Source organism: Esox lucius, chromosome 14 (assembly GCF_011004845.1).
Source record: "Esox lucius isolate fEsoLuc1 chromosome 14, fEsoLuc1.pri, whole genome shotgun sequence".
NCBI classification, from domain to species: domain Eukaryota; kingdom Metazoa; phylum Chordata; class Actinopteri; order Esociformes; family Esocidae; genus Esox; species Esox lucius.
In genome coordinates this window covers 34,827,912-34,897,832 of record NC_047582.1, presented here as the reverse complement: position 1 = coordinate 34,897,832, position 69,921 = coordinate 34,827,912, and the positions used below count along the sequence as shown (strand labels likewise).

Below are 69,921 nucleotides of genomic sequence, written 5' to 3'. Positions count from 1 at the left end.
ATGAATCTCCCGATTACTAAGACTCATTTATTAATCGAATAGAATAAATAAAAATGTGATTATTGTTTTTTTATCGATTAGGTGTTGCAGCCCTACATAAAAATAAAGACCAGTCAACCTAAACAATTAACCAAATTATTTGCAAACCAATCAATACATTAACCCACCAACCAATCAAATCAAACAGTCAACAAACAAACCCACCAACCAAGCAACCAATCAAATAAATTACACAACCAACAAATGAACAAACCAATCAATTAAATCAGCCACAATGGTAATTAGGTCAATAAGTTCCATACCTGTGAGCCTGCATATGATGTGCTGTTATTGATGACCACTTTGTGGATCTTCCCAAACTTTCCAAAATACTCCGGTCTCTTCAATACCTGGGATGGACAGACAAACAAAGGGGGACTGTTGGGCTTTGTAGTCTGGCTATTGAAAACATACTCAAGCAGATCCAAAACAAAATTGTTTTAATATAAAACAACGCATTAGTGAGCATAAGAGGATTGTTATCATAAATATTAACCAAGAAACAAATAGGATGTGGGAGCAAACATGGCAGGAGGCTGTTAGCCAACCTGCTAGCTTAGAGGCGTGTGTCGCTAGCATAGCCAGAGTAGTGAGCCCACTTTTCTCCAATGAGACTGAGACCCACATGGAGCAAAGTGACCCACAAGGTGTCTTTAACCACATCAAAGTTCCCCACAATAAAGCTCTCCTCCATTTCAGTAATGAAGAAATAACATTAATAACAGCCTGCATCTCAAAATGCATTACTTAACGATGGAGCCCTTGCTTCAAAGGCAGTCAAAGTCAACTAACAAATCACTGATCGTAAAATGGATATGAATGGGCTGCACGAACCCTGACTCAAGCCAGATGAATTTGATTCCGCAAAGGCAGAGACGTTGCTAATAAATCTATGATCCCAATTATCAACTTATTCAAACAAATGACTAGGTTTCTGTCTTTTGAGGGTTTTAGTCATGGATGATATGCAGGCAACTCAATCATTTACCACAGCTAGTCTATTAGTCACAGACTCCAGGGCCATTCACAGAATTTTTGGCCACTTCAGTATTCATTCAGAGTTGATTCAGTGGGTTTTGTCCAACATGTCTCCGGACCTACGCTGTGCCTCAAATCATGCCTTGGACTTTTGGCCCGTGGAATAGATATTATGGATCTCAATGTCACAACAAATAACCCACTTGCACCACGCCCGAGGACCTTTAAAAGGCGTGATTTAAATTCTGACAACCTAGAGTAACCTTTGGATACTCTTCAAAACTTATTTTTCCTCAGATTTCACAGAACGGCCAAATCCTCAGATGAATGAGGACACTTGAACTTGGTAATCCTGTATCACTCAACACGTTCACTAACATACTAATAAGCTGTAAACACTTGAAACAGGCACTTCCCCATCTTCCAGCAACGCATCAAGACTCATCTGTTCAAAATCACCCACCCGTAGCCACGCCAAATCCCACACTCTCAATCTTTGTTTTCTCATAGTATTTTCTGTTTCTGTTTGTTTTCTGTTCCATTTCACTTTTGTACAGCGCCTTTGGGTCCCTGAAAAGCGCTATATAAATATAATGTATTATTATTACTAGTAAATCAAGTAGTTGCAAACTTAGAAAAGCAACTGTTTCAATGAGTTGCAGCAAAGAAGATTGCTCTAGCCAACGCCAGCTAGCTAATGCCAAACTAATTGTGAATTGAACACTTAAAGATTTAATTTCGAAACCGTAGCCAAAGAGCAAGCCTCCCTGTACAGCCTTTCCTTTTAATTCCATTAGAATTGATTAGCCAGGTAGGCCATCTCCTAAAGTTAATCTAGTGCCACTTTGATTATGTGATGATTGGATGATGCTAAACGTACCTATTCAGTGGGAATTGTATGATTTAAACTAAACAACAATAAGAAAATCCCAGTTTGGAAAATCGTCAGTTTGTCACTGCCATTGAATTTTCACAAAAGCCTTGCTCTACCTTGGAGTTTCCATGGAGTGAAAAATAATAAGATCTGATGATGTTAAAATTATGTAAGGTCCCCTTTAAACTGTAGGATAATACTGAGCCAGACGTGAATAGAAACTTGCATGACAGTCAAGTACAAGTATTATGGCAATCATAGCACATTTCAACCCAATGAAAATGGCAGTATTGGATCTGTACACGGTATCGGCAGATACTCAAAGTTCAGTACCCAGAATCGGTATTGTCAATTAAAAAGTGGAATCGGCGCATCCCTAGTCTCCGGGATCAAACAGCCGACACTGGCATTTCAAGTGCCATGCTCCATCAACTGACCTACTAAGGACCTGAATCGAGGGAGGATAAAAGCATTATTCTGGGGTTTGAGGCTAACCACAGTGTGATAATCCATTAACATGACAGCGTTTGGTTCTGGTACATGTTGTGTTGTTAAGGCTCTGGTGCTTTGCAACGGAAGGCTTTGGATGGGAGCCGCACAAGGATTTGTCTAATGAAGTCGGTAAACAGAGGAGGCCCAATCAGAAGGCAAAACCTGGGAATTAAAAGCTCAAAGTCTCTTGGCTTCTGAAAGGTGATGAAAGAATCTCTGAAACCCGATGAAAAGCATGCAAACAATGATTACATATGGTGGAAATATCGGCTGCTGTATAATCCCATAAGCAGAAGTTAAAGGCATATTCAGCAGCCTACACCTAAGCCAATTCTTTTCTTAAGGACCTGCTCCTTGTTGAAAAAGACAAAAGGAATTGGTTATTGGTTTCCAAGTCAATGCTGTGTTGTGGGGTCAACAAATTGCCTGCCTATCCCTAAACAGTATATTTCACTATACGAAGGAGTGGATATTTGTTTCAGTGAAGCACAGGGCACCCGGGCAAAGCACTGGTTTTGTTATGGTTTCTCTGGCTACTATTTGACATTCTGGTCACTCTCGGTCCACTGTGACCAAACACCGGACATTTGTTTTTTTTTGTACGACCAACACTCTCCCACCACCATTCAAACTGTCTCTCTTCTTGTGTCCTAATCCTCATCAACCCAACTCCCTCCCTCTCTGCCCCCCTTCACCCTCAAAGGGGGCAGTACCATCCAGGACATAAACACTATGGAACGTGCCAGTTTGTGGGTGCGAGTGTGCTAGGTTTAATGGGTGAATATCTGCTTGCTAGTGTATGTGATCCAACAGAGGCAATCAGTGGAAGAATGTGGAGAACCAAATCTATTCACATGAGTTACAATCCTAGAATGAGATTGTAATTCTAGAATCTTAGAACATCCGAACAGCTCAGTGTCTTCTTTGCTACTGCAAGAGGGGCTGGTGGAGATTCCATTTAGCAATAAAGACACTAATAACATGTTCTTAGCTACTCATGTGGCGTGACGTCGCAATGGATGTCGTCAGGCAGAGAATGCTGCTGGGTTGACATCAAACAGCGCGCTACTGTGGAGGCTGAGCTGTCTGTTTCCACAGGCTTATGTTTTTAAAGTCGGCCGCTTCCGAGGCAGATAACCAGATGACAACTAGCTAATACAAAACATGTCAAAGAGAACAAGACCAGGCTTGGTCCCCTAGAGGGAAACTGAAATCCATGCACCCATTTGTATGGCTTTCAAGGCCAGACCTGAGGACCAGGAGAATATAATGCTATCAGCTTCTACAACTTCAAGTAAAAAAATCAAGTAATGTGATTACAACCTATGAAGTCTAATGATGCAACATTCATGAGTGATTTACACCACAGATGGAAAATGAAGCACTTCATCCACACTGCTTACTTCACGTCATAACATAGCCGTTCTCTACAAGCTAACGATTTGCTGAGTATTACTAACATAGCGTGAAGGAATGCCTGAAACGCAATACCCAACATACTGGTCTTAACGAAAAGCAAAATAACTGTCTGGAGACATTCTGCACAGCATTGTTCAACCAATCCAGTAGATGTGAAGGAGTTAAGATGGAGGGTCTCCTTGATAAAATCTAAAAGCAGATGTCATTCCAAACACTTCTCTTCACATTTTCCAGGAAATCATGTTTGTTGTCAACACCTCAGAGTGTGGAATATTACAAATCAGCGAATGCTTCCAAACCAGCGGCCGGGAGAAACCCGGACAGGGGCCGGAAAACTACTGAGATTCTGCGGGTGGGAACGTGAAGACAGTACCTACCTCAGGATCAGCCAGTCTCTGCGACAACCCCACTACAAACACCAGGTTCCTCTGCACCACCCGGACGCTGGCCAGGTGCTTCCTGTTCTCCGTCACCTTCTGTTTCTTCTCCACCTGAAATCATTAACAAATTTTTTGACTCATGGTCAACTCAGTGAATAATTAATCAGTGGGATTTTCCATAGTTAAAATACATCGGCTATGTCCCAAACGACCGGGTCCCACACATCATTGACCCAGTTCCATCCACTCCATTAGGACTCTGGTCAAAAAAGTTTAGCACTAATAGGAACCGAGTGCCAACACACGGTTTTCAACCATAACATCTTGGAATGCATTATTTACAAAGGAAATGTTCCATTTACAGTTGCACAGACTACCTTACACCTCCAAACTTGCTCGATTGCACAGTCAGAATTGCCACTTGTGCTTGCATTTGCCTCATCACACAACTATTCATTCCCTCTTGTACATACATTATACTTAATACTTGTACATTGTCTGCCCTCCCCTATGTGCCTTCATTGCACATCTATACATTGCACTTTACTTAACACTTGTACATTTCCTGCCCTCTTCTATTTGCACTTCTGGTTGGAGGCTAACTGCATTTCGTTGCACTGTACTCGTATCGTTCAATGAAAATAAAGTTCAGTCTAACTGAGTAAGGCAGTCAGCCAACCACAGAGTCAGCCAGTCACAGAGTATGTCAGTCAGACAGTCATAGTGTTACCTGTTTGGCCTTTTTCTCGTTCCTTATCCTCTGCAGCTCCTCAGCTGACAGGGGCTTGTACACCGCCGGGTCCTCTGGGTAAGGCTGTGGGCAAAAACAGACCTCAGAATCCACAAACTCACAACCACTGATGCTTAGAACTATTGAGGTTATTCCATTTGACATTTGAGTCATTTAGCCTGTGCCTTTGGGAAACAACACTGGAGACATTTCAATCAACCAAATAACAGACGAGCCAGCTGGAGGGAAGAGAAAGGGCACTGCTGACAGAAAAAGAGGATGAGAAGAGAGACGGTACAGTGTTCCTTTACTGTGTGGTAGAACCTCTGACAGGTGCCTGGTTCTGAGCAGAACCCTTAGGAGGCTCAGAACCCCACAGGAAATTCCCAGTGTGATCCCAGTTCTGTTACCAAATCTCTGAAGGTCATTCAAATATACGATTCAAAACATCTCCCTCTACTAGCCAGGTAACGAAAAGAAATGCTCACAGCTTGCACAGCGTTATGGCTTTGTGTGTGTGTGTGTGTGTGGTATGTATTTGGGCGTGGTTATATGTGTTCCTGTAGAAGCTAACATGAGATGTCTTTTAAAGGGAGGGTCAGTGATTTTGGTAGTGTTGGTAGGTGATTATGTCAGTTGGCACAGTAGTTGTAACGCCAGTGGACGAGATGTCCGATTCTCACAGAGTACGAGGTCGGAAATGTTTGCACTCACTACTGTAAGTACTGTAAATGACTAAAATACAACGTTAAGTTGCTCACCATACTGTGATATAAAAAATTAAAAAAACGATGGACCAACAGCAAAACAGGTGTTTTCTAAGGAAATAAATGATCTGGGAATGTCACTAAAGACAAAGTCTCAGGAAGGAAGATTGTTCGTTACGAGTTAGGACCACCACGAGCATGTGACCTGGGGAACTCTAGGGAGGGATGTGACATTCCTCCACTAGAACCCCCATCATATGTTCTGTTAACGGAGAACACCCTCAGGTGCTGTTCCACAAGTGTTCAAGCGGGTCGAGATCTGGTGATTGAGACAGTCTTAGAGACTGAAGATCCCGTCGGACGCGCTCCAACAATCACTCCTGTTTAACAGTAATGGAGATCTCTTCCAGCCACGGTTGCCTACGAGCCAGTCCAGCATATGAGCAAGACCCTAAGCATGATGGGAAGTAAATTAATGGAAAAATCTGCAGTATCTTATAACAGAAGAGGTCAGGTGCGGGGAGGGTGACCTTTCTGCAGGCGGGGCAGAGGCCGTTCTCATCTGTGCGGATGCGATGCCAGCAGAATCGGCAGATCTGGTACCCGCAGGTGCAGGGGAAGAAGTTGACGTCGTCAATCTCCAGGGGCTCCATGCACAGAGGACACTCCATGGGGTCCACGTCTTTAACCTCTGGACTGCAGGACATCCTGGGGGAAAACCAAGAGACGGACAGAAAGTGCGTGCGGGCGGGCGAGCAGCAGCACAGCAGGGCTGGAGAGGAAAGAGAAGGCCAGGGATTAGAACAAAACCACTCATTGTTAGAAACAGTCCCCAAAAGAGATTTAAAAGTCCTTCCTAGCTAATATGCAGGCCTCACGCACAGAAACACCCAAAGCGCGCAGAGACATTGACTCCGAAACAGTATTATGTGCAAAGGTGAACACATTTTTTAAACAAACAGATATTCACCTCAATGTGATCTACAGTAATGACAAACAGATATTCACCTCAATGTGATCTACAGTAACGACAAACAGATATTCACCTCAATGTGATCTACAGTAACGACAAACAGATATTCACCTCAATGTGATCTACAGTAACGACAAACAGATATTCACCTCAATGTGATCTACAGTAACGACAAACAGATATTCACCTCAATGTGATCTACAGTAACGACAAACAGATATTCACCTCAATGTGATCTACAGTAACGACAAACAGATATTCACCTCAATGTGATCTACAGTAACGACAAACAGATATTCACCTCAATGTGATCTACAGTAACGACAAACAATCAGCTATCTCATGGTATCTGAAGGTGTGAATGCAAAGATCATGCATGAACCACCTGCCATTTCTTTGTTTTGTGCTTGCTGGGTTGTTATTTTTGTTGCCAGGGCAACTCATTGTACATCCTTTGGTTAGACCTCTTCAAAACTGTAAAACTGAAAAAGTGTCTGGAAAATATTTGGCATTGGGTAGGGGCGATGGCACGAGGCCAGGACCATGGGTGGTGACGACATCTCCATTATGTTTCATGATATTTGAACTTGCTGGCAGAGTCTGTGAACACACAGGCGACCCGCTGGGCAACGTGCCAAACAGACGGTTCCCTAATACCACAGCATGTTCAACACCGACCGCATGTCAGACCATTAACCCAACAGGACCACAATGGAGACGCTGGAAGAGGCCCAGAGCACCAAAAACATATGATGTCAAAGTTTATTTTAAACAGAGAGAGCAGATAAATTAAATCACATTTATTTTATTTTGTCCTTTTTTTCATCAGCAGTTGTCACAAAGTGGTCTCACAGATACCCTGCCTGAAACCCCAAAGAACAAGCAACAACAAGATACTGATGCGAAGTGGCTAGGACAAACACCCAAGTAGCGTCAGAACCTAGGAAGAAACCTAGAGAGGAGTCAGGCACTGAAGGGAGGCCAGTTCTGTTCTGGCTGTACTGGATTAAGATCAGAACAGGACCATTTCAGGCCGACTCTTAACCGGGCCGGGTCAGGACTGTTTCTCATCTAACACTTGACATCTAAAATGGTCTACTTGTGTAAACAGTCTAACAGCATACAGACAGACAACTGAGTCTGTTCCGCCTTGAAGTTTAAAGAGAAAACACTGAACTGAATAGGAAGGATTAGGCCGACATGGAACTCGCTCCTTCTTGTTTCTCACTGTAAAGATTTACATGTTTACTGAAGTATGGAGCTCAGGATTCAGCTTGCCATGACAACGGCGCCAACACACACATACACACACGGGCGGGTTCTAAATATACTCTGTCCTGTGGTCAGCGTGAAGTGAGGCAGTGCCAGCGTTTAAAGAAACCAGGGTGAACTCTGAGCTCCCTGCGCCACCTTCCCTCACACCTGCTCTGCATGTAGGGTCACCAGGCCCAGCACCCAGGGAGGACCAACTTCCAAATAACATGCGTTCTGCAGATCCCAGTCTGCAGACATGGTAGAGACTGTCCGTCTGTCAGCCGAACCCGCCAGGCTGTCTAGACAAGGAGGGTAACCTACCAAAGGAAGGGCAAACCTCTGACAAGTTGCCAGGTATCTGGATGTCTAATTAAAGCCCCTCAATGTTCTCCTGATATGGGGATCCCTGCAAGAACAATTACATGGACAATTACGACTCATGCTCACATAGAGTGTAAGACCTCTAAAGCTTTGACACCCATGACCCCAGGAGGTTTGGTGGACGGCCTGAAAAGAGAAAAGAATCATTTTGTTCTCGCATGCTGACTGCTGAGTGCCCGTTGTGTTTTTGCCAGAGCCTTTGGACACTCAGGAACACAAACTAACTGGACCTTGAGCTGCGGACAAGACACGAGTCAAGATCATTAAGGCTTAGGATGTCACCCTGAACGTGAAAATAAGTACGGGATAACAAAAATATGCGGGTTGAATCCATGAATCCCATTCATCAGACGACACAGATGCACGTGCAAGGATTATAAATGTGATTATCGGTGTGGTTAGATTTCAGCTTAGGGTTAATAAGAAGGTTCAGAGGAGCGGGTGACGACCCCAGACCTCCTCCTGGACTGGAACCAATCAGCAGAGTACCGTACGGTCCGTTCAGTACAGCAACAAAACACAGATCCCTTCAACACTGGAAGTCCGGAGTTGAATTAAACCACAGACTCTATAGGTGTCGGCCCGGCAAATATAGTACAGTACTTCTAACCAGGGCCAGTGACACACATTCCAGCGAGCCCCGGTCAAAATATAGCCATGGGTCGGGGGGGGGGGGGGCCAGGGCCAGGCGGACTGGGGGCTGCCTCCAATGCACATGTACTGCTGCAGCAGGGGACTGCATCCAGCCTCATGCTTCCAGCGAGGGACCTCCGTTTCCCTGCAGTCTATCCAATAAAGAACAAAATGCCCACCCCAAAAACTATTTAAAATTAGCACACTTTATGGGGATTACGGAAAGCTGTAATTTGGCTCTTCTGACCGTACCACATCACCACGGACAACCTGGAAAGGACACCCCTCTGCTGTTACTAGACCAACCGGGATGTAAACAGACAGCTCCTGGGTTCCCATAAGGACACAGGAATCGCTGGGCCTCAGTCGGGAGCAGGGTTGGAAGGAGAGAAAGAAGCCTGGGAAAACCATAGGCCCTAGAAAAACTAATGTTCTAGCTAGGGTTCAGGTTGCATTCCATACAGAACCGTATTTCCTGCATTAAAAACAATGCACAATATAGTGAACAGAATGCCATTTACAGCGCAAATGTAAATAAACCCAAATCACAGGCAAAAGGAAGTGGTTTCCACTGATCCATAAATGCATGCTGTTAATGGAGCGCTTGCCTAGCATGTCCTTGAGAAAATGTGGCTTTGCTAAAATAACATACGAGAGCTTCTGCCCTGAAAGGGCCATCTGCTCTGGAAAATGTGTCCTAGGCATTACACCTTAAAAATTTTAGCATACTTTCTCAAACAGGGTCTGTCATCACACAGTTCATTAAGGCAAAACAAAGCCCAAATCCATCATTAAGGGGGGGAAATGTGACAATGAGGACAAGGCATGTTTGTTGTGGTACATCCTCAACAAGACATTACCGTCCAGTGGTTGACAATATTAGTATCCAAGCACAAACGCAATTCAACGTCATCAAGAATACCATCTTTGATCGTTGATGATGGAAAAGACTCTAGGCTTTACACATCAGACAAACTGGCGAAAACATAGCAGCTGTCTGGTGTGGACATTGCACACACACATATCCCTGGTCCTTGGAGCTCAATGGGAACAGTATGGTGCTAGCAACAACATGATGGTGGGTTTGTTTTCAGGGACACAGAGGTGAACAAAAAAGTGGAAGTTGAATTTGATTAAACTGTCTGCTAAATGATCGTAAAAATGTCCCAGGAAAATACCAAAATCCTGACTGTCCCTGCTGATTTACCTCAGTGGGCGGAGCCAACCTTGGCTGTGTCTGGAGATTCCTTGAGGTTGTGCGTTTTAGGGGACATCCTCACTGGCCAGACACAGCCTCTTCTCAATGTATAAAGGTTTAGCAAGGCAGCTTGCAGAAACAAGGAGAGGAGTTCTCAATGGGATCAGTATCAGGTGTCAACAATGACTCTGTGCCAATGAGTGCCAGAGAGAAGTGGAAAGAAAGGGAGACACGCCATGGGAACACGGCCAACTCATAACTATTTGAACATTGGCTTTTTTTCCCTGTGCTGCAGCAATGTAAACAAATGTTTCCCTTGCCAATGAAGTCATTTAAATTGAAATTGAATTGATGGATAAAGACAGAGAGACAGAAGAAAGGGCGAGAGACAGAAGAAAGACAGAAGAAAGGGAGAGAGACAGAAGAAAGACAGAAGAAAGGTAGAGAGAGAGAGAAAGAGGAGAGAGAATCTGGCAATAACAATTCAGAAGAGACCAACTGAATGTTACACTTTCCATTATACAGCTTTCCAAGATGACGTTGTAACCCTGCCCTTGGCCCTTTCCCACTGATTCCCAACGTTTCAGACAGCACCAACACAACGGCTGCAATTAGCACTACAGACATTACAATGGTGCCACTTTGTCTATCTCCACAATAACAAAGTAAGTTCAGGACAGCCAGCATCACTATTGTGTCATGTCACAGGAGTGGCGTAAGCAGCTTCTCTGCAAGTACCTGAAGAACAGTCCTGGGACCATATCTGTAAATGCAGAAGCAGACCGGACCCTGGGTTAGGTAGACAGCATTATCTTAAGTAGCTTATTCACAGGTTGTTTATTTTTTCAAATGTTTTTGTCAAAAATAAATAAATGTATGTTCCTTTTGGGACTGAAGTCCAAACTGAGCAGGCTAATCAATGTATACTTAATGAAGATAGGGTCTAAAGTGAATTACTGTGGTTTAAAAATAAGATGATACGTAAGGCAGGCAAATCATTTGCGTGAAAACGTTTTGCCATTATATAAATCTCTCCAGATTGACTTTAAATTAAGCATAATATTAGCCAGCTATCTAAAATTGAGAAGAGCTAACCACTACATTTGAGAAAACCTTGCCAAGCACATTTGATCACTGGATGATGGCAAAGCCGTAATTTTACAAAACATTTGCCTACTTTAACAAAGCCCCTATAGCGTAATTTATCCTTAGTTCTTCTACAGACCATCAAAATGGCTGTGTCATCTGTAGAATGTTCACGACAATGTCAACAATGTGACTGAGTGAAGGGAGGCTGTGCTAACTTCAAACACTCACAAGGCCATGTTTCGCTTTGCCATTCTCCTTTACTATGTTCTGCCCAAAAATGGAAACAGCAGCTTCTGGTCTAGCTTGGTTGAGTTACACAAATCTTTAATAACAGTTGTAAGGATCAGAGAAAAATGGTGGTACGCTGTCAATGATGGCATCAATTCACAACTATATTCTGGCGTTTTAACACTTGTGGATTTGGGTCCAGATAGCACTGAACTAATACGGGTTCACGTGGACTATAATCAGGCTCCTACGTCATAATATATGAATACATGTTCAGAGCACCCGATAAGAATACAAGCCAAGATTGTACCACCAGCATCTCTGATTTGTCTTAGTTTATTGTGAACGTTACTGCACCAAGCTATCTAGAATATACAATCTCAGTTAGACAGCGGTCATTTTTCAATAGATCATACGTTAGCGGTTATATTTTAACAGACCAAGTCAAGCCTTGACACTGGTCAATACAAACACTTGTTTTTTTGTGATGGGTGTGGATAATTGGCAATAGACAAGGGCAAGTTCAAGACATGCTACTATTGTGCGCACTGGACATGACTACATGCTCAGAGTTGGAAAGGACATTTAACCATCACACTTAACCAACATCACGCAAATTCCTGTAAAAACAATCAAATAACTCTACGCAAATATTTCACAGATTTCAGCACAACTAAAAGCCGGTCAAGTGACGCCAACGTAACCACAACTAGGGCTACCGATGAACTAAGTATGATTCTTATTGGTAGGCTAGCCATTGCTGGCTAGCTATTGCACTATGCGGTTTCTAGCAAAGTATCAAGAAAATGTAATAAGAAAAACAGATGATACTTCGACGTTCAAAAATACACGTTTCGTGTACACTGCGTTTATCTGAGAATTAACACATTTCAACACAAGACACAAAGTATATTTTAAGAAGCTAGTTAGCTTTAGCACTAGCAACAAAAAAGGCGTTTAAAACTGACAGTGCGGCCTATCCCTTCCCGGCAAAGCCTCCGACTCTCTTACTCACAGTTCCCCCAAGACAAGCATTTTGGGCGAACCTTGTGATTTCCACCTGCACTTAGAACACGTCACACTTCATAGACATGTTAAGTTATGTGTGAATGATGGGTCTGTACAAAAACTATATATACTTTTGTAATCATTTCAAGTTATCCGGCGGCTAACGTTAGTTTCTGGCGAGAGTTTGTGGGATAACGTTACTCACCCTTGTCTATTTTTGCTGGGATTCCACTCCAAAGGTTATTCTGACCAAACTGGGGCGGGGATTGATAATCTTTCTGAACTGCCAAACAGGCAACTGTATTTCAGTCAGCGTTTATATTCAATTGTAGTTGTATTGAGAAAACGCCTTGGTTTTTCTATCATCCTCTGTGGTATGGTAGTATATTCACACCACCATCTTACATTGGAATGGGGGAGAGGGGAAGGGGGCGAATCATTCTCGACTCACTGCGGCTGCGCAAATGGTCAACGATGAAAGGCACATACAAACATTTGGTACAAATCACTAAAATTCCTTTCTTCAAAACTTTATTTTAAAAATTGCAAGCAAATATAGTGCAAAATAAGATTTCGGTTTCTAATTGCAAGTCGCAAATAAAAATTAATAAAAAAAATATATAACACACACTAATGTAAAGCATTACAATTCTTTCAAAGCAACAGGAGGAGATATAATCTTGAAACCAAGTCAAAATATTTTAATAACCCAGAAATGTTTTAACTTAGGAAATTTATATTTGGTGGAATAACCCAGATTTTTTATCACAGATTTCAAGCGTCTTGGCATGCTCTCCACCAGTCTTTCACATTGCTGTTGGTTGACTATGTCACTCTTGGCCCAAAAATTCAAGTAGCTCGGCTTTGTTTGATGGCTTGTGACCATCCATCTTCCTCTTGATCAAAGTCCAGGAGGTTTTCAACGGGTTTCAGGTCTGGATGGAAGCAACCTGACGCTCACTGTATCCCTCTGTCAGTAAAGCCAGAATTGAACCCTTCTTTTCCTCACACAAAGCTTTTCTTTTCAGCTCTTTTGTCATACTGAATTGTTATTTTTCTATTCAAATTACCTTTGAGGTACTACTTGCACTGTTTTTGGCATCCAGCTGGTCCTATTGCAAGAGGATAGAGATGACCACAGCAGTGATTTTTATACTTTTCCTTATTAAAATAGATTTGGTTCAGGTAATCACCTAATCAGTACATCATTAAGTAAAATGAGGTGTGCCTGTGTTGGAATTTAACAGACACTGGAATAGAATGGCTGCCATACATGGAGATGCTGATTTAAGAAACATTTGGAGTGGTCTCTTAATTTTTTCCAGAGCTGTATAACCCAACATGCCTTTTTAATAATATATGAGTAATATCCACCAATGAGAGTGTGTATTAGTAACAGAGACATGGTTGTTGCACTCACAGACTTAAAATTCCCTCCGAATGTGTTATTAAATTATTTAATGTTGTATACATAATGTAGATACTTGGAACTCCTAACTGTTATGCTTGTTGGGTTCTACAGTTAGGGTTCCACAGTAGTCACAGGCATTCAACTGTGTCTGAGTCTTTTTGGTGAGCCGGCTCTTCTGGCTCCATTCACCTGAAAGAGACGGATCATTTGGCTCCATAACGGTTCTGTTTAAAATTCTTCAAAACAACCCCAAAACAATGAAAGAAAATGCAAATCTCAAATGGAAAGGCAAAAACATAGGCTAGAATTATTTGAGAGCGTGGAATTCATGTTCCATCACTTTTTATCTTACCTTTCGTATTATATCGCCTGTTGTTTTTTTTCATGACATTACCCTAGTGGAACAATTCACATGGAACAAAATGGCATGCCTTCCGATCTACAGTATTTATAGATTCTGTAATGTGGATTTACAATCTTCACTAAATAATTAGTCACCTTATCTGAACTTAACTCGCTGTTTGATTAAAAAAAATTAAGGATCCAAATTAACGGCTCCTTTCGCCAATGCGTTTCGGCTCCCAACATTCACCAAAAAGAGACATTTAAAAAAAGACGTTCATTCGCGAACGACCCATCACTACACTTACTCAACACGCCTTCAGAACGACTAGTGCAGTGTGTTGGCTATTGACCAAAATTAGTTAGACTACATCAACTCGAACAAGCATCTCTGTAATGGATGCAATACATCTTAAAAGTTGGATTAGGCAAGGAAAAAATGTAATATAAAAAAAAATATATAGCTTATCAATGTGTGCATGAACAACAGGAAGCTATTTACAGAAAAGACTTCAAAGCATCAAAAGCATTATAAGAAATTATGATTCTGGAAAATGTTGATGCCAAACTTATAGAAACCGGCAAGAACTTTTACATTTTTTCAGGCACAAACGTTTTTGTGAAAAAAATAAACATACATTTAAAACAATAAATGAAGATGTCTTCTGGCTGGTCATTTACATGTGTATTTATGCTGGTTATACAGTGATCTTACATATTGCAACTTGTGCTTTGGCTTTCCTCATATAGTGTGCCTCCTGTTCACGCAATCTCGTTCCGCTAATGGTCGGATATTTGTACAGTCTGTTGCAATGCCGGCCTTTCGTTATAGATTCATTTTTGGAGATTGCAAAACATAACATCTGAATATAACAGATGAGAAATATATTGCTTCAGAACATAATAAAAAAGGTTTTGTTAAGTTGGTGACTTTTTTGACGGTATGTGGCAACATCCTTAACATTTCACAGAAAAAGAATAATATGCACTGATATGTAATGCATTTATGCATTAATATTTATGTAAGATAAAAAGTTGCAATGCTCAGTCCTGATCTGCCATCAGTGATAATGTCTCAGAGATATCTATGACCATGTTTAGCGCTGATCTGCCATCAGTGATAATGTCTCAGAGATGTCTATGACCATGTTTAGCGCTGATCTGCCATCAGTGATAATGTCTCAGAGATGTCTATGACCATGTTTAGCTCTGATCTGCCATCAGTGATAATGGCTCAGAGATGTCTATGACCATGTTTAGCTCTGATCTGCCATCAGTGATAATGTCTCAGAGATGTCTATGACCATGTTTAGCTCTGATCTGCCATCAGTGATAATGTCTCAGAGATGTCTATGACCATGTTTAGCTCTGATCAACCATCAGTGATAAGGTCTCAGAGATGTCTATGACCATGTTTAGCTCTGATCTGCCATCAGTGATAATGTCTCAGAGATGTCTACAGCTAAATCTTTCAGTACCATGCTCCTGTCTGCAACTCTCAGCATTGCTTTCAGACTGCTCCAGAACACCTGTCTCTTCATTTCTTCACCAGCCCCAGCCCCAGGCCACTGAAGGTAGGTCTGCTGCCTCAACACACCTCGCAGGTTTAGGAACTTCTTAGGAAGAGAGTCTGGAGGGATGGGCTCCAAGAGGAGAAATACCAAGGAGTCTTCCTGAATACTAACAAGAGGGACAAACGGACACATTATTTCAGAGACAGACACACAGTCAGTAGCTATTAAACTGTGAATAATTCCATACCTGACGGCTCTGTGCTGGGCGAAGAAGAGCTCGTAGTTGCACCAGTCACTCTGAACAAAGTTATTGGAGAGCACGAAGATGGTCTTGTAGCTGGCTTCAGCACAGTTGATGATATTGTCAATGATCCACTCGCCAGGGACAAAGTCCCGCTCGTGTATGCAGAGAGACAGACCGGCGCGCTCTAATGTCGAAACCAGCATGCTTTCAACCCAGCTAGAGTCATATTGGCTGTAGGAGATGAAGGCATGATAGTGGAAAGACACGTCTCGTAGCTTATCTGTCTTCTTCTTCCCTCTCCTCTTTACCAATATCCACACCCACAGCATCTTAGTGTACCAGACACCGTCACAGGCGTAGAAGGTGAAGCCCAAAGCCGTGGTGATGACAAAAGTAATGGACAGTGCTATAGCAGCTTGGAGCCACAACTCACAAGACAGCTTTCCTGGCTTATAGTCAGCCAATGGCATGCCAGCGAGGATCGGTGGCACGCTACATGTGTAGTCCAATGGCCAATCAGGAAGCAGGGATTTATTCAGAGCCGTCACAAACCAATACGAGTCGCAGGAGCAGCTGAATGGGTTGTTTCCTGCCTTGATTGTTCGTAGGCGAGGAAGACCCTCAAATGTCCCCATGTAGATTGTCGCAATGATATTTTGGTCGATGTAGAGAGTATGAAGCAATGGCGCATGGAGATCCACAGGAAGGACCTGGATACTGTTGCTGCTGAGGAAGAGGTGTGTCAAACTGGGGAACTCCAACAGGACCTTCTGATCTATAGCAGTTATCCCTGTCTTGGACAAGTCGATCCATTCAAAGTGCGGAGAGAGGAAGCGGAATACAGTGTTGCCCAGGTTGTTGTTACTAAGGTTGAGCTCTCTCAGATGTCTCGGCCAGGAGCACCGGCCCCCAATGCTAATGGAATTAAAGCTTAGGTCGAGTGACTGGAGGGACCTCATCTGGTGGGTCTTTTCTGAGATGATGGACAGACTCAAAAAGCGGTTCTGGCTCAGGGAGAGGTGTTTCAGGGCAGGGAAAACTGAGGTGTAAGAACAAAATGTCCACCAGAACCCAGATTCATCGAGGAGGTTGTTTGAAAGGTCCAGGGTTTCAAGTGAAGGGAGAGCAGATATCAGGTTGCATGGTGAGATGTTCATGCCCGTCCCAGATAATTTCAGATATGTCATCTGAGAGAGTGCCTCAACGCTTATGTTAAATGAGGGGTATTTGTATTGATAATGGGCCACGTGGTCAAAGATTACCGAACGTAGATGGACTGAGTAGTTCTGACCAAAGAAATTCAAGCCATCCGGTGTGTCTTCATTGTAAGTAATATTAAAAAAACCCAACTGTTGTATATTCGAGACCCATGCATTCTTCAATAGCTTCACCATCACAGAACTGTTAACCCAAGTGTCTACAAGGGTGAGATTTTTCACCAGATCCATTGATTTCAGTGTCTCAAAAGGATCGTCAGCTACTGTGCAGTTATCAGGAAATAATTTGACCAGCCTTAGTATAGTTGTCTGTGTTCTGTTCAAGTCCATGAGGAAGTTCTTAAAAATGTCAAACTTCTCACAGAAAGGCACATTGAGGGTCATTTCCTGGAGAGATCTGAGGTTTGTCAAAGATCCTGATTCATAACTCTGCCACCCAGTTCTTGCACTCAAACCAAATTGTTTTACAGATATATTTCTCAGGGCAGTGAAGTCAGTGCTTTTGACCAAAGAAGCCTTTCCACTTCCAAGAAAAAGCAATTCAAGGTGTGTTAATTTCTGAAAGGTACTTGGCAATTGATAGCTGTCGTACAGGTTGCTTGTTAAGTCTAAAATCCGGAGTTGAGGAAGCGACAGATCTGGGATAATTGACAAGGAGTTTTGAGAGACATTTAGGACCTTGATCCCAGAGGTTTGAACAAATGCATTAGGAGATATAAACCTCAGACCACAGTGCGTTGCTTTCAGGAAGCAGAGTTTGGTTAGTCCAACAAGGCTCCTATCATCTATTTCAGCTATGTTATTGTAGGAAATGTCTAGATATTCAGTGATTTTAGGCAGGTGAGGAGGCACCCTGCTGAGGGTCTGATTGGATAAATCCTTTATTCCTTGTCTTGAAGTAACGCACAGGTCAAAACCTCTTTCCCTTCCGACTGGCACCAGGCAATGAACGGTCAGAAACAATGGAATGACAACGGTCCAAAAAAAAATCATGCTGTAAAAACCGTCAAATTAATAAATTAGTGAGGTCAAACTATTAAAAAAATTATAATCAACAGAGCAGACGGCATTATTTTGATGTCATTAAAATTATTATATTGATAATAGAACTATTAGAGTTAAAGTTTTAGTGGCTAAAAAATTATATTAGAACTGTATTTGAATTTACACAGATGTTCCACAGAAATGCATCGAAAAAAAACATGTACAGTGGACATAAAAAGTCTACACACCCCTATTAAAATGCCAGGTTCTTGTGATGTAAAAGAATGAGACAAAAATAATTCATGTCATGTGACCTATAACGCAAACAATTCAATTGAAAAACAAACTGAAATATTTGAGGGGGAAAAATACAAAACTCACAATAACCTGGTTGCATAAGTGTGCACACCCTTAAACTAATACTTTGTTGAAGCACCTTTTGATTTTATTACAGCACTCAGTCTTTTTGTGTAGGAGTCTATTAGCATGGCATATCTTGACGTAGCAATATTTGCCCACTCTTCTTTGCAAAAGCGCTCCAAATCTGTCAGATTGCGAGGACATCTCCTGTGCACAGCCCTCTTCAGGGCCCTCTGCAGTTCCTTTAATGTTGCTGTAGGCCTCTTGGAAGCCTCCCTGACCAGTTCTCTTCTCGTATTTTCCTCAATTCTGGAGGGACGTCAAGTTCTTGGTAATGTCTCTGTTGTGCCATATTTTCTCCACTTGATAATTACTGTCTTCACTGTGTTCCATGGTATGTCTGATGCTTTGGAAATTCTTTTTTTTACCCTTATCCTGACTGATATCTTTCAACAATGAGATCCCTCTGATTCTTTGGAAGCTCTCTGCGAACCATGGCTTTTGCAACTAAGAAAATGTCAGGAAAATCCTACTAGAACAGCTGAACTTTATTTGTGATTAATCAGAGTCACTTTAAATGATGGCAGGTGTGTAATGACTTCTATGTAACATGAGTTTGAATGTAATTGTTTAATTCTGAATACAGCTTCATCCCCACTTATGCAACCAGGTTATTGTACTTTTTTTGTACTTTTTTTGCACCAACAATGCCAAAGAAGGCCATCAGGTTGCCGAGCCTCATTTATTTGCATACTGGAGTATATGAAGCTATCTGATGTTAAATCTATAGATCCAAAAGGGTTTCTACCTAAAACAAAATGCTTTGTACTGAGTCTATGTTTTTTTGATTTTTTTTTTGCAATGGCTGATTTAATTCCCTGTTCAACATAAATTAAGTGGGGATTCAGTTATCACAGTATTGTATTCAAACCTACATTAGCCATTAGGGCTCTATTTCTCATTATAGTCAGCTACCTGACATTGGCCCTTAAAGCTAGGACTGGCTCAGTTAGGTTTGCTAGTATAAAGTGAGCTAAAGAAAAGCTAGTGACATCTTGCTTTTCAGTCTTGAGGATCTCTTTGGCACCAGCACTGTTCATTTAGTAGATTGAACACAATGTATGATACATCTGTTTCAACCCAACCACCTTGGAAATGTGAGATTAGTATACCTAGCAGCTAGCTCATCTATGCTAGTGAAAGAAGCCCACGGTTTTTATTGAAACTGGAAATAAAAATCATATTAGAGATAAAAAAAATGTTTTACCTTTGACTGTCCATAGCATCTTTGGCATCAAAGCCATAGATCTTTCTGAACATTGGGAATCCTCAGGCTCCACTGTGTAAATGTCCTTGTTATTGAGATGCCATTATTCATGTGTGACAGAAAAGAACCAGAATGTACACCAACTGTCAGTTCCTCTTTTCCCAAACTGATGGTGAAATTCACTTTCTATGTTCCACTTCTACAATCTTGCAGAGATAGAGAGGTTGGTTGGAGCATATTTTTGGGGGGATTATGGTACCTGATATTTTCTGCTTTAAATTAGTTCCTTTTGAAGTGTTAAGTTGGCAAAAACTATCCTATAGAATAGATATTTTGAAGTGGAAAATGTACACAGGAAGTCTTTGAGAAGATATAGATGTAGTAATGAAAGAGGACACAGATGCCAGGAGAATTGATAACTTTTAATAAAGCACTAAAACAGGGCTAGCCAACCCTGTTCCTGGAGAGCCACAGTCCTGTAGGTTCTCTCCAACTCTTATTCAGCACACCTGATTCTAATTAGTAGTTTGATGAAAAGCAGACTCAGGTAGTCCCTGCACTAAAAGGTAACAAAACTACACACAAAAACAATGTTGCAGTGGCACGAGAACCAAATAAGGACCTACAACAAACAATAGGGAACTAAAATAAAAGACACTTATGAGGCACTGACACAGTATATGTTATTGTCCTCATCACTGTTCCTGATCCTGACCACTGTCCCTATTTAAATCCTCCCTGCCTAGTGTTTGTTGTTGGTCATTACTGAGTTGGATTTGACTGGCACAGCTGGCCTGCCCTGCCAGGACATGACACACTGAGGCCAGAAGGATGTATCCAAGAAATTGGAATTGATTCTGAGGGAGATTGAATATAAAATCACAAAAGTAATAAAGAACAACACAAGCCATCAGGCTGGGGCACTGAGGGACATAAAATAATGTAACTTATCAAACTGGATTCCTCAAAAATAATTGCAATAAAAATTCAAGCTAAATTCTTAAAAACTGCTAACTACATTTTTGATGACTGTTTTTAAACAGTTTGAACTAATAGATTGATCCCAAAACGGGAAATCATCCCCAAAACATGCTTCTCCATGCTTGACCTTTCATAAGGGGTCACTACTGTGGAATGCAGTGTTTGGTTTTGACCTGACACAATAGGACCCAGACTGTTCAAAATGTCTGCTCAGGACTCTGAGTGTATACAGAGAATTGAAAGATGCGTCAAAATTAAACAGAACTTTGGACAAGCAAGTCTAATACCACATTCTCCAACCTTTATCCAGGCTAGCATAGGGGATAACGGGATGTTTTGCCATCTCTGAAGGAACCATGAATTCTGCTATGTATCAGATATTTCTAAAAGACAGTGTCAGCTCAACAGTCTATGAGTTGGAGTGTATCATGATCATGCAGCAAGACAATGGTCAACCAGTTGAAAGAGCTGGAATTACCGTATCTATTTCCTGTGCTAAACCCAGTTGAGACAAGACATGAAACAAGCAGTGTTCTGCAAGGAAGAGTTGGCAAAAAGTCTAACATGGTGATGTGAAACACGACAAATAAAGAACGTGTTAGTTTAGGCAGCTTAAGGTGTCGCATCGTTTTTTCACAGGGGATTATTGGTTATTGCTTTGTTAATTACGTAAATAGAATCAATATATAAATATTTTCTTATTTCCTCGCTTATGTTCCCTTTATTTAATATTATTGTTTGGTTGAAGAGCTAATACCATTCACAGACATAGACAGAAATATAGAAACATCGAAAAGTGGACAAATACATTGGAGTGTATGGTAGGGACTGGTTTAAGCCTCACATGCAAATAAGTGGAATCATCCTGTTTGGATATATTGTAGCTAGATTAAACATGTTTTGGATCATACCAACAACTTATTAACACTCTGTTACACATTAAGTGACTGTAATGGATCCACACATGTTCTGCATTGCTGCAAAAACATTTAGGTGGGAACATGTACTGGTGCGCTCTGCCAAAAATGTTATGACATGAGTATGCAATATTACAATTGGTGCCTGTTTTTTAATGTGTAACACGTGCCTGGGTGTTGTGAAAGTAATCTGCTATTGAAACTTATCAGCAATGGATTTAATTTTTCAACTTATGTGATATATTATATAGAACTGGGTAAGGAATTAAATTTACATACCAGCATTGGGGTACTTTGCGGTTCTATTCTAAAAGTGAACCACATTCAATTTAATTGAAAAGCACTTAATATAATTTGAAGTACATAGATTTGACCACCTCGCTACATACAACTTCCTATGCATATTCTTTTCACTATACTACATAACCAATGGGGCACACAATAGCAGGAACTTCATTGGCGGTGGTGGTTTAATCATCTGCTTTGGGCCTCATTCAGAGTCTGGAAGAACTTGCTCTCTGCAATGACATGATGAGAGAGAAAAGATTTTATGGCTTTAAAACAAATGCACAACTAAAAAAAGAGATTTGATAGTCTTCACATCCGAGGGAGGGGGACCATTGTATATTCACCAAGCACCCGGTCGTTCCTGGGGAGAAAGAACATTTAAAAGTACCTCATGGCCCCAGAACAAAAAAAACAGTTTTTTTACCATTCTACACATTTTGTCATAGACTTGTCCTGGGAACCCCAGGTGACCTATAAACGATTGTTCTATAGACCGACCGTCCGGGAGCTCGCCCATATCTCCCAAGGAACCCCGCTTTGGTACGAGAAGGAGAATGTTTTTGGAGGAATGGCGAGATCGGCGTACCTGTCCTTTGTGAAAGCCCTTTCATCTGGCACTTTCCGAGTTCCACGTGACAGGTGAAGAGGCCCAGGCATCCTGCACATTGGCCGCGACGACTGCAGCTCCTCCCCTGGATTCCACTGCAGCCACCCTACGGACATGCGACAACATGTCAGTCCGACCAATCTAGTCCCTCGGGCTTTGTGCACATACCTGGCCTAAAGCCCCCAAACGAGCCATGCACATGTTGAAGCACGGTGACAAGGCCCGGTCTGCCAATAAAGGTAATAGCCCGGGGAATTAGCCAAGAGAGCAGTTGCACTCTGAGGGGGGGGGCCAGTTCTCCACCCGGGTGACCATTGTGACCAAATTCCAGCAGACAACAGAAAAAATAGGAGTAAAGGTAAATGCTGGTTGGCTTAACAGAGTTAACCCTTGGCGACTCGTAACTGGATGCGTTAAAACAGGATTCCCTATGGAGGAAGGCTGTCACCTCTGTGTGACAATCTGTAACTTAAAGAAAGTTGATGGAATGCAACATTTGAAGGTATATCAGTGTCACTTACTGTGTCAGAGTTGAAGTGACCCGACTGGAACTGGCTGGAGTTGAACTGACCAAAGCTCCTCTGGTCACGATCCATGTGTTCCCTCTTCAGCAGAATTGGCTGAGAAAAGGAGCCGAATCCCTCAAAACCTTGGTTTAAATGGCCCATATCGACACGATCAATCGCTCCACCGTGGAACAAGGGATATTCTTCAAGAAGCCTTTCTTCAGGGAGGTGGGGTCTTCCTTGGCGTGACATGAAGCCAGTCCTTCCCTTGCCTCCAGTTCTACCTGGCCAATTCACCTGGCCACTTGGTCTATCATGCCTCAGCCTAATCACACCCGCCTGTGTCAAACTCAACATCGGAACTAAAATCAAGAGAACACACACAACCTTCCCAAAGAAATACATGTTATTCATTAGAACTTGGGAAAAACCTAGTATCCTAGCCTGGAACAATATTTCTGTACGTCCCTCAGGCTTCCATTGGGTTTATATAGTCCAGCCTTGCCTTAAAACCCCTCCTCTGTGGACCGTGACGTTTTCACATCTCTTAGATTGCCGCTGAAGTTTGAAAAGAAAAGTGGTCGCCCCAGGCAGTAGAAATGTTTAACTAACCGTTTAGCAGGCTAGGAGCATGGTGCACAGCCTTAATTAATACTGATTCATCATGAACTGTGATGAGAAATCTGGGAATTATCTAACAGTAAAACAACATTTAAATTCAACACTTGCACTGTTCTGTGTTTACGTTTTAGACATTTGGCTGACACTCTTCAGCAGAGGGTCTAACAGTAGCGAGTGCATACATTTCTGACCTTGTCCCCCTTGGGGATCAAACCTACATTTTCAGGCACGGAAATCACCGTGCTTTAAAAACTGGGCAACACAGGACCGGTGTCCTAACCGCATATGATTTTAAGAAACAATGAACAATTTAATCTCTAGTGCTTAAATATTGGCATTTTTGTGTTACTGTATTTTGGTATTGGTTGCATCTCAGATTGGACATTTCTTAACTAAGGTATTGCTTCTTACCTTCGGTTTATTGGTCCTGGTCAAAAAAAAGTGCACTAAATAATCAATAGTCTGACATACTGGAAGCAGATTTTTTCTGGGCTTCCAGACACATTCACTCCCAGTGTCAAAGCAACTACCCTGTAGAATCTGACTTGGCCTTATTGTGCTCAGAGAGATGAAATTCTCCATCAAAACAAATTCCTCCACAGGTTTGTATTCCGACCCTATTAAATTGCCCGACTACATTCACTATTGTATTTGTGCGCATCTCTGGCCTCTTCAGTTATTTCCAGCTGCAGTTAATTAGGTGTGATTGGCTCAGTCTCCACACGGGGCAGGGTGTGGAAGGAATGGGGCCATACAGGTGAGGGAGATTGGGATGAGGACAGGGGTTGATGCCCCGGGGATCAATGTTGGCCACAGTTCAGTTTTTTTCCTGTCCTGTCAATTCTGGATCTTATTTTGTCTGTATTTCAGTATGAGCTGATTTGACCCCAACACTGCCAAGGACAATCAATCCCACTAACGGGTAATTCTTCATGACATTGTAGTCCTTGAGCTGCTTCAACAACCTGGGAGGACACTAACCAGTGCAAGCACGGGTTCAAATCCAGCCCGCTGCCATCCTAGCAGACCAGCTCGCTTTTTCCTCCTACCTTTCCTACCTCCTACCTCCTACCTCCTACCTTTCCTACCTCCTACCTTTCCTTACTGTCGTGTCTAATAAGACAAATGCACACTCCTGCTGTATATTAAGGGTATAATAAAAACCTAACGTGTCTTCTCCATTTGCATGTCTCTCTGGGTGGCTGCAGAGGGTGGGAGATACAACTTCTCCCCGTAGGTGTCCTGTTCCGGAGTGTGTCAGAGCGTAATGAAGACAAATCGCACCAGCATTTATCCCTAATGAATCACTTCCGTCCCTGGCAGACTAGAGCTGTTTTTTAAAACCCATTTGTGTTGCAATCTGCTGCAGGGCTGTCTACAACAATCCACCTCTTCCTCTGGCCTGGTCAACAGCTAGACAGACTCCTTTTGTTACATCCCTAATGGCATGCTATACCCTACATAGTGTACTACCTTTGACCAGAGTTCGGCGGATCGTCTGCGGTGCGCTACCTGGCTCTGGTCGAGGGTAGTTTGCTGTGAAGAACAATAGAGTGCCATTTGGGATTAACCTCTTGACTGTTTGCCAGGATTGTCATTCAGAAGACTCCAGATGACAAGAGCCAGGGGCCCCGGCTGGGCTTTACATAAACAAACCTGGAAGTGGAATGAATCGCAAAAAAGCTGAGGTGAGTGCAGTAGAACACTCCAGAAGGCTGTCACGTTGCAGAAACATCAACTCCATTTTGGCTCGCCTCTTGTTATTCCCCCGATTTTCTGTCAACACAGCGGTCATAAGTCTATATTGTTACTTCTGATAGGGGATGTCTGTTGCTTGGATCCCCTGGAGTCAATAAACACAAATATCTCAATTACGGAGGATTAAACGGTTTTGCCAGAGTACAGATTCACAGAAAAGTGTTCTAGTCCTCCCATGATTTTCCATCCGTTCTACTGACTTACTATCCAATGGTTTGTTTGAACGTTTCAATACAAATCTTTTGTGAAACGTCCTGTTTTGCAGGGTGACATCAAAACACTGTGTAGCATTGTATATTCTTTTCAACACTTCCCTCTCCTTAAACACTGGCTGGCTTCGTGTTCCGGCCTGGAATCCATGGCAACGGTACATCTCTGTTTTCCATGTGCTTCTCACAGATGCGTTTAGATACATGTGATGTCACAAAGACATCTGGCACGCAGACACACACACACAGACACACAGAGACAGACACACACACACACACAGAGACACACCACATGGAGGCACCGTTGTAGTGTAAGTGTCTCTCCAAGGTGACTGAGCCCTGGGGATCAGTGGTCTTCTGTCATGGGGACTAGAGTGAAGACAGATATATTACTGTGCAGAGGTCCGGGAGATTAGTGAAAGCCGAAAGCATAACAGACCCATGTGCCTCCGTATTTATCAAAGATCTGTGGAGAGTGCACCTGATCGAGACAGTGCTTCACGCCAAATAAACGGCATTTATCACATTCTGTTGTCGCCTTTCAACAATGTGTGTAACCGTTAGGAAGAGGAGATCCTGGAAAATGTCGGGACAACTCCCAGCCTTCCAAGCAGAATATCATCATGGTCTGTTGTGTACCTGCAGACATGGGATGACAGCTCATAACAATAGCTGGAACAGATTAACTAGAACAGAATCAGACACATGGAAAAACATAGGTGCGGTGTGTTTGGTAACATTCCAATTATACTGCTCCAGCCATTGCTCCTCGGCAGCCTAACCTCTTACTTGTCATCGTGGACAGCTTTGTCGTGGTTACTAACTTCTAAACATTGCCAAGCACCTGACTAAGATGAAATCGGAGTGTGAGTGTCCCTAATGTTGTCATCATCTTTTTCTCTTGTGTTCAGGGCATTTGAATTGGTGTACTGTGAAAATAAATTGTTCTTGGTGCACTCTTCAGGGGGTTTTCACAAGCCTAGAGAACACCCATAGGTTCTTAAAATAAATATTAAACAGTGCAGTTCAAAACTTGTTTCAACGGTTCCTCAAGAAAAAAAAAGAACACAGTCAAACACAAAGCTTATTTGAGGAACTATTAAAAAGGGGATTCTAACTGGGATTCCCATAGTATTTTCATTTTAGAGTGAATCAAATAAAAAAAAGCCAGCCACACTTCACCAGGCAATTGTCATGAATTTAACAGGATTATTTGTTATGAATCGAATCTGCGTGTCCCTCATCGTCCTATGATTACCTGAGCTGGTCAGTCACCATCTGATTCTTTCTCCCGTCTGTCTCCATAGCAACCCAACTGGTGTCCTTTGCCTTGGAGGAAGAATATTGTTCGGTAACACTTTTGCATACAGTGATAGTAGTGATGCTGACAATATGGTATACCATTCAGCGGGCACTTTTATCCAATGCATCCACATTTTCTGCATACATTTTCTGTATGCATGGTCCAGTAACATGTAACGAATACATGAACACAATCAAATGTAACCAAACATACTTTTGTGAGACCTGCCTTAGAATGCAAAACTGAAGCAATTCCCTTTCGTTGATTTTTCAATTTGCCTAGTTTCTTGAAATGTGATTTTGACATTTAAGAGGATATCAGTACATTTTTGGACAGTACAATAAATCATTTTGTATTAAAATTAATTTGTATTGTATTCATGTTGATTTGAATTTACAATATAATGTTACGAGCAAATATACAGCTGCTGGCCATATAATTAGAATATCATAAAAAAGTTGATTTATTTCAGTAATTCCATTAAAAAAGTGAAACTTGTATAATGTATACATTCATTCCACACATACTGATATATACAAGTGTTTATTTCTTTTAATTTTGATGATTATAACTGACAACTAATGAAAACCCCAAATTTTAATATTTTGAAAAAGTTTAAATATTGAAGACACCTGGTGCAACACTCTAATCAGCTAATTAACTCAAAACACCTGCAAAGGCCTTTAAATGGTCACTCAGTCTAGTTCTGTAGGCAACACAATCATGGGGAAGACTGCTGAGTTGACAGCTGTCCAAAAGACGACCATTGACACCTTGCACAAGGAAGGCAAGACACAAAAGGTCATTGCTAAAGAGGCTGGCTGATCACAGAGCTCTGTGTCCAAGCACATTAATAGAGAGGCGAAGAGAAGGAAAAGATTTGATAGAAAAAAGTGTACAAGCAATAGGGATAACCGCACCCTGGAGAGGATTGTGAAACAAAACCCATACAAAGAGTGGACTGCAGCTGGAGTCAGTGCTTCAAGAACCACCACGCACAGACGTATGCAAGACATGGGTTTCAGCTGTCGCATTCCTTGTGTCAAGCCACTCTTGAACAAGACACAGCGTCAGAAGCGTCTCGCCTGGGCTAAAGACAAGAAGGACTGGACTGCTGCTGAGTTATGTTCTCTGTTGAAAGTACATTTTGCATTTCCTTTGGAAATCAAGGTCCCAGAGTCTGGAGGAAGAGAGGAGAGGCACAGAATCCACGTTGCTTGAAGTCCAGTGTAAAGTTTCCACAGTCAGTGATGGTTTGGGGTGCCATGTCATCTGCTGGTATTGGTCCACTGTGTTTTCTGAGGTCCAAGGTCATGCAGCCGTCTACCAGGAAGTTTTAGAGCATTTCATGCTTCCTGCTGCTGACCAACTTTATGGAGATGCAGATTTCATTTTCCAACAGGACTTGGCACCTGCACACAGTGCCAAAGCTACCAGTACCTGGTTTAAGGACCATGGTATCCCTGTTCTTAATTGGCCAGCAAACTCGCCTGACCTTAACCCTATAGAAAATCTATGGGGTATTGTGAAGAGGAAGATGCGATACGCCAAACCCAACAATGCAGAAGAGCTGAAGGCCACTATCAGAGCAACCTGGGCTCTCATAACACCTAAGCAGTGCCACAGACTGATCGACTCCATGCCACGCCGCATTGCTGCAGTAATTCAGGCAAAAGTATTGAGTGCTGTACATGCTCATACCTTTCATGTTCATACATTTCAGTTGGCCAACATTTCTAAAAATCTTTTTTTTGTATCGGTCTTAAGTAATATTAACATTTTCGGAGATACTGAATTAGGGCTTTTCGTTAGTTGGCAGTTATAATCATCACAATTAAAAGAAATAAACATTTGAAATATATCAGTCTGTGTGTAATGAATGAATATAATATACAAGTTTCCCTTTTTGAATGGAATTACTGACTTAAATCAACTTTTTGATGATATTCTAATTATATGACCAGCACCTGTACATTACCTGCATGGAAAAATAGATGAAAACATTTTAATCAGGTGGCCTAAGACTTTTGCACAGTACACGTGTGTGGAATGGCAAAAATCTAATTGATGTCTTTTACAAAGTAATGTTTGTCTCAACAGGTGCCATGCTTCACCTGTTGAGACAAACAAGACAGTGAGGCAACCAAGCTCTTCGGTGGCACAGGATTAGGATTGACTGAGAGAGAGAGACATCTCACACACTGGATGGGTTGAGTTGGAAGGGATTCTGATCTGCTTGTTGATCCCCTGCTCAAACCAGAAAAAAAACATTTGCCAGTGATCTGTCTCTGTCTCGCTTCCCATACAGATCCTGCCCCGGTCATTACCACTTGTCTTTGAGGTCAACATTGGGGAAGATAAAGTAGGAACTATGAGGACACATGCTGGGTTACGTGTATAACCCAACTTGTTAGGTAAATAGGTGAACTCAAACATGGTTTCATTTAACCATACGTTGGGTTTTTATTAACTTTCATGCTGGGTTGACCCAGCTGCTGGTTATTTTTTTATTTAAATGTGTTGTCCTCACTGAAGCTCACGAATGCTGAGAAAACTCCCCTACTCTTCAGAATAGTAACAATCAGATAGGATTTATTGTGACCACAGAAACTTAGGACAGCCGTTTAACATCCCTTTCAAAAGACAGCACAATATGCAGATCAATGTCCCTTTCACTGCCCTGGGGCATTCATCTCCAGACTAGAGGGACAGTGCCCCCTGCTGGCCCTCCAACACCAGTAGCATCTGGTCTCCCATCCAGGGAGTCACAACAACCATCCTACTTCAGAGGCAGGGGAGTGTAAGGAGCTATGCAGCTGCCTCAAGGGGCAATAGCAATAAAATTCTTATCAGAAGACCCAAGGGTTTTTATTTCAACACTATTATTTGAATTATTCAAACAAAATGGTAGACATCCCAACATGTGGCTTTTGAGAAACTCTCCTTCATGACTACAATAAACAGATTTGAAAACCTGTCAATCAGTTCTGTCAGTCACCCTACTGAGACTGACTGAACCCTCATGGACCCCTGCTGAAGTGGGACTGTACTAAAATAACCCATGACTCATATGCAACGAGCTCTGAGTCTGATCTGCTGAAGTAATTAACAACTGGGTGCTGTGTGTATGTCTTTATGTGTGTCTGTGTATGTCAGTGTGTGTGTGTGTGTATATCTGTGTGTGTGTGTGTGTGTTTGCTCAGCGTGTTTTCATGCTAATCACAGACAATCAGGAAGTGGTGACAGCTTCTCCCTGGGAAAGCATTGGTATAACAAGACATCTGTGGTTCTTAACGAGTTGTCTCTGTCATCCGGAGGTGGAGCATTAATTGCAGCCGTGAGAACAGAGTGTCGTACAGGTACAAGTAGACATGAATGGTACAGGGACATGGGAGCACACACGCGCACACACACGCACACACTCACACACCGCTACATACACCTATAGTAGACACACAATAAAAACACAGGACTTTAGTGCCCTCATGTGGTGAAAATAATATGCTTACTCCCACCCACTTTTCCTGTCGGTCCTTTCTCTTTTTACATTTCTACATTGCAGCCATTGAGTAGATGTTCTTAACAACATTTGTCAAGCTGGGACAGTAGTAGTCTGTGCTAGAAGAACAGAAAAGTTGCAGGCTTTAGTTTCCAAAAAGCAATGGTGGAGGAAGGTGAGTGTTATGTTTGACACTCTTCCATTAGGCAGGGTTTTGTTTTGTTGGGCGGGACAGCCGAGACACCAGAGGTGGCAGAGCAAATTGTTCAGATAAAGATGTAGGGTTTGAATGTTGCCTGATGTTGGGGAGAGTAGGCACCGAGGCCTGGTAGAGGATACAAGGAAACCAGTGGAGTGTGTAGAGGAGCCGTCTGACAGGAACTTCGAGAGGCCAAAGTTCTTTCTATCTCCCTCTCTCCACCCTCACTTCCCCCAGCCCAACATTCTGTTCCCAGTTCTCTGTCTTTCTATTCATATAGAGTCAAAGTCAATCAATCAATCAAATGTATTTATAAAGCCCTTTTTACAACAGCAGTTGTCACAAAGTCCTTTTAAAGAAACACCCGGCCTTAAACCCCAAGGAGGTTTTCAGTGGCTAGGAAAAACTCCCTAAGAAGGCCGAATTTTAGGAAGAAACCTAGAGAGGACCCAGGCTCAGAGGGGTGACCAGTCCTCTTCTGGCTGTGCCGGGTGAGATATTAAGAGTCCAATTGGAATAATTAATAAATGCATGTGAGCTAAATCCAGAGTCTATTTAAATTTAGACTCGGTCAGAAGTATGACCAGATGGACAAGGACAGGGACAGCAACAGGCCCCCAAAACCAGGTACTCTGCAGGTGTGGACCAGGACCTCATGTCCTCCTAAAGTTTCAAACGGGAAAATGCATTCCTCATATCAACAATGATTTATAGTGGAGAAGGAGAACTTAGTGGGGAAGGAGAACTGACCCAATCCCCCACCACAATAGTATAGCAGCGCAAGACCTTGGAACTGAGACGGGGGGTCCGGCGACACTGTGGCTCTACCCGGGGGAGGCCCCAGACAGGGCCCAACAGGCAGGAAATCAATCCTCCCACATTGCCAGGCATCAACCAAAGGGACACCCACCAACCAAGTCAGATAAGATGCACAGTGCTCTACTCACTAAAGTGTAAGCACTCCTAAAATGATTTGAAATGTCTTCCCACAATGTGCTGTTTGTAATTCTCATCAGCAATTTTCAGTTAATACAAAATGGTAGGTGATTGTGTCTTGCTCATATGTGGCTGTGCCTGTAATGACAACCAGTCAGTCACACACACCCACACACCCAACACTTCACTCACATTACACTGAGGCAAAAGTGACTGATCCAGAGCCATAGAAGGTAATTGGAAAGTGATGGAAAGCTACAATTCCCCGGACTCCAAAGACCCACAATGACCTGTAGTAATCAATATCTCCTGTGGGAATGGGTCAATAGGATTTAAAGATTAGAATGTCTAGACCAACCCGAGGGAAATATGCGTACCTGCTCCTTAATACACTCCATTGCTTTAGTAATGCTTTCTGTTTGGTTTTGTGCTTGTTGTTATCTTTGTTCCGTGTAGTCATGCTGCTTTTGTGTCAGGCACCATGTCTAGTTTTTGTCACGGTTTACTTCTCTACACACCGAGCTAGATAATGCATTATTCTGATATGATATGGATGTCACAGTCTATGTTATGTGTTGGCACAATTGCATGATAGCATTTTAGGTGTTTTCAATACAAAAATTATTATAATTTATTTCGACCTCACAAAAGGTTATTTCCTGGATAATATGATTGATTTGTCTTTTAGTCTGCTGCTTCGGCAAGCCCTCTCGTGGTAGGTTGGTGCATTTGGCCAGAAGAGAAGTAGCTGTGGAGACGATTTTCCGAAGATTCCCGATTCTTAACGGTACTTGCCGGAAGATCCGGGTGCTGTGTGCTTCAACTTCAACATAAACAGCAATGGCGGAGGCAGCAGCAGCATCAACAGCGGCTCCAGCAATAACAGGAGGCTGGACCAAACACGTAACCTGCAGGTAGGTTAAGTACTCGGAACCAACTTCACACAACGACTTTGATGTTGTCCAGGGTTTGTAAAGGGAATGCCACGGCCGTTTCAACGGCACTGACAGCCACGTATTTTGTGCTGCGATACGAGCTCAGTTTATTTGTTTGTTTGTGAAACAGCCAGCCGATGGCAAGCTCGCTTGGACATAACTAGCTTAGCTATTTCCCATAAGCTTGAGGGAGTAGCATCTGTACTGTAATGCCAACACGAAAGTGAAACGCATTGACTACTGTAGAACCAGCACGGAATGAAAGACAGACACTGGCGATTAATTCCATTCAAATTATAATATAGTTCAGTTTACCAAGGTTCATCGACCCGTCGATAATCTTTTCCCCGCTGCTGTTCTGTATTATGATGTGGTTGGGCATTTCGCAGTGCTCTCATTCCCCGACCAAAGGAAGCTTAATGCGGTAGACATCCAACCCACCAGCTAGCTAACGTTGGCTAGCTGGTAAGAATAAATTTAAACCCTTCTATTGAGGGTATATTGTTGGTTACGGTGGGCATATGGTTAGTAACACTCTAAAATTGGTCAGAACCGTCGATGTCAGTTTTTGTTTCCCATTGTCTTCGTTTTCTGTGTGTAGCTAGCTGCTATCCAGTGGGCTGCGAATTCCGTTGGATATTCTTTGTGCAGCAATGGAGTATTGATTCGAAGCTCGTGCCCTGTTTGTCATCAGATATTAGTCTGGATTTGCGGCAAGTAATACGAATATATTTGATAAGAGGGACATGTTGCTAGCATGACTCAAAGTGACTGCTCTGTTACAGAAAGGACACACTGCTCCAAGGTTTTCCCATGTGTGCCAAAAGGAATCCTTTTTTTAAATTATTTTTTTAGAATTTTTTTACTGAGACAATATGCCTGGTCATTTGCTGATGTTTCAACAGAGCAGATTTAAATGATCTGTGACCCCTTGGTTATTTGCAGGTATTTCATGCATGGGCTTTGCAAAGAAGGCACCAACTGCCGGTATTCCCATGATCTGAACACCAGTCAGCCATCGACAGCCATGATTTGCAAGTTCTTTCAGAAAGGAAACTGTATGTTCGGGGACCGGTGCAGGTAAAACCTTTTTAAAGTTGTCTGTGTGTGTGTGTGTGTGTGTGTGTGTGTGTGTGTGTGTGTGTGTGTGTGTGTGTGTGTGTGTGTGTGTGGAACAGGACAAATATAAACACCCTGTATCTGAGATATATATGGAGCCTGGCTGTTGCCTAATAGCTTGTGAGCTCTAATGCCTGGACTCCATCTTAATGATGACAGTTTCGAGAGGGGCTTTCAAAGACACTAGCATAGTTAGTTCTTTCAAGCATTCATTTATTTTTTAATCCTAATTGATTCCCTGGCTGCTTAGTATTGTTGGGGGGAAGAAACAAAAAAAAAACACTGACTGCATTGTTAGTTTGAGTGAAGTGGCAGGTTAGTTGGCATTGCTTCTGAGAAGTGTGTTTCTGGACTATGCAGTGGAATGCTCTTTCAGCAAATCACCTGAAATGTGAGAATGCAACCGCACAACAGCCGTTTCCTAATGTCAACGTGTTATTCACGCAGGCACCCATGCCCTCAGCAGCCAAACGGCCAGGCTAAAAGGAGGCCTTTGGGGACCTAGCATTAGGAAATCTGTAGCCTGGTGCTGGGTCTGTTTCTGCCGTCTATGCTGGACAAGTTGGCACAAAGAGATCTGGGACCTGGTAGATTAACGTGACGGTCGCCACAACCTTCCTCGAAGTGCCCAAATTTCGACCGATCTGAGTGACTCAAAACGCTGTCTAATACCATGGAAATAGTCTGTTGGGTGTTCCATTGCTTCCTTGGGTTCTGTTAACTTGTGGAACGTTGTGACCTAAATAGCACTTGCGACATTAGGTTGTTGACTATGACAGACTGGGGAAAAAAATGTAATGGAACTGAAATATGAAACTTTATTTTACATAAGTGAAAGTGCAGGACGCCCACCGTGTGGAATAAGCTTTATTTGTGTTGATTGTGCCCACTGTTTGGGATGCATTTAGGATCACCCAGTGCATCTGTTCCGGAAGCTTCATTTCCGCTTAAGGAATGTGACTAATCTGATGGATGTGTTTGGGTTGTCAATCGAAACGCAGTGAAGAGGCAACTGACAGCCAATCCGCAGAACAGACACATTACTGACGCAGACCTGTGATTGGAACATGCACTCTAAGAAGTCGGTGTTACTTTTAATTTTCCCCAAGATGCATTATTGATAGCGAGGAAGCGGGGAAAGATGGTGTAGTCCTGCTGATGCCCTCGTTGCTGTGTAGGCATGTAGCCTGTTAACGGACCCGCCCCACGTTGTTAGGCGCTCTCCAGCACCGCAGTTGTTCTGGTAGGGGTACACTGCTCATTGGTCTACTCAGGCCCATATGATGGAGGTGCATCCGTCCCCATTATTCACTTCTATAGAGGCATGGGTGAGGGGGATGGGCGGCCAGAGAATAGGCCCCTCTGTGAGGCTTTTATTATGGATGAACTTAAACCTTTAGTGTGGCTGTTGTGGAGGTCTGCCAGTCTGTCTCTTCCCACAGCCCCAGGCCAGATGGAGAGTGGTGCAGCCTGCATGACCATTACATAACGGTGTCTCATCCTCTGAGTGCCCCCCTTCCCTTCACTTGGTTCATTCCTCCAGCCTATAGCAGGCAGCGACGTGCGTCAGTGGCTCTTCAGTCGTCTATATATGAGTGCCCCCCTTCCCTTCACTTGGTTCATTCCTCCAGCCTATAGCAGGCAGCGACGTGCGTCAGTGGCTCTTCAGTCGTCTATATATGAGTGCCCCCCTTCCCTTCACTTGGTTCATTCCTCCAGCCTATAGCAGGCAGCGACGTGCGTCAGTGGCTCTTCAGTCGTCTATATATGAGTGCCCCCCTTCCCTTCACTTGGTTCATTCCTCCAGCCTATAGCAGGCAGCGACGTGCGTCAGTGGCTCTTCAGTCGTCTATATATGAGTGTTCCCCTCCAAAGACCCTCTTGATGGCTTGATGCTGGAGTGGCTCTATGGCCGGGGGGGGCTGGGCTCTGGGAAGGTGTGTAAAATGACACCCTATTCCCTATAGGCCCTGTGTGCTCAAAAGTAGCACACTATAAAGGGAATAGGGTGTCATTTGACATGCGGAATGGCTCTGGGAATGTTGGCTTGGTAACAGCACTGGAGACTGGAGAGGATTGGACGGTGGAGGTTCAGGAGATGAGACTGGTTGGTTGGATGGGAGCGGTTCCACTGAGGTGGTTTGTTGATTTACATAGCAGGGATTCAGGAGCAGTGTCAGAATAGCCTAGTGGACAGGAGTGCAGGGCCAGTAAACTGAAGGTCACTGGTTCTAATCCCCGTGCTGACGGGGTGATTGACCTGGCTCTGTTCATCCTAAATGCTCCCAGGTGGTTGCTGTAAATAAGGGCCCGGTCCTGTAAATAAGAACTTGTTTTCATACTTGACTAGTTAGAGGCAGTTGATTGGTAGGTTTGTACAGGAGAGGTTCAGAAGAGGCTGGTTGGTTGCATATGAGATAAGTGCTGCTGTTTTATGGCAGACGTGTGCAGTACCCCAGCTGTCACTAGGGATGTGTCATCCTATATTGTAGCCAAGGATTTTTACCCCTGGGCTTAGAGTTAGGCCAACAGGAGAGTAAACAATATTTGAGTATAAAATCTAGGCCTGAATCTGGGACATGCTCTATCTTAACATGGATTTAGAAGAAGGAAAAGCATTCATGTAATGGACGGTACATGCCTATACAGCCCAGTTCCCATTAAAATCTCACAGACTGACTCCATTTTGGACTTGTCATTTTTTTCCTCCTGATTGTTTGAACTGGGGCTGCCTGATTTAATGGCATTATGAACAAATGTACCACGTTGACATGTATAACATCTGAACCACCACTGGTGCCTGCGTCGCCTCAGAAGTCACGATTCAACGATTTTATCCAGTCACGTGGCTCCAGGACGAATCCTCTGCCGTTTGGAACGCTGCTTCCGATTGGTGTGAAAGCGGTAGATGACAGACATACCTTCTTTTTTTGCAGAATGTGTTGTCAAGTCAGCCCTCCCCCGTTCCTTCAGTGCCTTTGTCCTCAACTACACAGCAACAGGGAGGCATTCGGCTATAGTCTGGAGTCACAACACGGTCGACGAGTTGGTTTCTGTAATTACTGCAATGGTTTACCTGTGCTGAATTAATTATGTTGGGGCTGACACTGACACATTGGTGATATGTTCATGGCTTGAGTCTCCAGACATGTTCATCTCCAAGCGGCTAAAACGAGGTAACGGTGGTTTCTGAGAAAGGGGATCGGAATGGGCGACTTCGTGCCGTGCGATTGCTGCATCATGAGATGTGACGGTTTGGCAGGGCTGTGGTAATGGCTGGGCTGTGGTAACTGCCGGTCTGTGCTACGTTTGGCTCTGACCTATTCAGTTATGCATTCATGGAAGTTTCTCCCCGTGTTTCTCCGCCCTGGGGCAGAGGAAGTGACCTTTCTCACAGGTGCTGTATATCCAGAATAACAAGTGGCTGAGGGAGCTGTAGCACTGCTTTGTTATAAAGTATATTATGTAAAAAAGGATTAAAAAAAAAATAGATTTCTTGAAATAGAACTTGAGAAACGGTTTCATAGATATTTGTACTTGCGCCTTGATGAATTGTGACACATTAAAATTCTGTCTCTCTCACCAGATTTGAGCACTCTAAAGAAGACCTGCCCGGGCCCAAGCTGCCGCTGCCCTCCGCCTCCTCCACCCCCCGCCCCCCCGCGTCTCTCAGTGCCCCGTCCCGCCATGCCCGCCGACCAGGGAGTGGCGAGGCCGTGAACAGCCCGGAGAACCCTCTCAGATCTGGGGCAGGAGACTGGGTGATGGCGGCGGAGTTCGTGCCCGGCCGGCCCTACTACTGCGGACGGGGTGAGTCGATGCCCGGGTTGATCTCAGTCAACTGTAGAGAACTACGTTGGGGATTGGCAGCCATTTTAGACGTGGTGGGCAAACGTAGCCCAACAACACTGGCAACACAGAGTGGCTGCTTCATTGATGAAGCCTTATGCAGTGGCTTCGGAAAGTATTCAGATCATAATTGATTGCACCCCCCCCCCCCTCAATACCCTGTAATACCCTGTAATGTAATTGGCCATTTTAGAAATGTGCCAATTAAAAATAAAAATAATAATACAGGAAATATCTCATGAACATAAATAATCCCACTTTTTTTGTGTGTGTGTGGGCTTTGTTTAAGCACTTTGGCAGCGGTCAAAGCTTTGAGTGTTTGTTGGTATGTCCTCTACCATATTACACACCTGTATTTGGGCAGTTTCTCCTGTTCCTCCTTGCCTCCCCAAGCTCTGTCAAATTGGAGGGAGGGTGTAGATAAACTGTAATTTTCAGGTTTCCCCACAGACAGCCAATGTACAGGTCTGGACTTTGGCTGGGGCACTCAAGGATTTTGACACAAAGCCAAGGCAGCCAAGACAATGCTGGGGCTGTGTGCTTCAGATCGTTGTCATGCTGAAAGATTAACCTTCGGCCCTGTCTGAGGTCCTATGTGTTCTGGCTTTGGTTTTCTTTGAAGACCTTTTTGTATTTTACTCTGTTCATCCTACAAAAGATATATCAGTGATGACAGATTTTACAATATCCTAAACTCCCTCCCCCCTTCACACCTGTCTTGTTAAAGGGAAGCTGCTTGTGTGCATTTACTGGTCCCTCAGTCTTGCCCAGTCTTCCAGTTCCTGCTGCTGAGAAGCATCCCCATAGCCTGATGCTGCCACCATCATGCTTCACCAAAGGGACAGTATTAGCCAGGTGATGAGTGGTTCCTGTTGCCGCCAAACTGCTTGGCATTCCAGTCTAATCGTTAGATCAGAGTGGCCATTTTGTTCTTGGTTACCACCCTGACAGTGAAGTGGTCAGAATACCTTCCGAAGGCCTAGAAGGTGCAGTAAATGTTCATGAAATAATTACAGATCCTGATTGCTCCACATATTAATTAGTCTTCAGTGACAGATCCACAGCCTTATCCCTGGAAATGACTTTGATGGACATGATTTCCGGTTACTAGCTATTCTACCAGCTCCGGTAGCTTTTAACGGTCCCTTCTTTTGAACCAGATTGGGAGCAGGTGTCTCATTAAGGGGACTCAGCTGGGCTGTGTTCACTGGCCTGTTTCACAGCCCTGGGTGGGGTGGTTCTCACGGGGGTGCTGGACCCACACTAATGCAGGAGAGGGCGTGGTCACGTTAAGTGGTACAGTTGATCTTGGATATTTGCTACATGTTGAGGAAGTCTTAAGGAATTAACATTTTCAGGGAGCTTGCCATAAGTATACAATCTTAACGATGTGGGTTGTTGTTGGAGAATATAGAATTACAAATGAAAGACCTGCTCTCGGGTGGTTTATTTTTGCATTGTCAGGGAGGGTGAATTGCATTGTTCTTTAGTTGATCCAAAGCCCGCTGGGATTTAATTTATTGAATCAATTACATTTCATAGAGGGAATTTATTTCCAAATGCACTTCTGGAACTGACCCCAACCTTGCATGGTGTCCAATGTCTGTTTGGGCCTAAGCCAAATGCTTCCCAGTTGAGTGTCACACTGAACTGGTCTGTCCGGTTAAGCAAGGAGAGGAATGGGTTTGTTTGGTTTTGGGATATTTTGCATCGTTAGTGGTTTCTCTGGAGACCATTTGGTCCATGACATTAAATAATAACATTAGGAGCCAAGTTGCTGAAATGTCTCCATGTAGTAACTGCCATTCACTGTGGTGGTTGGATGAGTCACTGGGCATGTTAAACAGAACGCAGGTGAAATGTACTCTGTGCCTGCCCTTATAATGGGAACGGAAATGGTTCTCTCACTTTCTCTCTCTCTCGCACACACGCGACAACATTAATTTGTGTTGACTCTAGTGTTCTATTTGCTAACTCATGAGATGGCAGAAGCCCAGAGTCTCTTGCTTCGGCTTTTCCTCTGCATCATGTCTGTTTTCTGTTTAGGCTATAGATTACTTTACTTAAAATGTTGTGTGTCAATGGCTTCAAACTGTAGTAACATGAATGTGTGTGTGTCCTATTTAATATTTTGGGGAAGTGACTTTTTTTCCGCTGGTAAAACAATCCTGTACTTTCCCTTTAAGTGCCTTATTGAGAGCTTAATTTCAACCCCCACACTTGGTCAACAGTGCTGATGACGCCTTTGTGTTTTCGCTTCCTTTGCTGCATTGGTTTTCTCAGGAGAAAGGCGGAGCCCCAAGGCTGCGTGACATAACACTCTGTCTGCGTCTTCCTCTCCAGCTGATCCTGTAGCGCCGGGGGATCCCGTGGATCCCGTGGATCCGGTGCCGGAGACGGGACCTCTGATCGAGGAGCCGGAAAAGACCCGGGCGGTGGGAGGCGATAAGGAGTTGAGGAAGACTCTGTGTCCCTATGCCGCTGTGGGGGAGTGTCGTTACGGCCTGAACTGTGCCTATCTCCACGGCGACGTCTGTGACATGTGCGGCCTGCAGGTGCTCCACCCCTCCAATGACGCCCAGCGATCGGAACACACCAAGGTTCTAGTGCGCTTACGTTCGTCAGTTCTACACTACAGTGTACGATTTGGTTAAGTGTCCAGTAAGGTCCGTTGCAATTGGTTCAGAGCAGTCTTTCCAAAGACCAGTCCTCCAGTAGGCCCCCCCCCCCCTCCCCCACGGGTCACGTTGAAGCAGGCGAGTTTGTCCGGAACTACAACGACCATGAGTACTCTTGTAGTCCTGGAGAAATGGACGTGTGGAACAGCTGCTTTACTACCACAGTCAGATAAAGCTACATGCTACATTCAATCAGCTGAGCCTATTTCTTCATGTGAGAAGAAGTCAACTAAATGTGTCCGCGTTTTGGCTTTCAATTGCTTGTCTCGTGGATGTTTCCCTCAGTCTCAAGTTCAGTAGTTTGTGGATGTTTCTGATCGGATCACTAACCTCCAACCCCCCCCCCACTCAGGCCTGCATCGAGGCCCATGAGAAGGACATGGAGATTTCCTTTGCCGTCCAGCGAAGCCGGGACATGCAGTGTGGCGTGTGCATGGAGGTGGTGTTTGAGAAGGCCAACCCCAGCGAGAGGCGTTTCGGCATCCTCTCCAACTGCTGCCACTGCTACTGCCTCAAGTGCATCCGAAAGTGGAGGAGCGCCAAGCAGTTTGAAAGCAAAATCATCAAGTGAGACTTTTTATTGTATTTCCTTTTTTTGTAAAGGTAAAAAGAGCAAATGTAGTACCACTTCATGAATTATGGGAATTCAGATGGCTCAGTGCAACTGCTGGTTCGTCTAAGTATGTGTTATATGATCAGTGGTTTTATTCGTGGTCAGAATAAAATGAACTTGCAGTATCAGTTTGGTATAGAATATATTTTTTGTATTTTAAAAGGGACATTTTAAATGGCCTCCTGTCCAATTATTTGTTTTGTCTGTGCATATATTTACATAAGGGAATTGCATGGTACCTGCTTTCATGAATGGTGGTTTCCTTTCTAATTTTATTTGATGGGGTCCCGGAAAACTAGTCCATTTAAAAGTCGCTCCCAGGAAGCCTGGCCCTTCCCTGCTGTTCTCTGTGTTTTCTCTTTGCACTGTTCTTCCAGAAGTTTAGGAGAAGAATATTGTGTTGGCGGGTACTGTTTGAGTCCCAAGCAGTTTGAAAGGCAGGCATTTCCCAACCTTTTGTTGTACCAAGGATCAGCAAGCCATCATCCATCCTCTCTGACTCACAAATATTGACCCTCCTCTGTCAGACTCATAAGTCTTTGTTTCAGCTGTCAAGGGAGGGCAGCTCACATTAAATTAGCAATTTTCAACTGACCTATATTAAGATGTAGCTAAAGTAAGGAACTAGGAGCTGACCTCACTTAGGGAGATGGAAAGGAGGATGTTTATGTAGCGGTGGAGGGGTTAGGGGAGGATGCGGGAGGATGCGGGAGGATGCGGGAGACCGTTGTGCCAGTCTGTCTTCTGGTCTTCTTTTGAAGTCGTCATCTTGGTAGAAACACAGCCTCTGGACATCCTCTATCTTGGGTTTTGTTGCTCAGGGTGGTTTCCTTTGAAGACTGGAGCCTGTTGTGAATGTGAGGTGGAGAACTGCTCCTTACTAAATAGTTATCTTCTATTTCCTGCTTCTCCTCGTCCTCCCATGGGTCTCTGGGCCAGTTGGGGGGGGGGGGGGGGGGGGGGGGGGGTGATGATATGTTTAATATATTTTACTGAACCTCTGTCTTGTCACAGGTCCTGCCCAGAGTGCCGGATAACGTCAAATTTCGTCATCCCCAGCGAGTATTGGGTGGAGGAAAAGGAGGACAAACAGAAACTCATCCAGAAATATAAGGAGGGAATGGGGTGTGTACCGCTGGGAGGGCATGGCTTATCTGTTCCTCAAGTGCCTGCTCTTTGTGTTTTCCATTTTGAAATGGTGCCATCAGTGCTTCTGCTCTACAACACTTGATACCATTCAGACAGAGATCGTAGATGCCGTAGGTTGTATATGGAAAAAAGTTCAGAGCAACCACTCTGGGCAAATAAATCTCCAACACTTAATTTACCAAAGTGCTTTCATACCCCATCGCTGCAGCTCATGTGGCTTCTATATTGTATCAGTCAATGTTTAGGGCCAATGTGGGGGGGGGGGGGGGGGGCGGGCAACAGTGAGTGAGGTTTCAACCACACCTATTCCTTTTCTTTAAACTCCATTTTCTTTTTTGTGCAATTTGGTGTCAGATGGTTTGCGCATCATAGTTGAAGAAACTGACTCTGTCTTCCTCAGGACTAAAGCATGTCGATACTTCGACGAGGGACGCGGAGCCTGCCCGTTTGGGTCCAACTGCTTCTACAAACACGCCTTCCCTGATGGACGGCTGGAGGAACCGCAGTCCCAGAGGCGACCGCCCGGATCCAATGGCAGGAACCGGGTGAGAGGCTCCACAGACTGGTTGATGAGGGAGTGGCGGTGATCAGTTCACGTTGGGTGGGACACTTCAACCTACTCCAGGGCTTGTCAAAGATATTAACATCAATGGGTTGACACCATCCATCCTTTCCCTCCAGAACCCGAGGCGGACACCCCTGTGGGACCTGTTCGAAGAACGGGAGAACAGCAGCGACTCTTTTGACAACGAGGATGAGGAGATGGTGACCTTTGAACTGAGCGAGATGCTCCTCATGCTCCTCGCTGCGGGAACTGACGATGACGCCACCACAGACTCCGAAGACGAATGGGACTTGTTCCACGAGGAGCTGGACGACATCTATGAGATTTACCTATAACACCACTCCTAGCTAAACATGCTAACCTTTGACCCTTACGCTTTGACCCCTACCTTGTACCCGTCTTGGGTCAGCTAAGATTTCAGTCGATTCAGGATGTTCACAGACATTCCAATTCCAATTGTCTTTAATACTTTTCAATTGGGCATAATTGGAATTGGACTTTAATTTACAGGGTAGGGGTAACTTTGACACCCCCACCCCCCAACTGTTGACCCTGGCCCTAGTACCTGTCCGCTTGTACTACAACAAAGACTGGACTGACTCCTGTGTTTCGACGGTAGCTTCTATCCTGTATGTTGTGGCAGTGCCTTTAAGCAGGCCACCCATGCATAAATGAACTAAATGAAAAATAAATTGGTTAAAAGTAAATAAAAACAAGAGAATTAGAGGGTTGTTCGATGGGTGCTCGCCAAGTTAGCTGTACAGTAGCGTTGAGCTGCGACTAGCGTGGGCAGGCTAGAGCTCGGTCATAAACAAAAATGTATTTAGCAAAAAGCAACAAGTTTAAGCACACAAAGAATAGCCCCAAGTTACAGAGAGCTTTTTTTGGGGGGGGGGGGGGGGGGGGTAAATGCGGGCTATTGTTTGGGTGCTGAAATGCATTGTTTTTAATAAGCTTCAACATTGAGGTTTGTGCCCACAACTGTTGCCACTTAAACCAATGTAAAATGTGTTAACTTGAGGCTGGTGGGTGGGGTCGCTAAAACCGTTTCCCAATAACCTCCCGTCCTTGTCCATCCGGCAGTGTCCGGTTCATGTAAAAAGGTAAACACAAAGCTGCGAGCAGCGTTTTCGGTTTTCAGCACTACTCACCGTGGCACCATCGACACATTGGAAATTAACAAAGGAGCGTTCCATATTTCCACACTCTGTCAAATGGTTTAGGAGATATAGAAACGTGACCTTTTTACAGTGCCATCCTGTGGTCAATCTATCTATTCTGCCAAGATTAACCTTTCTAAATCCTTAAATTTTCATGTCAGAAACTGAATAATAATAATCAATGATGATAAATACATTGCTGAAACCCTAATAAAATGGAGGAAAAAAACAGCAAAAAAAGTATAAACTCTTTTGAAAATATGGCTAATAAACCTTGTTAAGTTTACTTGTGTGTTTGACTTGCCATGTTTACACAGGTGATGTTGTGTGTTTTGTTTCAAGACTTTTAGTGAAAATAACAATGCCAACCAATCCTAGCAACTACTCTTCCTGTTAATGATGTCATGTCTTTGCTGGTTAATGGATTTTGTAGTCCTCTGGTCATGCAGTTGTACTGGCTGGAGGGAGACTGATCCTCTACAAAATATTTATTTCTCAAGGAGACAGAATACTTCAGTGCAAAGATTTGTATCTCTAAATTGTTCTAAAGGGGCCAAATTGCACTTTTTATTATTTTCATGTATCTTCCTGAATCGCAGCTGTTGTTCAGGTACGTCTCTTGTAGTTATGGATGAATCCCTCCTCGGAACCACGCTAAAGGTGACCCTCTACGGCTTTTCACGATACGGTGCAACAGTTTGGGGAGGAGCAGTTGACTTGTGGCAATTATGTAGTATATTAAACAAGCCAGACTGCCAGGCAGTCCGTAGAGATTCCAGGTGCAAGAAATTCCATGTGGAGGGAATTGCATTACTGCCGCTGCGGACTGCGAGGCTGACGCTATGACTGGCCATTTTAACTGGTCTGGATTCCAAAATGGGCCCCTGTTCCCTAAAAAAAGCACAGGGCCCAAGCCACACCAGGGTCACTGCAATATAGGGAATAACAGTGTTGGGAGCGGAAACCACCAAAATGCGTATTCGTCCTTGAACTAGACTGAAATGAATTCTGTTCTTCCCGGAATCGTTTTCTATGGCCATCAGTCATGACATGAAATTAAAGGTTATTATCCAAGTCGCCTCGGGTTTACTGACGGGGGTTAATTCAATATGCTGTTCTACTTTAACGTGTGCTGTGTGTTTATTTCGGGGTGTCACATGGCTCGGACATGCAGGCTCTGCGTGGTCCGTTCACCTTGTCTGGGATGGGTTCTGGAATGTTGTTGTCGTCCTGCGCTCCGTCTGTGGGATCTTCAGGAAAAACTGCTATTCTGTGTTTTGCATTCTGTCCCCGGCTGTGTCCTTGTGCCGGTCTGCTGCCGTCCCAATTAGCCTTGGCATATTTACTGACATGTCTGGATTTTGGGGAGGGGGTGGGTGTGTGCCAGATAACGTTCTATTCCAGTTCATCTATTCTCTGTTTCATTGAAAGACAGGTATAGAGTAACTGTGAAATGCTTTATTATGGCCCCTTTTCCAACAATGCTGAGGTTAAGTAAATCCCAGCAGATGTCTGTCAAAGTCCAGATATCTCTTACAAAGCACATCTAATGCCATTCTGTTTGTTAGACAGCTTTCTTTACCCCGGAACCTAAGACCAAAATCCTTATGACTGTTACAAATGTGACGAGGCAAGGAAGTCATTTAATTTCTAACCCCCCCATCCCTGGAAGTGCTGGCCAACTGCACTGCTCTCTTTGAGACCAGGACTAATCCCCAAGACCGATTTAAACCCCTGTCTCACAAGAATAGAAAGTATAGAGATGGTAACATGGGAAATATGAACACAATGAATAACGATGGCAGTAGTTCGTGCCGGGGAACAATATATTTTAGGTTGACGCACACTGAACTGAAATGTAATTTCAAAATGTCCACATTTTATGTTACAACATAAAATCAAAATGGATTTCATTAGGGGGATAGCCACTGATCAACACAAGTCTATAATTTCAAGCTGTAAAATAAATCCACAGATTGTTCTAAATTAATTGCTAATACAAAATAGAGAATAATGGTTTGCATAAGTAATCACCTGTTTTAGTAAATAATTGGTGGAGGCAGCAATTAAACCTGTGAGCCTATTTATATGAGTCTATTTAGATAAGTCTTTACCCGTCTTGTACATCTGGACACAGCAGTGTTTGTCCATTCGTCTTTGCAAAATTGCTCAAGCTCTGTGAAGTTGGATGGGAACCTTTAAACAGCAATTTTTAACCCTTTCTACATATTGTCAATTGAATTGAGGGCTGGGCTGTGACTGGGCCATTCCAAGACATTTACCTGTTTATTTTTTAAGCCACTCCTGTGTGTCTTTGGCTGTATGTTTGGGGTCATTGTACTGCTGGAAGATTAATCTTCTCCCGTCCCTGGTCTCTAGAAAACTTTAGCAGGATTTCTTCCAGGATTTAGCTGTACTCTGCTCTGCATCTATTTTCACAAGCTTCCCCCATTGCATGATGCTGCCAACATGTTTCACGGTAGGAATGGTGATATCTGGATGATGTGCAGTGTCAAGCTTGCACCAAACACCATATCATTTTCCATTTCAGAGGCCCCTACATGCCTTCTGGAAAACTCCAGATGAGATTTGATGAAAGCTGTCCTCAATAATGTTTTTTCCCTTTTATGAAGGCCATTTTTGTGGATTCCCCTGACGCCCCCCCCCGTAGCTCATTCAGGTGTGTCATAGCAAAGGGGGGGGGGTTATTTATGCAAGCAATATGTTTGTTTTTATAAGTAATTAATTTGGATAATTCTAAATAATTAATTCAATTATTTTCACTTTATCATTATAGACATTTTGTGTGGGTCAGTGGCAAAAAGTCTGGATTTAATCCATTTTGACTTTGTTGTAAAACGTGGAAAAGTCCAAGGGGTGAATACTTTAGAGGACCACTGGATTTCTGTGTGTTGAAATTTGTTTACATCTTTGTTAGTAAACATTTCTTTTCCCCAGATAATCCACCAGGATCATCCTAAGTTCAACTAACAAATCATAGTTGCAGCCTAAAATTATTTCAAAACAGCGATTATTAATAGCTGATGTCAAATATGGCCAATAAGTGGGTCTCACTTTTAAAATCCCAGAAAGCTAAGTAAACCGAAATTCCTGGTTTACAGTGGCTTCACATAGGCTAAAACAGCAGGAATTTCATGCAGTGGATTCCATTCCAGTGTAGGAAAAATCCAAGCCTCGTTTTGCACGATGTCCTATCGCTCTCCAAATACATCTATCACTACCGAACCCGAGAAGATAACTAGAGGAGAGAAAGGGAGGCAAATACATACATACAATGATTGCTGAAATTGGCGCCGACAACCCCAAGGCCAGCTCAAGCTTTCCCCAGACCCAAGCAGGTGTGTTCTGCCCAGAGTCACCCGTCTCATCTGCCCCGGACCACGGCGTCGGCCAGTTGTTCATTCGTAGCTCTTCGTCCAGGAGGGATACACAGACCTCGGCTGGGAGCATCAACCCTGAGGAGAGCTTGATCAAGCCGCTGGTATCCGGTGTATCCTCAGCCGCTGCTACAGCCGCCTACACCATGACCTCGTCGGGGGAATTCATGCAGACCGCTCCCCTGTTCGCCCAGAGGTCCAAGCGGAACGTTCTGTATAAAATCCTTTGTTTTCTCATTCTGATTTTCCAAGGAGGCATTCTAGATTTCTACCTCATAATCTTCACGGATCTGTACTGGTGCTCATGGATCGCCACGGACCTGGTGGTGATTTCGGGCTGGGGGATTTTCTTTATGAAGAACGCCAGGAGCAAGAGGGAGCGCGCCTGCGGGTTCCACCAGAAGAGCTCCATATTCGGGTGTAATCTCGGGGAGTTCACGTACGCCTACTTGGCTTGGCTTATATATGTGATCGCCTGCACCCCAAAAGTAATCCTGATCTTGGAGACGTCGATATTAGACCTCATCGCGCTTAAAGTTCCTTTCGGTGTAACCGGATTTAAGATAATCATGCTTCTTTCTGCGCCGTTACTCTACTGCCTCATCAATTCTATTACCGAGGACCAGAACGGAGCGTCGCGCCACCGGTCCCAAAGCTGCTTCATGACCACCTGCCTGGATCTCATTGACTGTTTAACTCTAGTGGAGGTGCTGCTGAGGAACGAGTTGCAGACGGTCTATTTAAAGTACACGGTCATCTCCGTTTATTTCGTAACCTTGGCCGTCCCGGTGGTGTGGTTGTACGAGCTGACCGTCTCAGAGATGCGTTGTCGCTGGGTCTGGGCAAGGTTCCTGGCCGGGTTGTTTGTCAACGCGCCGCTTCTGGTGGTCCGGGCCTTTCAGGTGTTCGTATTCAATATGCCTGTCTCGGTGTTTATGTTCAAGAATGTATTCTTCTTGGCCTGCAAGTGTCTAGAGCTTGTTGAGCAGTGCTTCGCGGTGCGTGGCGTCAGGAGGTTCGGCGAGGGTAACAACCCAGCGCAGTTCTCTCACTGTGTCTCCGAGAACGACATGTGTCCCCACGGATATGTCAACACACTGGCCGTGACCACCCAGTCATAGATCGGCTTTAGTCTTCCTTGTTATACCCCTGGAGGATGGAAGTCACGTTATATGGTGGAGGATTTTTTTTAAGTAACAGGACAGAGATACATCCTGAACGGCACCCTAATGCTTCCTATTGCCAATAGTGCACTACTAACGACCAAGGCCCGTAGGGTGCCATTTGGGATGCACTCCTTTTGTCGGCCAACAACCGCCTTACTGACGATTTCCCATCTATTCATATCTCAGAAAACATTTGATCTCCACCGGCGCTACATAATCATTATGCACCAACCACACCTGCAATTCAACCTACTGACCTGCCAATATACCGGCAACGGACTACTATTGCCTTCTTGGGGGGTATTTTTGTCAAGTAGTGGCGGTTGTCCCCTCCCCTAAGTGTGGTTTTGTGAATTGAAATAACTTACTTGCACGTGTAATGTGGGGCACCTTAAATCGAGTGAGAATTGATTTATTGCGTTTGTTTAATGCGAGTAGGCCTTGTTGGCAAAGTGCAAGAAAGATGTAGCTGTTTGGAAACAGATGAGGAAGATCGGGGTTTGAAATGGATGATAATCGTGTGTACGGCGTAGTTGTAGATGTAAATGTTAATGATTGTTTTATATCGGTATGTTTTGTCTCCTATCTGTGACTTCCAAATACGGTTTCAAAATCAATGAATGGATGGAAACCTGCGTAATTCAGATGCGTAATTAGTGCGTAACCATGGTACAGTGTTCAACTATATATCATGCTTTTCTTTTTTTCCTAATTTTGGCCTGATATTTTGTGATTGTTTTACGATAATTCAATTGATATTTCTTAAGAATATAATATTGATATTTTTATTGTACTTTATTGTATCATTTTAGGTACCACGGCAGTATTTCCCGTCCAGTGATGAAATAGAGCGCAGACATCCATCCAACGGGCTATTCATTGTGTGACCTCTGTCACTCCGTCAACAAAAGGCCTACCTCTGCATCTAGTCAAAGCCAAGCTTGACTGATGGTATAAATACAGTTTCAGACACGGCACTCTGTCACTGGTATACCGCTCGCCATGATGGATAATATTTTTAATATACACGTGATAATATTTCGATCTAACATGGCGAGACAATCTTCTCCAAGGTGCTATAAAGGATAGGGAAGGATGTGAGTGATCGTATGACAGCTGTTTGACATCCTGTTCTCGGAAATAAAACGATAATAAATAACTGCTGGAGACCCTGTCCGCCCTACTGATGAGTATTATGCAGCATTGTATTCCATTTGACGCAGGAGAAAATAAATAAAACCACTTCTATTACCAAGAATAGGCACTACTGTGGATGAGAGAAATAGGTCACTCAAAGACCTGTAGCACAGATAATGCAGGGTTGCAAATAAATTGGAGTATAAATCACGTGGCGGTACAATCGTCATCCCAAATGTAGGTCCCCTTCTCATTCTCAGTAAAAAGAGTAAGAATAGCATTAATCTAAATGATGGCCAGATAAACGTTAGTAATTACTGCAGCCTACAGAAGCAGATGCTGTTGTGAAGCGCCAGGACAACCTCTGTCTTGTATATACTGTGCTACAAAAAGTTATCCATTGACTTTCCAGTATCTCAGACCAGGGACGCCGAGGGCCCGGGGCATAATTTAACGTTTAGGACAGGTCATAAACGTTTTATTGTTTGTTTTAATTCATAACTAGGCCACATTCAAATGCCTTTGTTTTCAACACAGGTAATTAATAAGGTCACATCTTTTCAATTCATAACCCACTGAGTCCCAATCAGCCATTCCTTAACTGTTACACATATTTAGACGTTTTCTTTTAGAAAAACGTTCCTTCCATTTCAGTGCTCCTAGTTTTGGTTGCATGGTAGCAATGTTTTAGCCAGATCGCTACAGTACTGTATTGATACATTTATTGGTTAAATGTGTTTGTTTTTCTTAAGCTGCACTATATCGGATTTTTTCAGCAAAAAAAAACAACAATTACAACATTTTGCAATTACTCACGGGTCAGAAAAAGGTTCCGCACCAATGCCTGATAGAGAATCAGGTCCGAATAAAAATATGAAAAATTGAATTACCTGTTGCAAAAAAAGGCTAACTCTGAGTTCGATCATGTTCTTCTTAGCCTTGCTAACGTTAGCTTAGGGTTCCTGGTAGCTAGCTACATATAGTTGATGTGCATCTTCTTTCGCTTTCTGCCATTATAGTTTCTTACAGTAAGAGAACTTCGCTCCTTATGGCATTCTTATGCTATATATAATATAATCCAGGTAAAATGCTCGTTCACAAAATAAGCAAAAGAAGAAAGCATGCCTCGCAGAAGTCGATTGGCTGGAACGGGATTGGCTGGGACGGGATTGGCTGGGAAGTAGCCATGCTCCAAAAATGATCAAATCACATTCTACTGGCACTAAGCTTTCGTTTTTTTTACTGAATAAATCAGATCTAGTGCAGTTTTAACAAAGCTATGTTGGCTCTGGTGTTTAGGGTATCACCCTGATTTGCTGTTGGTGTTAGGTTATCACTCTGATTGGCTGTAGGTGTTAGGTTATCATTGATTGGCTGTTGGTAGAACAAACCGTTTTTACAGAAAATTGTTTAATCATAAGGCTGTATAAAGAAAACAGCAAAGAATCCTTTCATCAGTGCAGTTCTTCTGTTTAATAACTGTTAACTTTCTCAATAGTAGTGGATACTAACATTGACTGACTAATTAATAATTATACTTAAGTGAACCAAATGGGGCCCCCAGGTGTGGGCCCGGGGACAAAGTTCACAGTTGTCAGTGTCACTGTCTGAGACCCTGGTCATTATTTTCAGACTTTGAATTCAATTAATTTAACCTTACAGTGATGGGCTGAACAACTTTCCCAATAATGTTTGTTGTTCACTTTTCTGAAGCTTAAAAGTGATCTAAATATATAAAAGAGTTTGTTGAATATATAAAACAGTGAGGTAAATATAGAAAAATAATGATATGTATATAGAAAAAGAGGGAGCAAAATATATACAATTTTAACTGAATAGTCAAAAAAAGAGTATGCTGAATGAAGCCTTAGTGTCAGTCACTGTGTGCCATAATTTCACTCCTTGTCACTGTCTCATTGTCAGCCACACCGAGGTGGATTTGACAGCAGCACGGCTGGACCGGACACCTCTGGGCTAAGATGAATAACGCAGGCTGTGGTGATTGTGAATGAAGACACTGCTGAGAAAACGTGTGCCTTTGAGTGCAGGGGAGTGGCGTCAGGTGATGGTTTTGGAGTTGCTGTGAGTGTTGTGAACATCAGTTGTTGTTCACCCGAAGGAAAATAGGATTTTATTTTATAAAGGGAACTAAAGACATGTATATTTATTGAGGGAAAATGAGTTGTCCTTCTGCCTACCCTTGTTTGTTGATTGCACTAAAGTAAAATGGAATGGCTCTTAATTGCTTCTGTTTGTTGCTGGTCATATCATGCCAAAGTATTTAAAAATATGTATATCATTTACAGTAACAGAAATAGCGAAGTGTCCGTTGAATATTGAGATATTGATAAGGCGTGTTTGTTGGGCAATAGGTACTTTAGTGTTTGAGGTGATATAAGATGGCGTAGTCCGAGATCGTTTAGTGCACCCACCAACTCCTTCCTTATGAGTGACAAGGAGTTGGCATGGTAACACGAATATAATAAACCGACAGGTTTTAACAAGGTGCTGTATTCATTGAAACGTGTTAATCGTATGTGCATAATGGACCAAGGAGAAGGACATCCCAACACACAGTCTACCAAAGGACATTGCTTTCTGGCACATGGAATACCGTTTCAAGGACTCAAATTGGAGACTATGGTGAAGGACTGTATTCTATTTTTTTGTTATTCAAAATGTCAAGAAAGACACTACGTATGGTTCTACTTACAGTGCTAGCTTTTCCTACGACCTATTGAACTCATTAAGTGGCATTTCTATTAGTTCTGTCCCAAATGGCACCCTATTCCCTACGTATGTCACTACTGATAACCAGGTCGCATAGAGCTCTGGTGGGACCTAGTGAACCACAAGGAATCGAGGACCATTTGGGACAGGACTTTGGTTTTTAAATTGTTTACAGGAAAAAGAAAGAAAACAGTTTTTATTTTTTACAGTAAGCAGATGTGTAAAAAGTTGTGCTTTGTAAATCTGTAACATCGATATGATAAAGTTTATTGTACTGTAGATGTACAAACAAATATACAGTGAGTGATAACAGAAATACATTTATGGATTATGCTGTATACAAATTCCAGTGACTGATTAATTCATTGACGGTTGTGCATTTATTTCAGAGATGTAATCAGAATACCACACAGACTGTATCGTTTAGACATTATATGATCTAGAAACTTTATCCACATCCAGAGTAGTTAAAAAATAATCATCAACCTTTTGAAAGTCTCTTGTTAATCCATGTGAACTACTAATACATTATGATCCAACAAAACATTATGGTCTAATCTTGATTCAAGAAGAACATTTTCATGAACATGAGCGCAACATCATCACAGTTTCTCCTGCAACACAATACATTAAGTATTAGTCAGTTTTGATTGAGCTTTCAATTTCCAAATGGACCCTGAAATGAATTCCTTCCTGTGGGTTTTCCTGGCAGCTCTTGGCACTCAGGACCACCTCCCTGTAGGAAACGTTCCAAACGTATTGGATAGTAGTGGTGATTAGGAATAGTCCATAGTCTGAGTGTTTAGCGTGTGAGTTATAAACTTACTACCGTGGATAATGTAGTCCTGTTACTACCCTGGATAATGTAGTCCTGTTACTACCCTGGATAATGTAGTCCTGTTACTACCCTGGATAATGTAGTCCTGTTACTACCCTGGATAATGTAGTCCTGTTACTACCCTGGACAGTTAAAGAAGTGTCTGTTGTAGCCTGGCCAACCTGAGTCAGTTATAGTACAGTGCCTGTTGTAACCTGGCCAATCAGGAACAGTTATAGTACAGTGCCTGTTGTAACCTGGCCAATCAGGGACAGTTATAGTACAGTGCCTGTTGTAACCTGGCCAATCAGGGACAGTTATAGTACAATGCCTGTTGTAACCTGGCCAATCAGGGACAGTTATAGTACAGTGCCTGTTGTAACCTGGCCAATCAGGGACAGTTATAGTACAGTGCCTTTTGTAACCTGGCCAATCAGGGACAGTTATAGTACAATGCCTGTTGTAACCTGGCCAATCAGGGACAGTTATAGTACAGTGCCTGTTGTAACCTGGCCAATCAGGGACAGTTATAGTACAGTGCCTGTTGTAACCTGGCCAATCAGGGACAGTTATAGTACAGTGCCTGTTGTAACCTGGCCAATCAGGGACAGTTATAGTACAGTGCCTGTTGTAACCTGGTCAATGCCATCAGTGTATCCTCTATGCTCTCTTCAATAGGAGAGTCCTGCTGGATGGAGTTCCGGGATATATAACCCTGATCTGACCCACTGACGGGCCTCTTCTCTGGGGCCTCCACCACCGACTGACCCTCCCTCACCTCCACCGGGTGGGAGTAGCTGATCTCTGGCTGGGGAGGGAGGTACTGAATCTGTTTACCCACAGACACAGGCGGGGTAACTTGGATGGAGGTGAAGGACAGCTGTGATTGGTCCGTCTCAAAAGGAAGCGATTGGTCAACAGGTGTTTGGCACCCATTCTCCTCTGACACAAAATGTGTTGGCCTGAAGGGCAGCTGTGACTGGCCCATCGTAACAGGGATGGACAGGTTGTTTTCAACAGGCTGCTGTGATTGGGAGCCGTTCTGTGTAAAGCGAGGACCTGGGTCAGCGCTGATGCCGGACAGCGACAGTTGGAGAGACATCAGTTGCCCCAGGGTATCAGCTGAAGGTTGACCAGATGATGGAGCGTATGACTCCTCCTGGATCTCAACAGGGCTGTGGCTTGCTGTTCCCATCCTGTCCTGTAGGCTGAGGCAGTTCCCTCTGGCCAGGGGGGGCTCACTCGCAAGGTCTGACAAGTCACACGCCAGCCTCTCCGGGGTGTGGGGGTTTAGACCAGGGATGGTTACCCCAGGTAGGGGCTTCATGAACGGATACGACAGGCAAACCCCGGGGCTCTCAGAGTTGACCCTTGGAAGAAGCTCAAGCACTGACCTCCCATTCCCTAGGAGTGAATTGTGACAAAACAGTTAATGTATACCTTAACTATCTGGTAAATAACTGAACATTAAATATTAAATATAAATACGAACAGCACAAAAGTCGTAGCCTCCCGTGAACATTGTTTAAAAAGCCAGACATTGTCAAACAAGGGGCTTCTGCTAAAAGCAGCCTCTCTGGTCAACTTACCGCCAAGGTTCACTTCTGCGCTCAGGACCTGGACTCCCCGGCAGCCTTCATGTACGTCCACGCCACAGACATAGATGGGAGGCCCGTCCCTGTACTCCGGCACACACTCCACTACCGGAGCCGTGGGCTGTTCCAGCAGAGCGTCGTACTCCGTCACCGCCACCACCTCCTCCTCCGCCTCGACGTCCACACACTCCTGCTCAAACCAGTCTGGGTTCTCCTGTTGGAAGGTCTGGAAGGCTTCGATGGCGTCACGCAGCTCCTTGCCTGACTGACAGTGGACGTACTCATCCTCTCTGATCCCCTCGATGTGGCACACCTAATAATAATAATAATAATAATAATAATAATAATAAAACAAATACAAAATATGACTTCATATAAAAAGTGTGCTAACATATTTAAACCCATCTTATGATCAGACGGGTTGAAGAGTGGACAGCTTGCACTGGCCTGTGCCTGTCCCACAACTTGCACCAGAACGCGACAGACGATATGGACGCAGCCCATTTATCAACCCACCTGTCCCGGAGCATACTTCTCCCGGTTCAGGATCCTGAAGCAGAGCTCCTCGAAGTTCTTCATTAGCTTGTACTTCACAGCGATGTCAAACACAGACGGCACGTCGCTCTCGCTGCTGATGTCCTCGAAGTAGGCGACCACGTACTTTCCGAGGGCGGCGGCCCGCAGCATGTCGGGCAGGAAGAGGTTGAGAGCCGGGGTTAGCATGTCGTCGATCGGTGACCGGAGGTCTTCCCTGAGAGTCACCCGGCCCTGGCCGCACATCGCCTGCCACTTGGCCTGAACGCCGCGGGAACAGAGGACCAGGATCTTATCCGATGACCTGCTGATCTGCAGAGGAGGACAGGAAATTAGATCTGAGAAGAAATGGAGGGGAGGGAGAAGGAGGAGATGCATCCATCCAGCTGTGAGGACATATCCGTCTCTCCAGGGAACGGCGTTTGCCTTCACCCACCTGCTGTCGCTGCCACTCCAGCCAGGGCAGTCTCCCCACAGTCCCCAGCCAGGCTGTGTCCAACAGGTCCAACACCACGTCAGTGCCACATTTAGCCTGCAAGAAGGCACACAGCTTCAGGACAATCTTCCGGTAGAGTGGATGGTCCTGGGAGTAGATCACCAAGACCCTGGGAGGAACCCTAGGGGGGGCAGGAGGAGGATGGACCCCTGGTTCTAGGGCCAGATCTGAGTTGGCAAGTAAGACAGGAGCAGGGGAGAGGAGGCAGGGAGAGAGAGAGGGGGGAGGAGGGAGGGATGTGTGGAGATGGGGGAGGAGCAGAAAGAGATTTTAGTTCAATCTGTAAGCACTTTAGTCAAGCACAAATATTATTTATTTTAATCTGTAAGCACTGTAGTCAAGCACAAATATTATTTATTTTAATCTGTAAGCACTGTAGTCAAGCACAAATATTATTTATTTTAATCTGTAAGCACTGTAGTCAAGCACAAATATTATTTATTTTAATCTGTAAGCACTGTAGTCAAGCACAAATATTATTTATTTTAATCTTTAAGCACTGTAGTCAAGCACAAATATTATTTATTTTAATCTGTAAGCACTGTAGTCAAGCACAAATATTATTTTATTTACTCTGTAAGCACTGTAGTCTACCACATAGTGGCACAAAATTAATTCCACAGACCAAATTCAAAATGTTTACCCATTTGCTAATTCATGCACTTGCCTTTCATGGATCATTTACTCCCAAACGTCCTACACATTTCTCTGTCATATTCTGCCAATATCTTAGTTAACGTCATCGCTGTGGTTCTGACTACATGTCTGTGCAGTCACTCAGAACATTATAGAAGTGTTGTGGCTTTATGTGGGCAAACAAAATAGTAAAACAGAAACTAGGGCGCCAAAGACGCACACCAAAGGGAATGAAGGATATAAAAGAAAGTAAATTAAAAGGTTGCATCAACTCAACCCACCTCCCCTTGGTCTTCTGCGTAGCTTATAGAAGAGAAAACAGAAAAGTCCACAGCTTATCAGTACAGTGGTCACGATTATGGCTATGTAGATTTCAGGAGATGGACAGACAGGCGGTGAGACTGTCATAGGGGCACCTGTAAACAGATGGACATCTGTTAGGCATGATGAACCTACCACCTGTTGATGAACATACCACCTGTTGATGAACATACCACCTGTTGATGAACATACCACCTGTTGATGAACCTACCACATATGTTAAAGGTCTTCCTTCTTCGTACACAGTCGTTGCTGCAAAGGTCAAAAAACGGCTGGATCTGTGGGGACAGGTAGGGTTTGCTCACTTGTCTGCCACGTAAGCCTCCACTTGTAAAAGTCCAGACAGATATGACCAGCAGTTTGACAGAAGAAAGATCTCACCTCCACATCAAAATAACAGCATGTCCGGGGCCACACATCAAGATCAAACTGTACACTCAGCCACGTCTGGTTTCCCTGCAGAAAAACACATGACGGAAACTGGCTTATCTGTCGGTTTGATCTCTTCATTCTTGATGCAAATCTCTGAAATTAAGATCTCAATCTGGAGCAGAACCCTGGTGATGGTGCGAAACAGGATGTACACTGCTTTGCTTAGTAAGTCTAAATGTTCTAGGTCAACTTACTGGAAGGGAAACTTGGGGCTCCTTTTTTCTAAACCTGACCATGTAACCAACGCAGTGCAGTTACAACCAATGAAAACCAAGGAAAAGCCCAAACAAACACAAACAGCTCCTTTAGACAGTGAGGAGGGTGTAGAAAAGCTGGCTTCCCTATTCCCTATTCCCTTATACACTACTTTTAACAAGAGTTCATAGTAGGGCCTTTGGAACAATTTGGAATTTGGAGCTTAGTTGAAGTAAACCAACGTAGGCTGATGTACTGTACTACTAAAGCCATTCCACATAACACATTAACAAACCATTACCAAGTCTTTTGCAATATGTTAAGTATTCAAAACACACCAATTGGTCAACATTTAACGTTGAGAATCAAACCCCTAAGCCTTTTACCATGTGTGACTCATAAGAAAACGAAGGAGCATCTTTACACTCAGGGAACTCTGTAGTATGAAAACCTGCCAAATGGCTAAAATGTAAATGTAAAACCAATGAGCCATTCATAACACATTTATAACACCTGAACAAGCCATTCTTAACACATTTAAACTGAATGCCTTCCTGAAGACAAATAACATTTATGAAATGCTCCAGTCCGGTTTCAGATCCCATCATAGTACTGAGACTGCACTCGTGAAGGAAACAAATGACCTTCTAATGGCCTCAGACAAAGGTTCCGCATCCGTCCTGTTGCTTCTTGATCTTAGTGCTGCTTTTGACACTATTGATCACTCCCTTCTCTTAGAGTGACTGAAACCCATATTTGGCTACGTGGAAATTTTCTAGCCTGGTTTAAATCTTATTTATCTGAAAGATATCAGTTTGTTAGTGTGGATGGCATATCCTCTGACAAGCCTCAAGGCTCGGTTCTGGGCCCATTATTGTTCTCACTATATATGCTGCCTCTGGGCGATGTAATCCGAAATCACAATGTACATTTTCACTGTTTTGTTGATGAGACACAGTTATATATTTCAATGAAGCATGGAGAAGCCCCAAAATTAGCTACTTAGGAAGCATGCGTTTCAGATATTAGGGAAATGGATGACAAATAACTTCTTGCTCTTAAACTCAAGAAAAACAGAAATGCTTGTTTTAGGACACAAGAAACAAAGAGCGTTGTTAGCAGATCTCACTGTGAACCTCGATGGCTGCATGGTCGTATCCCACAAAACTGTAAGAAACCTTGGCGTTACCCTTGACCCTGACCTCTCCTTTGAAGAACATATAAAATATGTCTCAAGAGTTGCTTATTTTCATCTTCGAAACATTGCAAAAAATCTGAAACTTTCTATCAAACACTGATGCAGAAAAACTAATCCATGCTTTTGTTACTTCTAGATTAGATTACTGTAATGTTCTTCTTTATGGTTACCCTGACAAATCAATAAATAAACTTCAAATAGTGCTGCACACGGCTGCTAGAATCCGAACTAGAACAAACAAATGTGAACACATTACTACAGTACTAGCGTCCTTACACTGGCTGCCTGTTAGGGCTGATTTTTAGGTTTTATTGTTAACTTATAAATCAATACATGGACTTGCTCCTACTTACCTTACTGAAATCATCCAGCCATACATACCTACACGTAACATACGATCGTAAGATGCAGGCCTTTTAATTGTACTTAGAATTTTTAAACAAACAGCTGGAGGCAGGGCCTTTTCTCATAGAGCTCCACTACTGTGGAATGATCTGCCAATTAAGGTTTGAAATGCAAACTCAGTGCAAACTTTCAAGTGTCTATTAAAGACACATGTCTACAGGACGGTTTATAATTAAGTGTAGTCTGGCCCAAGGTTGCGGTTGGTGGGTGTCCCTTTGGTTGATGCTTGGCAATGTGGGTGGATTGATTTCCTGCCTGTTGGGCCCTGTCCGGGGCCTCCCCCAGATAGGGCCACAGAGTCACCGGGGCCCTCTGTCTCAGCCCCAAGGTCTTATATTATTGTGCTGGGGGAGGAGGGTCAATTCTCCATCTTCACTATAAATCCTTGTAGATCTAAGGAATGCATTTTCTGAATTTTCCCTATCTCCTGCCGTTTTAAAAGTAGGAGGATAAGAAGTCCTGGCCCACACCAGAGGAGTACCTGCCTTGAAAGACCCGTTGATGTCCCTGTCCAAAGTCCTGGTTGTGTTGCAGATCAAGATCAAGACACCCCCCCCTCCCCTGTGTTGTCCCTGTCCATGTCCATCTGGTCATGCTTAAGTTTAAACAGACTCTAGACTCAGCCCACATGCATTTATAAATTATTACCATTTGTACTCTTAATATGTTCACACGGCACAGCCAGAAGTTGACTGGTCACCCCTCTGAGCCTGGGTCCTCTTTAGGTTTCTTCCTAAATTTCAGTCTTCTTAGGGACGTTTTCCTAGCCACTGAAATTCAACAATACTGTTGTTTGTTCCTTGGGGTTTAAAGCCTGGTGTTTTGTAAAAGCATTTTTTGACAGCTGCTGATGTAAAACGGGCTTTATAAATACATTTGATTGATTGATTGACATTTAGAAGTAATTTATAACACCCTGACAAGCCATTCAAAAAACTTTACCATGTCATTCATTGTTATTATGTGCAGCAAGGTAGAGGTGATGTATGTAGTGTGGTATCATGAATACAGTCAGAGGTAAATGGAGCAGTTTGGCCAGATATCAAAATATTCAAATAATTATTTGTACATATTTATCTTTTGGAATGTAAATTCCTACAATGTAATTCCTCTAATAGAGGATGTACTTAATATGTGTGGTTGGTTTGACTTCTTTTTGACATTTCTTTTACTTTACTGATAAACATTGATACATGTTTTTTCCTGGCTCTGTAGAAATGTTGCTTGTCTACATACAGAGTAGCTTTCACATCAAAACTGAAACTAAATTTGAGTTTATTCAGGCACATTTGGGCATAAATAAACCATCCACGACCAAACTAAATCAACCCCAGCAGGACCAAACTAAATCAACCCCAGCAGGACCAAACTAAATCAACCCCAGCAGCACCAAACTAAATCAACCCCAGCAGGACCAAACTAAATGTAATGCTAGGAAATAGCGTGCCTGTGGATTAACACAACAGAAGATTCAGAAAGCAACGTGAACCTGAAGAAATTCTTACGTAGGCACAACGATAATATAATGCAAATGGATCTGTTAGCAGATGTGGGTCTGCATGGTCTAGTCTGCTGCTCGCCATCCTGGATCCAACCAGCTTTGTAAATGTCAGTTGGCCATACGTAACACTGAATAAGACTTTAATAACACATTAATAAGGTATTAATAAACATACCTGGTTTACATCATGCCTGTGACGGTCATTGCTACAGTCCAGTGTGATGCTGTATTTCTGAGCTTGCTGGTCGGCGTTGAAGCCCACGGTGAGAATGCTCCGGCCGTGCGGTGCTGTTGAACGCTCCAGTGTAGTATTGGGTGTCCACAAGCTACCTGCGTTCAGTAACACGTGCCAAGGACACAATGTAAAAGCAACATGTCACTAATTACACTAGTGGTTGGCTAATTAGCATTCAGGGTTTGAATCATTTGGTGTATAAAATAGCCAATTCACTGTGTTTGAAATGGGTTCTGTCGTTTTTAGACTCTTCCCAAAAATGCACAAATGCATGTAAATTCTGCTTATATATAATCTATACACACAATACCGTTCAAAATTTTGTAGACACTTAGAAATATCCTTATTTTCCATGAAAAGAAATACATAAAATATTTTTGAAAAGGAAATATAGCAAACTGAATTGGAAATAGTCATTGACAAGGTTAGAAATAATGACTTTTCGCCGAAATACTAGTTGTGTCCTTCAAACTTTTCTTTCGGCAAAGAATCCTCCACTGGCAGCAACTACTGCCTTGCAGAAATTTGCCATTCTAGTTGTCTATTTATTGAGGTAATGTGAAGAGATTTCACCCCATGCTTCCTGAAGCACCTCCTACAAATTGGATTGGCATGATGGGTACTTCTTGCTAGTGATAACCAAACGAGGCTTCATTAGCTTTATTTTAGCAGCAGGATATTATGCTGGCAGCTCTCAGATTTCCTTTATCACAATAAAAGCCATCATTGAAATCTATAAGGCGATCTAGTTAACATTCTAGTCTGTAAAAAAGAACAGACAAGACCATCATTGGAACGGACATTAAACATGAAATGTACGGAATAGATTGTTAACTATATTGCCTTATATATTTCAATGATGGCTTTTATTTTGAAAAAGAAAATCTGAGTTAGCACTGCTAGCATAATATCTTGCTGCTATCCATCCATCCATCCATCTTCTTCCGCTTATCCGGGGCCGGGTCGCGGGGGCAGCAGTCTAAGCAGGGATGCCCAGACTTCCCTCTCCCCAGACACTTCCTCTAGCTCTTCCGGGGGGACACCGAGGCGTTCCCAGGCCAGCCGGGAGACATAGTCCCTCCAGCGTGTCCTAGGTCTTCCCCGGGGTCTCCTCCCGGTGGGACGGGACTGGAACACCTTCCCAGGAAGGCGTTCCGGAGGCATCCGAAAAAGATGCCCAAGCCACCTCAGCCACAAACAAACCTTTAATGAAAAATAAAAACCTTACAATAACCTGGTTGCATGTTTGCACACTCTCTTATAACTGGGGATGTGGCTGTGTTCAGAATTACATTCAATCATATTCAAACCCATGTTAAATAGAAGTCATTACACACCTGCCATCATTTAAAGTGACTGTGATTAATCACAAATACAGTTCAGCTGTTATAGTAGGATTTTCCTGACATTTTCTTAGATGTATCTCAGAGCAAAAGCCATGGTCCGCAGAGAGCTTCCAAAGCATTAGAGGGATCTCATTGTTTAAAGATATCAGTCAGGAGAAAGGTACAAAATAATTTCCAAGCATTAGATATACCATGGAACACAGTGAAGACAGTCATCATCAAGTGGAGAAAATATGGCACAACAGAGACATTACCAAGAACTGGAGGAATTGATGAAAACTGGTCAGGGAGGCTTCCAAGAGGCCTACAGCAACATTAAAGGAACTGCAGGAATTTCTGGCAAGTAGGGTTAGGGTTAGTGCTACATGTGAAAACAATCTCCCGTATTCTTCATATGAATTGGCTATGAGGTAGGGTTGCAAGACGGAAGCCTTTTCTTACAAAGAAAAACAACCAAGCCCGGCTGAAGTTTGCAAAAACAAACATCCCCAAAAGTCTCCCAAAACACGTGGGAAAATGTGTTATGGTCTGATGAAACCAAGGTTGAACATTTGGCCATAATTCCAAAAGGTATGTTTGGTGCAAAAACAACACTGCACATCACCCAAAGAACACCATACCCACAGTGAAGCATGGTGGTGGCAGCATCATGCTTTGGGGCTGTTTTACTTCAGCTGGAACAGGGGCCTTAGTCAAGGTGGTGGGAATTATGAACAATTCCAAATACCAGGCAATTGTCGCACAAAACCTTCATGCGTCCGTTAGGCATTTGAAGATGACGTTCACCTTTCAGCACGACAACGACCCAAAGCACACATCCAAATCCACAAAAGCATGGCTTCACCAGAAGAAGATTAACATTTTGGAATGGCCCAGCCAGAGCGCAGACCTGAATCCAATTGAACATCTGTGGGGTGATCTGAAGAGGGCTGTGCCCAAGAGATTTCCTCACAATCTGACAGAGTTGGAGCACTTTTGCGAAAAAGAGTGGGCAAATATTGCCACATCAAGATGTGCCATGCTAATAGACTCCTCCCCAAAAAGACTGAGTGTTGTAATCAAATCAAAAGGTGCTTCCACAAAGTATTAGTTTAAGGGTGTGCACACTTATGCAACTAACATGATTTATCTTTGTCTCATTCTTTTACATCACAAAAACCTGGCATTTTCACAGGGGTGTGTAGACTTTTTATATCCACTGTATATATACAGCTGTGGAAAAAATTAAGAGACCACTCCAAATGTTTCTTAAATCAGCATCTCTACATGTATGGCAGCCATTCTATTCCAGTGTCTGTTAAATTCCAACACAGGCACACCTCATTTTACCTAATGAGGTACTGATTAGGTGATTACCTGAACCAAATCTAATTTAATGAGGAAAAGTATAAAAGCCACTGCTGTGGTCATCACTATCCTCTTGCAATAGGACCAGCTGGAGAAATACAGATTTCTGAAGATGAAAAATTTGTATTTTGTTGTTGAAAAATGAATATGAATTTATTTCCATTGCATTATTTGAGGTCTGAAAACAAAGCATATTTTTTTGGTTATATTGACCAGTTGTTATTTTCTATAAATAAATACTCATAAATGACAATATTTTTATTTGGAATTTGGAAGTAATGTTGTCAGTAGTTTATAGAATAAACCAAAACTGTCCAATAAACTCAAACACATATAGTGAGGGAAAATATAATTTGATCCCCTGCTGATTTTGTACATTTGTCCGCTGACAAAGAAATGATCAGTTTATAATTTTAATGGTAGGTTTATTTGAACACAGAGACAGAATAACAACAACAAAATCCAGAAAAACACCGGTCAAAAATTTTATAAATTGATTTGCATTTTAATGAGTGAAATAAGTATTCGACCTCTGCAAAACATGACTTAGTACTTGGTGGCAAAACCCTTGTTGGCAATCACAGAGGTCAGCACACATGACCCCTTTGCACACATCTCAGGAGGGATTTTGTCCCACTCCTCTTTGCAGATCTTCTCATTAAGGTTTCGAAGCTGACATTTGGCAAATCGAACCTTCAGCTCCCTCCACAGATGTTCTATGGGATTAAGGTCTGGAGACTGGCTAGGCCACTCCAGGACTTTAATGTTCTTCTTCTTGAGCCACTCCTTTGTTGCCTTGGCCGTGTGTTTTGGGTAATTGTCATGCTGGAATATCCATCCACAACCCATTTTCAATGCCCTGGCTGTTGGAATGAGGTTCTCACCCAAGATTTGACGGTACATGGCCCCGTCCATCGTCCCTTTGATGCAGTGAAGTTGTCCTGTCCCTTTAGCAGAAAAACACCCCCAAAGTATAATGTTTACATTGTGCTTTGTTTGATGGTCGGGTTGGTGTTCTTGGGGTCATAGGCAGCATTTCTTCTCCTCCAAACACTTTTGGTCTCATCTGACCACAACACTTGCAATCAAATTTATTTTTAATCAAATGTATTTATAAAGCCCTTTTTACAACAGCAGTTGTCACAAAGTGCTTTACAGAGACACCCGGCCTTAAACTCCAAGGAGCAAACAACAGTAGTGTTGAACTTAAACCCCAAGGAGCAAACAACAGTAGTGTTGAACTTTCACCCAGTTCCCCTCTGAATCATTCAGATGTTCATTGGCAAACTTCAGACAGGCCTGTACATGTGCTTCCTTGAGCAGGGGGACCTTGTGGGCGCTGCAGGATTTCAGTCCTTCACGGCGTACCAATTGTTTTCTTGGTGACTATGGTCCCAGCTGCCTTGAGTTCATTGACAAAACCCTCCGGTGTAGTTCTGGGCTGATTCCTCACCATTCTCAGGATTATTGCAAATCCACAAGGTGAGATCTTGTCACCTTCCCACCAAGCTGCTTGGCGATGTACTTGTAGCCCATTCCAACCTTGTGTAGGTCTACAATCTTGACTGACATCCCTGACATCCTTGGACAGCACTTTGGTTTTGGCCATGGTGTAGAGTTTGGAATCTGATTGACTGATTGCTTCTGTGAACAGGTGTCTTTTATACAGGTAACAAGCTGAGATTAGGAGCACTCCCTTTGAGAGTGTGCTCCTAACCTCAGCTCGTTACCTGTATAAAAGACACCTGGGAGTCAGAAATCTTTCTGACTGAGAGGGGTCGAATACTTATTTCATTCATAAAAATTTATAACATTTTTGACATGTGTTTTTCTGGATTTATTTGTTGTTATTCTGTCTCTCACTGTTTAAATAAACCTACCATTTCTTGTCAGTGGGCAAACGTACAAAATCAGCAGGGGATAAAATATTATTTCCTTCACTATACCTACGGATAGTAAAACCAGAGAAACTGATAATTTTGCATGGTCTTATAATTTTTTCTGGAGCTATATATATATATATATATATATATATATATATATATATATATATATATATATATATATATATATATATATATATATATATATATATATATATCATATTATTCTGTGTAATATATGTATATTGTATTAATCTATGGAGTTTAAATTATTTTGCATGTTATCTTTTCAGTTTGGCAAATACAAAAACTGGCAGGCATGTCATCAAAGTGTAATTTCTGATTTTGTCATTATGTAAACAAACACTTCGATTACATCCACATTCAACTTTCATCACACATTTTACTGCAGATAGTATCTCAAGAAACTTAAAATTGTATATATAAAATATAACAGCTACTTCAGCAGGTGTAGAGTTCAACTTTCTGCCAGAGATTTAATCTTCCAACAGATAGTGATGTCCCATGTGCCCAATCATGTAATACAATTCAACATGCCTCAGCCGTAAACTGCCACTCACCTGTCTCTAGGCAGACTCGAGTCTTCCGTATTCTTGGGTCTTTACAATCTAGAAAAATCAAGGCCGAACTTTATTAAGACAAATACAAATACAAATACTTTTTTAACAACTGTGTTTTGGGTCCACATGAGGCCAACAGATTGCCGTAACTACATCAATTTCATCTGATGTAAACGCTGAATCTCACCAGGGACAGTGACTACTTTGAAAATGTTGGAAAAAGAATAATATAGGTTAGGCTGGGGGAGGTTTGAGACTGAGACGACATAGGACAAGCCCGGCTCAACCACCACTCGATCCAGGGAGAAAGACCACTGAAAGAAAAGAGACACCATGTTAAATCGGGACTGTCATGTCTTAGTTATATTTACAATCAAGTTGGTCACTTGGAAAGCGGCCTACCATTTCATCTGCTGGATTCCGCATGGTTATCTTGTTTAAGAATTTATACTGAACACAAATGTACTGGTTTGTGGCCTCCATCAGCACATGAAGCAACGTTCCTTCCAGGAAATGAGTACTTCCTGGAAAAGAGGATGTCAAAGACAAACAGTTTATTACTGACCCCCACTTATTCCACATGTAACAAAAATGAAACTATTGTTTAGAACACTACTTTTGACCTAGACACTGATTAAAAGATATTGCGATGTCTAGGGATTAGTGTGCTAATTAATACCCACGGAGGGCCATTCAACCCACCGTCATCCTTAACTTTCCATCGGGCCACTAAAACAGGCAAAAGATGTCCATGCTCATCCTCTCTGGTGTCCACACCCACCTCCAGGTTGACCGGGTCGCTGGGGGTGTAGTCACGATGAATCAACCACCCTTTATCATGACAGTTAGCTAGATGAGGAGGAAGGAGAGAAGAGTTGGAGAGGAGAGGGGAGGTGAAGAGTGATCAGGAGTGGAGTGGAGAGTTGAGGAGAGGTGTGGTGGGGGTGTGGTGAGGAAGCGAGGGATGATGAGAGGGACAGGTTGAGGAGAGGGGAGGTGAAGAGAGGGACAGGTTGAGGACAGGGGAGGTGAAGAGAGGGGAGGTGAAGAGAGGGAAAGGTTGAGGAGAGGGGAGGTGAAGAGAGGGACAGGTTGAGGACAGGGGAGGTGAAGAGAGGGACAGGTTGAGGACAGGGGAGGTGAAGAGAGGGACAGGTTGAGGAGAGGGGAGGTGAAGAGAGGGACAGGTTGAGGAGAGGGGAGGTGAAGAGAGGGACAGGTTGAGGAGAGGGGAGGTGAAGAGAGGGACAGGTTGAGGAGAGGGGAGGTGAAGAGAGGGACAGGTTGAGGAGAGGGGAGGTGAAGAGAGGGACAGGTTGAGGAGAGGGGAGGTGAAGAGAGGGACAGGTTGAGGACAGGGGAGGTGAAGAGAGGGACAGGTTGAGGAGAGGGGAGGTGAAGAGAGGGACAGGTTGAGGAGAGGGGAGGTGAAGAGAGGGACAGGTTGAGGAGAGGGGAGGTGAAGAGAGGGACAGGTTGAGGACAGGGGAGGTGAAGAGAGGGAAAGGTTGAGGACAGGGGAGGTGAAGAGAGGGACATGTTGAGGACAGGGAAGGTGAAGAGAGGAACAATGAGTAGAGTGATGAAGAGGAGGGCAACTAGGAGAGGGACAATGAATGGATTTTTCAAATGTGTCTGCTTTGAACAAAAATTGTGTTAATCTCTAACTGAAAAATTAGATGAGCCAAATATCATGTCGAAATGGAACAATGCAAAGATTTTTCAAACAAATGAGTATATTCAATTCAACACACTGAAACAACAAGCCGTGGTATGGAAGAGTTACTTACTGATGTTGGCTTGACATCCTAAACCCTAAAACGTGAAAAAATGGAAAGAACATCAGACAAGAAGGAAGAATACACAAAATGTGGCATTAATCAGTTACTAATTATTAATGGCCTAACAATAAATGTATGGCTGAGTTTAGGGGTATTTGAATAATTAATGTTAATTTGAATGAGACACGAGTCTTTGATTAATGTTATTGTGACCATTTAAAAATGAAATGGAAATTGTTGATTAACGCCAATTTGACTGTTCTACCTAAAAAAAACGGTAAAAAACGTATCGCCACTTACATCTTGACTACAGTTCAGAGCTGGCCATCGCAAAATCTGGAGACATGAAAATGTAGAGGAAAAATACAACAATAACACGCCCGTGAGAAGTAACTCCATCTTCATTCAGTCAAACGTAAGAAACAGCTTTCCTCCAACTCAAATCATTGTAAAAAAAAAAACAACAACGTTTCAACAAATCATGAATTCACCGCGCATTTGCCATACAGCAACAAAGATCTATTGACATGTGCAGTCCAGGAAGTTACCTTCCAGTGAAGGTAGGTACGATGTGTGTGACTGGTTTATTTAATGTAACTTCCTGGTGGTTATGCAAATACCCCAAGAACACCTGACCTACTGGAAATACATATTTTCTCCTACGTGCGATTCCGGGGCGGGTACAGTTCTTCAAGATCGTCCAAGACACGGAAAAGTTGCCTATCTCCCCAATGGAGATTTACTTCCGTAAAGCTTAACTCAGAAGTGCGTGGTGAAGGCTCGCGGTCCCTCTTTCCAACATTTATAATTCGCTAAAAGCGCATTCCTTATTACCTTTGACGTGTCTGGTTGTCGTGGTTTAAAACATCTAATCGGTTCATAACCGTCGTGATTCAAAGATCAGTAATAACTTGAAAAGAACGTGATCGTGTAATGATTGTTTTGGTATCTTACATTTTGTAGAACAATTTAAGTGATTTCCAGACTTTTGAATGAATGGGAACAGAGGTCGTTGATTTATGTTCTTTTCTACTTTCCTATACTGGTCATACACCAGTTTCTGCTGTCTAACCTAGGATGACCACATTTTCAAGCCTCCAAATCGGGACCCTTAAGCGGACCTGACCTTAATACATGTATGCGCTTACGCATGCTTGGTCATCGTGCGTGCTTGTGGTTGGTGGAGGGAAGGGGATCTGGGCCGGTTTGTTACTGTTTCCCTGTCCTGTGTGTTTTCGCGCTCGCTTAAGCTTTGATTTGAGTTGTTGCTTTCCTAAGCTGTTGTTTGTTTGGCATCGTATCGTATGTGGAAACATTACACCATTATTTGTATTATATTAATTGCAGTGAAGACCAGGACAATATGGAAGTGAATGTCGAAAACCAGGACACTTTAGTGTTTTACAGATATTTTTGTCGGGAAATAAAATAAATTTAACAGTAGCCTAGGTATTCCGTTATTATTCTCCGTCACAAAATCTTCCTGCAGCTGTTTCCCTGCCATAAAGACTTCCCGCAGACATGTATAACCGGTTTGGTGTATTTGTTTTCCTTAAGGCGTGCTTAATGCAAAGTATATTCCGCGTAGACGGAATTTCCCAGAAATATTTTTTTCAGGTCGGCTACTTACCCCTTCGAGACAGTAATTTAACAGCATCCAGCATTCGTTACGGCTACGCCAGGTGCCTCAAGCAATGTGGTTGGTCCAAAATCTACAGGTGTTCTACTGGATTGAGCCTTGGTGACTGGGAAGACCACAGCATATGATTCACTACATTATCATATACTCATCAAACCATTCAGTGAGCCCTTGTGCACAGGTCACCAAGATCCATTCCTCTTGCTGTCTTGATCCAAAATGTAGGTAAACTGGGCCTGCTCAGTATTTGTATGCATGTCACAGGGAACGAGAGTGTTAACTGTATCATGTTGAACACCTGTATGGGAGCATCTGTATCCGTCATGTTTCTTCAACCATTTATTCAGGTTTTTCCATTAATTTGTTACCTGTCTGCACATTCTGAATAACAAAATAAATCCCCCCAAAATGTAATAGGGTTTTACTGCGGGGCGTAAAAGAGGAATACTAGCGAATACTTTACATGTGGTTGAGTCCTGTTTTAGAATCTAGATTATATAAAAGTAATATATAATTTACATTTTCTAATACTGTAAGCAGAGTTCAAAAGGTGTAGTTTCCCTACTTAAAAGATGAGATTTCAATGTACAGTGCATTTGGCTCTCTTTTCCATAAGGTGGCAGTATTGATCCAACGCCAGAATGCAGACAGGTGTAAAATGCTCCTTTTCTCACAAAGGGACAACAACCATGCAGGCCCATATAAGGAAAAAGATGTCAAATCAACACCCTAATGCCAAATGACATACTGCATGGATGCAATCATTTTCTGAGCTTTAAATTGATCTGGTTAATGTTTTTCTGATTAGTAGTTTGACTCCATTCAGTAACCTCTATGGTGATTACAATTAGAGAACATTTAACTCTAACTCTACTACACCCGCTGTAGAGTAGTAGCATATAGGCTGCACAGTTTTGCAAGGTCCCCGACGTGA

General features: G+C 43.1%; 6 protein-coding genes across 20 annotated transcripts in view; 2 read left to right on the top strand and 4 right to left on the bottom strand.

The window, feature by feature from the left end:
• Window positions 1–12,844, bottom strand: part of cnot4b (CCR4-NOT transcription complex, subunit 4b) — a 44,581-nt gene extending 31,737 nt beyond the window's left edge. For both annotated transcript variants that reach the window (XM_034297025.1, XM_034297026.1), the window contains exons 1-5: window positions 12,589–12,844; window positions 6,150–6,391; window positions 4,913–4,996; window positions 4,180–4,293; window positions 303–389 (exon numbers count right to left, since the gene is read on the bottom strand). In XM_034297025.1, the coding sequence (XP_034152916.1) occupies window positions 303–389; window positions 4,180–4,293; window positions 4,913–4,996; window positions 6,150–6,326 (462 nt within the window). In that variant the 5' untranslated portion in view covers window positions 6,327–6,391; window positions 12,589–12,844. The remainder of the gene's footprint in view (window positions 1–302; window positions 390–4,179; window positions 4,294–4,912; window positions 4,997–6,149; window positions 6,392–12,588) is intronic.
• Window positions 12,845–13,643: 799 nt separating this feature from the next.
• LOC105005611 (toll-like receptor 6) lies at window positions 13,644–19,841 on the bottom strand. Of its 6 annotated transcripts, none has more exons than XR_004576759.1 (3): window positions 19,723–19,841; window positions 14,147–18,105; window positions 13,644–13,983 (listed from the first exon to the last, which is right to left on the bottom strand). XR_004576759.1 is itself a non-coding variant. In XM_034296774.1 (3 exons), exons 1-3 carry the CDS (start codon window positions 19,773–19,775, stop codon window positions 15,446–15,448), a joined length of 2,607 nt encoding a protein of 868 aa, XP_034152665.1. In that variant the 5' UTR covers window positions 19,776–19,841; the 3' UTR covers window positions 13,644–15,445. The 6 variants fall into 6 exon arrangements, 5 of the variants coding, with proteins under 5 accessions (XP_034152665.1, XP_034152666.1, XP_034152667.1 ...); XM_034296774.1 differs by having other exon boundaries at window positions 13,644–15,484; window positions 15,591–18,105; XM_034296775.1 differs by having other exon boundaries at window positions 15,615–18,105.
• A 363-nt stretch (window positions 19,842–20,204) lies between these two features.
• On the bottom strand, window positions 20,205–24,630 carry LOC105005609. Of its 5 annotated transcripts, XM_010863666.5 has the most exons (5): window positions 24,054–24,630; window positions 23,037–23,408; window positions 22,495–22,621; window positions 22,253–22,269; window positions 20,205–22,138 (listed from the first exon to the last, which is right to left on the bottom strand). In XM_010863666.5, exons 1-5 carry the CDS (start codon window positions 24,222–24,224, stop codon window positions 22,115–22,117), a joined length of 711 nt encoding a protein of 236 aa, XP_010861968.2. In that variant the 5' UTR covers window positions 24,225–24,630; the 3' UTR covers window positions 20,205–22,114. The 5 variants fall into 5 exon arrangements, 4 of the variants coding, with proteins under 4 accessions (XP_010861968.2, XP_010861967.2, XP_010861969.2 ...); XR_001198446.3 differs by lacking the exon at window positions 22,253–22,269 and having other exon boundaries at window positions 23,037–23,370; window positions 24,054–24,626; XM_010863665.5 differs by lacking the exon at window positions 22,253–22,269 and having other exon boundaries at window positions 24,054–24,570.
• A 7,713-nt stretch (window positions 24,631–32,343) lies between these two features.
• mkrn1 (makorin, ring finger protein, 1) lies at window positions 32,344–43,900 on the top strand. Of its 4 annotated transcripts, none has more exons than XM_010898992.5 (8): window positions 32,344–32,460; window positions 33,427–33,561; window positions 37,187–37,410; window positions 39,793–40,049; window positions 40,480–40,694; window positions 41,755–41,865; window positions 42,290–42,434; window positions 42,571–43,900. In XM_010898992.5, exons 1-8 carry the CDS (start codon window positions 32,387–32,389, stop codon window positions 42,787–42,789), a joined length of 1,380 nt encoding a protein of 459 aa, XP_010897294.2. In that variant the 5' UTR covers window positions 32,344–32,386; the 3' UTR covers window positions 42,790–43,900. The 4 variants fall into 4 exon arrangements, with proteins under 4 accessions (XP_010897294.2, XP_019909258.2, XP_019909257.2 ...); XM_020053699.3 differs by lacking the exon at window positions 32,344–32,460 and adding an exon at window positions 33,025–33,194 and having other exon boundaries at window positions 39,793–40,004; XM_020053698.3 differs by lacking the exon at window positions 32,344–32,460 and adding an exon at window positions 33,025–33,194.
• A 2,968-nt stretch (window positions 43,901–46,868) lies between these two features.
• tmem121b (transmembrane protein 121B) lies at window positions 46,869–50,035 on the top strand. The gene has a single exon (XM_010898995.3). The coding sequence runs from the start codon at window positions 46,910–46,912 to the stop codon at window positions 48,131–48,133; it is 1,224 nt and encodes a 407-aa protein (XP_010897297.1). The 5' UTR covers window positions 46,869–46,909; the 3' UTR covers window positions 48,134–50,035.
• Window positions 50,036–52,602: 2,567 nt separating this feature from the next.
• Window positions 52,603–67,935, bottom strand: il17ra1a (interleukin 17 receptor A1a). Of its 2 annotated transcripts, XM_029125119.2 has the most exons (15): window positions 67,649–67,935; window positions 67,358–67,382; window positions 66,270–66,416; window positions 65,970–66,091; window positions 65,755–65,881; window positions 65,568–65,615; window positions 60,351–60,505; window positions 56,826–56,900; window positions 56,656–56,722; window positions 56,405–56,539; window positions 55,428–55,654; window positions 54,974–55,303; window positions 54,452–54,770; window positions 53,498–54,266; window positions 52,603–53,455 (listed from the first exon to the last, which is right to left on the bottom strand). In XM_029125119.2, the coding sequence occupies exons 1-15, from the start codon at window positions 67,751–67,753 to the stop codon at window positions 53,422–53,424; spliced, it is 2,685 nt and encodes an 894-aa protein (XP_028980952.1). In that variant the 5' UTR covers window positions 67,754–67,935; the 3' UTR covers window positions 52,603–53,421. The 2 variants fall into 2 exon arrangements, with proteins under 2 accessions (XP_028980952.1, XP_028980951.1); XM_029125118.2 differs by having other exon boundaries at window positions 52,603–54,266.
• Between the last annotated feature and the right edge of the window lie 1,986 nt (window positions 67,936–69,921).

Bases quoted from the DNA above. Each gene is read 5' to 3' on its own strand.
- LOC105005611 (XM_034296773.1), bottom strand. From the start codon at position 19,775: ATGTTCAGAAAGATCTATGGCTTTGATGCCAAAGATGCTATGGACAGT. The intron at 18,106-19,722 runs GTAAAACATTTT...CGGTTTTTACAG, and splicing joins GATGCTATGGACAGTCAAAG to CATGATTTTTTTTTGGACCG.
- mkrn1 (XM_020053698.3), top strand. From the start codon at position 33,040: ATGTCAGTTTTTGTTTCCCATTGTCTTCGTTTTCTGTGTGTAGCTAGC. The intron at 37,411-39,792 runs GTGAGTCGATGC...CTTCCTCTCCAG, and splicing joins GCCCTACTACTGCGGACGGG to CTGATCCTGTAGCGCCGGGG. The intron at 41,866-42,289 runs GTGTGTACCGCT...TGTCTTCCTCAG, and splicing joins AAATATAAGGAGGGAATGGG to GACTAAAGCATGTCGATACT.
- LOC105005609 (XM_010863665.5), bottom strand. From the start codon at position 24,224: ATGGAGAATTTCATCTCTCTGAGCACAATAAGGCCAAGTCAGATTCTA. The intron at 23,409-24,053 runs GTAAGAAGCAAT...TTCTTTGGGAAG, and splicing joins CCAGGACCAATAAACCGAAG to GTTGTGTGTGTTCTCTTGAT. The intron at 22,139-22,494 runs GTACGCCGATCT...ATGTCATTGCAG, and splicing joins AGGGCTTTCACAAAGGACAG to AGAGCAAGTTCTTCCAGACT.
- il17ra1a (XM_029125118.2), bottom strand. From the start codon at position 67,753: ATGAAGATGGAGTTACTTCTCACGGGCGTGTTATTGTTGTATTTTTCC. The intron at 66,092-66,269 runs GTGGGTTGAATG...CCTCTTTTCCAG, and splicing joins ATGGAAAGTTAAGGATGACG to GAAGTACTCATTTCCTGGAA. The intron at 54,267-54,451 runs GTAAGTTGACCA...ATTCACTCCTAG, and splicing joins CGCAGAAGTGAACCTTGGCG to GGAATGGGAGGTCAGTGCTT.
- tmem121b (XM_010898995.3), top strand. From the start codon at position 46,910: ATGATTGCTGAAATTGGCGCCGACAACCCCAAGGCCAGCTCAAGCTTT.